The sequence below is a fragment of the Chenopodium quinoa genome, unplaced genomic scaffold, assembly GCF_001683475.1.
Source record: "Chenopodium quinoa cultivar QQ74 unplaced genomic scaffold, ASM168347v1, whole genome shotgun sequence".
In the NCBI taxonomy this organism is placed as follows: Eukaryota; Viridiplantae; Streptophyta; class Magnoliopsida; order Caryophyllales; family Amaranthaceae; genus Chenopodium; species Chenopodium quinoa.
Window position 1 is genome coordinate 2,529,047 of NW_018743050.1, and position 72,089 is coordinate 2,601,135.

General features: G+C 35.3%; 3 protein-coding genes across 9 annotated transcripts; 1 reads left to right on the forward strand and 2 right to left on the reverse strand.

Annotated features, from left to right (window-relative positions):
* Window positions 1-244: 244 nt before the first annotated feature.
* On the reverse strand, window positions 245-15,862 carry LOC110730914 (isoleucine--tRNA ligase, chloroplastic/mitochondrial-like). Of its 5 annotated transcripts, none has more exons than XR_002513179.1 (12): window positions 15,701-15,862; window positions 15,156-15,387; window positions 14,050-14,201; window positions 13,880-13,981; window positions 11,650-12,160; window positions 9,653-11,010; window positions 8,847-8,972; window positions 5,901-5,974; window positions 3,762-4,011; window positions 1,495-1,674; window positions 983-1,399; window positions 245-654 (listed from the first exon to the last, which is right to left on the reverse strand). XR_002513179.1 is itself a non-coding variant. In XM_021910741.1 (11 exons), exons 2-11 carry the CDS (start codon window positions 15,376-15,378, stop codon window positions 1,154-1,156), a joined length of 3,222 nt encoding a protein of 1,073 aa, XP_021766433.1. In that variant the 5' UTR covers window positions 15,379-15,387; window positions 15,701-15,862; the 3' UTR covers window positions 722-1,153. The 5 variants fall into 5 exon arrangements, 3 of the variants coding, with proteins under 3 accessions (XP_021766433.1, XP_021766434.1, XP_021766435.1); XR_002513178.1 differs by having other exon boundaries at window positions 245-660; XM_021910741.1 differs by lacking the exon at window positions 245-654 and having other exon boundaries at window positions 722-1,399.
* Window positions 15,863-48,389: 32,527 nt separating this feature from the next.
* Window positions 48,390-56,161, forward strand: LOC110730915 (protein-lysine methyltransferase METTL21D-like). Of its 3 annotated transcripts, none has more exons than XM_021910744.1 (10): window positions 48,390-48,523; window positions 50,061-50,128; window positions 51,779-51,845; window positions 52,813-52,878; window positions 53,613-53,706; window positions 53,874-53,990; window positions 54,161-54,261; window positions 54,756-54,830; window positions 54,925-55,017; window positions 55,528-56,161. In XM_021910744.1, the coding sequence occupies exons 2-10, from the start codon at window positions 50,115-50,117 to the stop codon at window positions 55,813-55,815; spliced, it is 915 nt and encodes a 304-aa protein (XP_021766436.1). In that variant the 5' UTR covers window positions 48,390-48,523; window positions 50,061-50,114; the 3' UTR covers window positions 55,816-56,161. The 3 variants fall into 3 exon arrangements, with proteins under 3 accessions (XP_021766436.1, XP_021766437.1, XP_021766438.1); XM_021910745.1 differs by lacking the exon at window positions 48,390-48,523 and adding an exon at window positions 48,528-48,642; XM_021910746.1 differs by lacking the exons at window positions 48,390-48,523; window positions 50,061-50,128 and adding an exon at window positions 52,367-52,487.
* A 763-nt stretch (window positions 56,162-56,924) lies between these two features.
* On the reverse strand, window positions 56,925-61,249 carry LOC110730917 (alpha-L-fucosidase 1-like). The gene is made up of 3 exons (XM_021910747.1): window positions 60,350-61,249; window positions 58,726-58,962; window positions 56,925-58,134 (listed from the first exon to the last, which is right to left on the reverse strand). The coding sequence occupies exons 1-3, from the start codon at window positions 60,919-60,921 to the stop codon at window positions 57,339-57,341; spliced, it is 1,605 nt and encodes a 534-aa protein (XP_021766439.1). The 5' UTR covers window positions 60,922-61,249; the 3' UTR covers window positions 56,925-57,338.
* Between the last annotated feature and the right edge of the window lie 10,840 nt (window positions 61,250-72,089).

Genomic DNA, 72,089 nt, shown 5'->3' on the forward strand with positions numbered 1-72,089 from the left:
GGCGCCGGAGCCACTCCGACGGTAAACCGTGAATTTTAACGGTGACTTACCTCGTTTTCCGTCGACGACGACGTACCTCCGGCGTCCCCCGCATCTCCGGCCTGCCATCCGGTCTCCCCCGGCGAGCCAGTACGGCTCCACATTTTTTACACCGAGATTATTTCAATTTTAGAAAAAGGGCATAATGGTCAAATCATATCATATTTGTGGGCTTTATATGGTAAATTGCGGGCGATGTTTAGCGTTTCACGTAAATTTTTGTATAAATTGAGGGATATATTTGTAATTTACACTCTAGTTCATCTTCTTCCTCCTCTTCTTTCATCCGTTCATCTTCGATAGAAAATGTCAAAAGAATAAATACACATATAGACCAATGGGAATATACACATGACTTCTCTACGACTCTACCCAAAAACCTGCAACAGTAGTCAGTGAAATTTTACAACTGAAGATATCTCATGCTCCAAGACGAGGCGGCATGATAGGCCAGAACTCAGCTGCTGCAGCTGAGGGACAAAGAAATAGCATGTGCAGATATGCATCCGCCTCTGATGCTGGATGTTTGAACTTTTACACTTACGAGTTCAACAAATGCCCTCTTGCAGTCGCCCTTTTCTCAACACCACCAAATTTAAGAGGGATATTCCAATGCTACACCTTCGACAAGAAAGTTTATCAGGTGGATATACATTTGCTAGAAAGATTTATACGAAGTATGGGACAAACCAGATTATAATAGGGCAGGAAATGTAATCACAGAAACATTGTACTGACACTTTGGCAGCCAATTTTCACCATTCAAGAAGGATAAATTTCAAAAGAAAAAGTAAACCAGGCTTCAGAGCTCACATTGTGACATCTCATACAATGGTACTTTTTCTGATACTTGTTAGCTTGAGAATTATTTTACTAAACGAGTATAGAGGTGATATCATAGACTGCATTGCATATGAATTATTCTGTACAAAATCTTCAATACCTGATGCTGTATGACGAAGCCAGCTATAACCTTCTAGCCACAGTAAAGGTTAATCAATTACCAACAATATTCTACCAAGACTTTGCAGCTACAAAAAACTCATTTGAGGCAATACGCACCCAATTAATGCTGGTTAACCATGAAATAAATCGTGCAGTCTTCTTCAAGATTTCAATTGACAGCAGCTAGTTCTGGGATTGGCTGAACGTCGACAACATTATAGCAACGAGGACAAAGAGTAGGATGCTCAGTGAAGGAACCAACTTGGGTTGAGTAATTCCAACATCTTTCACATTTTGAGCCATCTGCTCTTGATACACCAATCCAGACCTTATTATCACTTCCTTGAATAACATACTCCCCGGTGTATGGTATTTTCTCACTAGGATTATTCTCCAAAGACGAAATAACCTCAGCCTGTATAACCAATTATTAAACGAGTGATGAACTTGAGATTTAAGTTTTCTAAGGAAAGAATTAGTAAAGTAAGGCGGCAAAAGAGGTGAAATTACCTGGGAGGTAATAAAAAGACGATTAAGTGAATCAGCGTCGTTCTCTGCTTCACACATCTGATTCAATCTTTTGGCAAGGCTTGCATCCGGGGTGTGAATATAAACCTTTGCTTCTAAGCTGGACCCAATTAACTTTTCAGTTCGAGCAAATTCCAGTACCTTATTTACCTCAGTTCGCAACTGCAAAAATTGATGTTTATATTATGATTAGATTCTTAAGGTAGAATACACTCAAGATGGAGTGGGAAAAATACACATACACGTGGGGAGAAAAAGTCACATAGAAAACAGAAATATAACAATCCCACAAGCTCCCAGGGAGAGAGAGAGAGAGAGAGAGTACCACAAGCATAGATCAAATCATCAAATATATGCTCACTCAAACATTTGTTCCAGCGTAATACGGACTACTTTGTGAGCTTTAATGAAAATTATGGCATTACACTCTTCACATGAACTGAAACTAATTTACTGATTAATCTAATTTATAGATATTAATCGATCAATTAAAGGAATGATAAAGTTGGACTTGTTCCCAGATTTTCATATAGAAGGTGATAGCCGATTTGGTTGTGTAGAAAATAAGAAAAATAAGTTCCTTTTCTCGTTGACTTATAAGAAAAACAGAGTACTCCTTATTTAACTTTTAAGAAATACTCTGTTTATAAGGTGCTCAGCAACTTGGTTATTTAGAAAATTAAGAAAGATAAGGACCTGTTCATTTTAACTTCTTAGAAATACTAAATACACATACTACACCGGTAATGAAATTTAAATGAAATTTTTTTTACAATCAAGTACAGTAACAAAACATTAAGCAATATTGAAATCTTTAGATCCATGAATCATGATAGCATCAAGTGTTAATTTTAACTTGATAACAACAGCATAGCCTTATTCCCCATGAGTGGAGTCGGCTTTTGTCTATAGTAGTGGTCCACTATACAAGAATGGTTTTCATATGAAATGAGCATCAGAATGGCAAACCTTACGCCTTCATAAAAATGAAAATAAAAACAGACAATTGATTGAAAAATTGACAAGAAAATGCAAGTTTGGCCTTTGAGCGGTCCGCCAAAAACAAGTCAATCTTTTAATTATTTTTGAATAATACAACCTTTGGTGGGTATCCGCTTTAAACAAGAGATTTTACCTACAACTTTGATGACTGGTTAATGTTTATTTATTTTTTGATAAACTTGTTTAATAGTGTAATTAACTCTTAATAAAATCCTAATTAAAACTTTAATTGTAATTTATTTTTAACAATTAAAATAATTATTTTTTTACAAAAATAACCCCCTCCCCCCACCAACAACCTCCTTCCCTGCCAGCAACACCTTAAACCCTGGTGATCGACCGGAACCCAGCCTCACCCACTGGCTACCCCATTTAGACAACCTTGCCAATCAAGCTGCAATCACATCTCCACCTTCACACTAACCCGACACCATACCAATTTCAACCCGCGTCCCTCACTCTCTCTCTTCCCCTCTCAAACACCCAACCCTGCTCTCAAACCCCCAACCAGCCCCAAATCTATGTCGTTCCCAACTTCGACGCTTGCTGAACCCAGCCATCCCTACCCTCTCACCATTCAAACCCCCACCCAAAACCTCCATCCTTTTTCGAATAAGACTTAGCAAAGAGGGGTTGTATGGGAAAAAAGGGGGTTTAGTAGAAAGGAGTTGTGGAAAGGAAGAGAGCGGGGTTGCTCGTGGGGGGTGGTTGCTCGTGGGGGGAGGGAGGGAGCGCCGGCGGCGGGACATCGGAAAAGAGGAACGACTGCTTGCAAGGAGGGGATGGGGGTGGCTAGTAGGTAGTTTTTTTTTAATTATTTTATATCTTTGAAAATTAAAAACTTTTTAAAAATTAAAAATAATAATAATTAAATCGACAAACTAATAAAACTTTGACACGTGTCCCGTATAACCGGTTAACTAGGTAGCTAACCGGTTATGACTTGTTTTGAGCGAATACCCTCAAAGGTTATATTATTAGAAATAATCAAAAGTTTGACTTGTTTTTGGCGGACTACTAAAAGGTTGTATTATTTTTGACAATTTTTCCCAAAAAAAAAAAGTAAATACTAAGCACCCTACTCAGTTAAGTTTCATTTTATAGCATCATGTAGCAATTAGCTTTACATAAATAAGTGAAAGAGGGAACTTTGGCATGTTCAAAGCAACCAGTATACACCTAAACTACATAATATATTTTGAAAGTCCCACTTACACTGGTCTCTCAGGTTGTGCTAAGAAAATTACCTCAAGAACTTTGGACCAAAACTGTACTTCATCATCAGGAAAAGCAAGCCACTGCTCGTTTAGCACTGGCCATCTTGACTCAAAAACATATTTTGCTGTGGAGCCATCATCATTAGCAAACTGGAATGGCAGGTTCTGCCAGACATCCTCAGCCAAATGTGGCAATATTGGAGCAATAACCCTCACAATTGAAAGAAGATGTGCTGCCAGAACAGTTTGGCAACTTCTTCTTGTAAAGCTCGTCAATCCCCTGAAAAATGTCCCAGTTTAGTGAAGCCAGAACAGGTAGAGAGGATTTCTACTCCATACCAAAACTGTGAATTTAAATAAGACAACACACTTTGCAGAAGCTCAACCACATGCAGCAGTAAATTCCAGGCCAAATATGTTATAAAACTTAGATACTTCTGAGTTTTTAATGTTGAAGCTACAATTAAACAAATCTACGTCAAATTAATCTAAGGATGAAAGTTATTTTATTTAATAAAAAAGGCAGGTGTGGTTTTAAGATTGTGCCACAATCCAACCATTTGCCTTTTCACGTTTACCAATGCATAATGTTGGTAACTAATTTCAGTGTGTGTCTTTCTTGTTCTATATACTTTCTCCATTTCTTAATACATGCAACATTTGATTTTTTACAATATTCTAATATTAACTTTGACCATCAATATCTTGTATTAAAAAAAATTATAGAATTTGATGTTATGAAATTATACATTGAGATCAACCCAACAATAATGAGACTGATGATTATTAGTTTAATACTTGTATCAGTTGTATGTTAACAATAAATAAGGTCAAAGTTAATGATATTACTTTATAAAGTCAAATGTTGCATGTATTAAGAAACAGATGAAGTATATACTAACTTCTTTTTTTTTTTTATCCAATCAGAAGTTTCTTAACCCAAGAATGAGAGGGATTGATGTGCAATTTTTTTAAATGAAATATGCATATTTTCTCAACTGAATGTGCATATATGATTTTCAATTCAATAATAGATTTTGATCTTGGAAATCTAAAAATATGCACATCATGAGTAAAAAAAGGATGCACATTTATTTCAAAATATATATGCACAAGCATGAAAAATATGTACATAAAATATTTCTCATCCTTCTCATTTTGAAGGTCTTCTAGTTTGGCAATATTTATTATTCAAAATGAGGGCATAATATATTCCCCTAGAGTGATGACTAAGCTCATCACAAACTATCCTCTTTTTTTTCCAAAAGATAAAATTGATGTTTAAAATATACAAACATATGTATTTTCATCCAAGCTTTGCTCATCACCCATGGAAAATATAAAATTCAATAGCATCTCGCTCCATCACCTACCACTCAACTTACAGGTACGTAAATCTACCTTAACCACAAACTTTTGATTCGAAGTTTTAATGAAAAATGGGGTTTTAGATATAACCCTATTGGAATAAATAAGCTTGTCTCTTGCTTGCCCCATGGCCTTCTTTGTTAATAGGCAGTTGATATTTTGCTAATAGGATTTTTAGAAGGGAAAAAAAATATTCCCATTACCGCCTATAACAAATGGTGGGTGTATGTGCGGGCACAAATCAATACAATCCTTCCTCATCACTCACTTCATAGCTAAAAATATTAAAAGTGGATATTTTGAGTTTTGACAACACACATACTCTACTATATTTATGTTTTATTGATTGTTCTACTTTAACTTTCATGATGTTTGTTGATGCATAACTTTCACCATTAACATCTTCAATTATTTATAAGCTAAAATTATAAAATATTGATAAGTTGACAATATACAATGAGATTATGCATAATAACATGTGTCTTTAATATAAGTAGGTATACATGGTCAAGCAAAACATATGAGTCATGCAAAAGTCAAAGTGGAACAATTAACTAAGAAAATGGGAGGAACTAAATTTTTTTTTTTTTTGGAAACAAGATTTATGCATAAAGTTGAAGTATAATTCTGGATCAAGCCCCTGCCCCTCCATCCACAACCAAAAATAAAACAAAAAATATATTCTTCAATGTCTTATGCCAGGAAAATTATACAGTAAACGAAACCACAGCAATGAAATGAAAAAGAAAAAAATCATAAGAGAAAAGGAGGGGATGTTTAAATTTGTTGAGAAATGCTTACCCAATATACAGACGATCTTTAGCAACGTCAAGATAGAAATTTGACAGATCAACAATCACAAACCTTTGGATACTCTGAAATATGTAAAACAAATTTCATCAACGATCCCAAACCAGCAAGACCACAGTAAAACAACACAACAAAACAGCGCAGTACAATTATTTAGGAGCAGAATGTAAGAATTAGAAAACCAGGAGACCAAAAGCCTCACTGTTGAATGTTGATCCAATCAAGATGGATCTAAAAAATAGAAAGTGGTGATTCAAAAGTCATATTCAAAGCCTCGTTGCATCATATTAAAAAAAGCAGCTAATTTGTAATGCAAATGTTGGTTCTCTTTTTTGGTTCCTGTTTGAACATGAGCATGGCCCAAAGCTTGTATGCACACAAAGTAACAGCCCACAGCTTCTATCTAAGAGTTTAAAACAGTAGCAAGGCAACACAGTCGCCTGTAAGCATTTCAACGTGCTTGAGTCTGAAAACACTGCTAGCTCATTGTTAATGCCCCAATGTATATTTTATCTCTTATCCATGCAGAAAAGGATTCCAGGCAATAATGATATGTCTTGTTACCTATGATTGTCAAAAATTGTCTAGCTTTTTAATTACTTTGGCCATCTTCCCATTTACCAGCATAACTCTATTGCTTTCTCAACAGTGCTCATGACTACAATCTCAAGTTTCATAACTTTCATCACTCAATCACCTTCAATTACATCCATCAGGGAAATGCTCCTTATATCACTCTTTGGATGTTTTTCACCCTAAGCTAAGTTAAAATTATCAGAAAGCTCCAGAAGCAACCACATAAATTGTCTTCCTAATGGAATCAAGTCCAGGTTCAAGAAAATCAATTAGCAGCTAACTTCCTCTATCACAAAATTCACACTCGGAACACTACAGCATGGCAGCCTGCAAAAATTCTGATGGGCCAACATCAGGAGAGGGTGACCGGTGACAGCTAATTCTTGATATTCCATTCTACATTGCATATTAGCGCCTCCTAAGTCTTAACCACTAACATAAAGTATTAAAGCTATAATGATCAATCTGAATAACCATCAAGTTTTCCTTTACATTTCAATTGTTTGGACGGTTTTTTGACTTTTACCACCTTTTTCTTTTTTGAAACCAAAAAAAAAAAAAAAAAATTATCACCCTTTAAAAATAAAAATAGAAATAAAAAAATAAACTAAATAAACTGATTTTGCCACCACTTAACAAATTCATGGACAAAAGCTATCAAGTGGTGGTAAAATCCAAAAAAAATGATTTTGCCACCACTTAATTGATAAATGGACAAAATCTGTTTAAGTGGTGGTAAAATCATAATCATTAATTCCTCCGCTTTTTCTTTAGTTGCAACGTATGAAATTATACACTATTCACAAGCCACTCATTTGATCATCTTTTGTGATTAATACGTTGGAAAAAATACAATCATGTGTGATCTTGTTAGATTCATCCAAAAATATACTTTCATAATATGTAACTTTTTAAAAAATTTGGTACAACACAACTTAAGACATTTAAATTATGAAATGTGCATTGGCAATCGTGAAGTCTTCAAAGTTGCGATTAAAAAAAAAATTAGAGGAAGTACATTTTTTTGTGGTAAATTAAAAAATAAAATTATTTGATGCAGTTAAAATGAAAATCGGAGTTTTTAAAGGTGGTAAAAGACAAAAAAACCCCTTGTGTTCACCATCTTAAATATTTTCAATAGCTTATAGTTTACTAGGTTAGTGAGTCCCCTTATTGCTTCTAAACAAGGGGGCGAAGCTGATATCTCTAGTTTCATGGTTCAATCACCTTTGCTTGAAGAACGCTCATCAATTGTGATTAGGCTGTGAGATCTACATTGAAGGTTTTACCCTAAGAAACTAAAGATAAGTCAAAATCACCATATTTCCAAAAGCAATGACATGAACTGTCCTCCCAATGAATAGGAGTACATTGCAGCTTCCCGTGAAGGCAGCAGTTGAAGTTGATCACTTTACAAGGAGATAGATATGTCTGGTTGATCTCCTTACTTATAATTCACCATGCCCCCGTAATGCTGTTAATCAAGGAGGTGATTTATATCTCTAGTTTCATAATTGAATCAACTTACTTGAAATTGCTTTCCCATTGTGATTAGGTTGTGCGATCTACATACAAAGTTTTACCCAAAGAATCTAAAGTGAGCCAAAATCACCATATCTCCAAAAGCAACCACAAAAATTATCCTCCTAAGTCCTAATGGATAGGAATTCAATCCTGCTTCCATAAAGGCAGCAGCTGAGGTTGACCTCTTTACATGGAGATAGATCCTATTTACATAGAGACGAGGTCTACATACTCCAAAAAAAAAAAAAAAAAAAAAAAAAGAAGAAAGTGTTGTCGTTCTTTTGGACAACTATCTCAACCAATTTGTAATAAAAGTTTCAAGAACACACACTTTGAATAAGAAACAAACTATTCATTATACAGGCAACAGTAAAAGTTGAAGTTCATCAAGGGCACTTCTTTAGCCTTTGGATGAAGTATGTTATATCCATTAAGTTTTAGGGAAGGGGAGAAGGGAGGAAGCCAATCCGAATTAGAATCACTCTATGCTTTGTTCAAATTACCGTCATAAACATAAACTTGACATCATGTTCGTTTAAAAAGCCTACAGTACAGACACAGTATAATTAATTTTTTTTCCTGCCATCTTGGTTCCAAAACACTCCTGTTCTCCAAGCCCAACTCTTCATATAAGGGCAAAATTTATCAATGGAGCTCAAACTAGAAGATAAACTACATTAATCACATCATGAAAAGTTGAGAAATGTATCCCCATGAATAGTCACTCCACCACAATGCAGAGTTCTATTTACTCCAGTTCTCCAAGATGCATAACTAAAAATAAACCATCAATTTAATTGTGAATAAAAGCTATGGATTGAGTTTTGGTAGCCTAACCTGAAATATTTTAAAAAATTGATACTTTTCATAGCTATCAGTAATGTTCTTGACAACATTTTCCAACTGATAGAGTGCATGTTGATCAATCATTGGCAAATCATTGTAAGAAACAGTATTCTCTTCCTGCACAGAGGGGTAAAATTATTTTAGAATGAGAGATAAATTTCAAAAAAACAAAAAAAAAAAGGGAAATAAAAGCGCTAGGCAAGAGAAAGAAAAGAGTAACAAAATAGTAAATAATAACAGGTACACATCACTGATAAAATCACCCCAACTATATACTCGCACATGGGCGCTCTTATATGCAATGCAATTAAACATATCAAGATCGCATGCGCACACCTCTCCCCTGGCAACTAATGAAAAAGAGACAACAGATTCCGGAGCCATTTGCAATGCAAGGTAACCACACCAAATCATATGCTCACACCTAAGCACCATTCTCTCTGTCATACACAGATAGCCATCTCACCCCTCAACCAACTCAGCAGACCATCATACACATGCTGACAAGAATGGAAACAAATAGGAAAATGGGAGTGGAAAAGAGAAGATGGATGGGTGGAGCGAAAGGTATGTTAGGAGTAGGGAGGAAAATATATATGCCTTCCTTTTCAAAGGGAAATGTTTTATGCGAGAACTATTTTCCATCTTAGAGAAAACTGTTTTCCACCCTTCACAAACCAAACAATTAAAATGAGAAAATTATTTTCCTTGAAAATGTTTTCCGTCAAAACAATTGGAGTATTAAGAAACTTTTCTCGGTGAATGAAATCATTGCTTTAACAAATTGCTATAGATACCTTCCAATCGTACAGGTTTGACAAAAGATACCGCAGAGTTCCACGAAGCTTTCGATATATATCAGACATCTGACGAAGAATCTGTGCTCCAATCAACACATCACCTGTATAATCTACACTAGACACCCAAAGTCTGAGGACATCTGCTCCATAGGCTGGTGAATCTTTTTGGTTTTTACCACCATCAATTACGACTCGAGGATCTACAACATTACCCAAGGACTTGCTCATCTTTAAACCCTTTTCATCCAGTACAAATCCATGAGTTATAACACCAGAATATGGAGCAATTCCCCTAGTAGCAACACTAGTTAACAAAGAACTTTGAAACCACCCACGATGCTGATCTGATCCTTCAAAATACAAGTCTGCTGGAAGGCTGAGACCTTCTCTATTCTGCAAAATGGCAGCCCAAGACGAGCCAGAGTCAAACCAAACATCCATGGTATCAAAACCCTTCTCATATTCCGATGCTTTATCACGATATTTCTCAGGAAGTAATTCTTCTACAGTCATATACCACCAAGCATCACTTCCCTTCTCAGATATTATAGACTGAATATGATTGATAGTCTCTTGATTCATTAAAGGTTCCTTTGACACTCTATGATAGAATACAGGAATTGGGACACCCCATGTCCTCTGCCTAGAAATACACCAGTCGGAGCGACTTGCAGTCATAGTGCAGATCCTATTTTCTGCCTGAGCTGGGATCCATTTCACCCTGCTAATTGCTTCCATCGCTGCCTGTCGGAACCCTTCAACTGATGCAAACCACTGCTCAGTGGCTCTGAATATAGTAGGCTTTTTGGTTCGCCAATCATAGGGATACTTGTGCTTGTAGGGTTCTTCTATAATAAGTGATGAGCATTCGTCCAAGAAATCAACAACAGCCAAATTGCCATCCCCCAGTACATTTAGCCCACAAAATTGTCCAGCTTCTGCTGTGAACTTTCCATCATCATCCACAGGTGATAAGATAGGCAATTTATATTTCAGGCCAGTTACGTAATCCTCCTGGCCATGACCAGGGGCTGTGTGTACAAGTCCAGTTCCCGATTCAGTTGTGATATAGTCACCTCCTACCACCACCGGGCATTCTCGTTTATCAATCGGATGTGAATATTTGCAATTTTCTATATCTGAGCCCAAAAATGTTCTCTTGACAAGGAGTTTCACTCCCCATTTAGCTTCCAAGGTTTCTACAAGATCTGTGGCTACTATAAGACTAGGTTTTTTCAATGTTCCTAAAATACTACCAAACCTTTTCTTTCCACTAGAAGGAGACACTCCATCAACTTCTTCAGGTGAAAGTACTTCAACAACAGAATAACTGAGTTTTGCATTTACCGCAACAGCTGTGCATTGAAAAAGCAAGAGTAAACGCCACAGATCAATACACAAATTACATTTCTAAAAAAAGACCAGGCATGAGTTTATAACATCCATATGAGTATATAAGCGAGCTATGAAGCAAGGGAGACCAGTAGGTCACAGAAACTGAGATAAATCTTCCACCTCCTTTTATTGACATCGAGGGGACGGGGGTGGGGTGAGGCTGAGTTTCTGTTAACTCTCCTAAAGTCCTAAGTACATCCTCAGAATTTCTCCATTCCCTTGAAAAATTATAACTAAAATGTGACAAATAATAGGGCCTCTATGTTTCTTGGAGTCGGCAACAGTACTGCATTCAGATAGCTCTCATTTATAAAATATTGTCAACTATATTTAAGGAATCACACCCAACTCTAAATAGATATTACAGACACTGAAATGCATTGATATACTAAAGTGACAAGATTAAATGGAACAAGAACTACAAGTAATAGAGGTATTTAATTTGTGACTTATTGTTACTTGGAGTCCCCAAAAGTGTCTTTTGTTACTCCAGTAACAAGTAATATGCATCTATGTTACCCCAATAGAGCCAATACAAACAAAGTGGCCGTGGTTGCTTTTAATATCCGGAGAAGAGAGAGAATAAAAAAAAGTTTCACCTGCATTAGCTGGAATAGTCCATGGAGTTGTGGTCCATATAGCCAAACAAAGGTCTGGAAGGAATTCCTCCAATAAGCTACAGGAAGTTGAAGACAGTTCAACCACTTTAAAACTGGCATATATGCTCTTTGAAACATGTCCCTCGGGGTATTCCAGTTCAGCCTCTGCCAGAGCTGTTCGTGATGAGGGACTCCAGTGAACTGGTTTTCTGCCCCTATAAATATACCCTTTAAGGGCCATTTGGCCAAAAACTTCAATCTGGGCAGCTTCATAAGCAGGATCCAGAGTCATATAAGGCTTCTCCCAAGAAGCCCAGACTCCATAGCGTTTAAATGAAGCCATCTGATTTTTAACAGTCTCTTTAGCAAATTTTGCTGCCTTAGCTCTCAGTTTTAATGGAGTGAGCTCCTTTCTGGATTCTTGATCCATAGACTGCAAAACTTTTAACTCAATTGGAAGGCCATGACAATCCCAACCAGGAATATAATGAACCTCGTGATTTTGAAGAAGCTGCAAAGAGATTGTTGTAGAATAAGAAAACTTTATTAGACAGGACTCTTAGGCATGATGAACTTTATTAGACAGGACTGATTTGCACAATAACCAGCACCAATTTTGTAAAGAAAAGCTTTCACCTACAAATGCAGAATTCCAAATTTATTAAAAAAAAAAAGAAGTGTGAATAATCAAATAGATTATCCTCCAGCGTTGAAGACATAGCACATAACACCACCAAATTCAAAGCACTCCCTTGTGCAAAATGTACTTAGAAATTGAAAAGAATCAAACACAAATCTATTCAGAGATAAGAGTTCCTACGTTAGAAGCGTCATCACAATCATGGAATTTGAACAATGAAGGATAATGGACTAACGAAGGTAGCACAAGAATGGATACTGACACGGATACGGGTACGAAATGGATACGGGAAAACATCTATCTCAAAATAGGGGACACGGGTACGGGATATTAAAATTCATATAAATATATTTTTAACAAAAGAATTTGACCATAATTCCGTACTCACATTAGATCATACGATATCATATTAACAATGAGCTATATATGAAGGCTCACATATTATTTAACTATTACCTTATTTATCTTACTTTACTTAAATTTTCTCATAAAAAAAAAGTTAAAAAAGATAAGGTGGCATGTCACGAAACACAACAAACTATATCATAGTAGGATATGGTCTGAGACGTAACTTTGTGTGTCCAACGAGTGTCCGACACGGACACAACAGTTAGATGAAGTGCCCATGTATCCTAATGTCTAACGCTAGAGAAGAAAACATGCAAATAAATGGCATGCAAATCCCTATTTCAAGATGAACCTCCATGGAGCCACATGAAGCCCTACAGAAGCATCCTAGCCCAAGGCATACTTTTAAATAACAATCCATAAAAGCCATCTGCCAAAGGGAATATATTCAACAAAGTGAAGACCAAAAGCACACTACATAGCTCTTTTCTCAAAAGAAGTTTATTAAACATTACTTAATGCCTCCCCTCCCCCGGCAACATAAAAACTGAAACCAAAACTTGAAAATAGAAACCAAACAATTCAAAGTACCTGAACCACTGTCTTAGATTTTGGCATAAAAATTATCACATCAACAATTGGGGACTAGGTTCATTATGGATTTACAAATTCATTGAGATTGTGTCCTCTAATATCTTTGTTCTGTTTAGGAATAAACATAGGTCATAGCCTCTGCTGTATCAACATGTACCACTGGTAATTGATGGTAAGAATTATTGATTGTTCATCCTACTAATTCCTCCATATTATGTTCCCCTAATTTCCACAATTTTTACTTCTTTCACCTCTCTTATTTCTCTAATGTCCTTTATCTTTCTCCTTTTGCTATTTGTCTCCTTCCTTTTCCACAACCATAATCACAAAGCTTCATCTTAAAAACACTAACGTTGCACTACTGTCAAAGAACCCATATTATACTAACACTTGTATAGTACCGGGAATTTTTCTGCCTTTCTCACCCCAAAACCTATAAACTCCAGAGTAGGCTAGGACCAAATACTTGTCAGGCAAGCGCATTAAGTTAGAATACAAAGAATTGCAAAATTTACAAGAAGTCATTTAAACCAACAATTGCCGTAAGAAACAACAGGTAAACAGGCCATTATTTCTTATGGAATCAGTCCTACACTCCCACACTATAATATCATGTATGCAGATAAATTTCAATATAAGGAACATCACCTTGTATTTGTTAATTATATCCTTCAAAATCTTATTTAAAGCATGCCCAATGTGTAAATCTCCATTAGCATATGGTGGACCATCATGAAGAATGAAAGGACCCTGCCAGATTAAGAGAAAATCAGTCATGTTGTCAATTTACTGCACCAGAAGAAGTGTTACGAATTTACCCCGTCATTTCTCTCTACAACTCGCTTGAAAACTTGATTGTCTTCCCATAATTTCTGAATTTCAGGCTCCCTCACTACGGAATTGGCCCTCATACCAAAATTCGTCTTAGGCAAATTAACAGAGTCTTTGTACTTTCCATCTTGTTCTGTACCTGAATGGAAACAAGAATGTCCTAAGGAGTGAAGATAAAGAACAAAGAAACCATTTCCTCACATTTACCAACGTTACAGTATTAATTTTTGTATGCCGAGATTTATTGACGAAGACAAAACTCAAAAGGTATATGTTATAAATTATCTATAGTGGAATCGGGATTTTCTTTGGGTGGGGGGGATAGACAGAGAAAGAGAATCATATTCTATGGTGTTTGGCACTACTTAGGCTTTGGCTGTGCAAGTAAGGGAAGGCATAATGAGAAAAGAAGGATACTATTAACAGATTGCACCAGTATAGAAAACTATCCACGTGTTCTTAGAAGGTCCAAATCATCAAAGAACACCAATATCACTAATAATTATTTTAAAAATTTTGAAACTTTGCCTCTTTGGAGAGGTGCACTTAAGCAAATCTTTCCCATTACCAAAGCATGACCAACACCAAGGCCAAGGAATTAAACTCCCCTATCTTAGCCTCTTCCTGGAAAACTCAATCCAATTACAATGTAAACTGTAACGGCGAAACATTAAGAATGCAAAATAATTTAGCAGACATGGAACCCTCAATCCAAATAAAATGTAAACTATAACAGCAACTTAATCACTGATGTTTGAAACAAAAACAGGCACTGAAAACATAAATAGAATTGGCAATGACCTGATTATAATAATAATAATAATAATAATAATAATAATAATAATAATAATAATAATAATAATAATAATAATAATAATAATAATAATAATAATAATAATAATAATAATAATAATAATAATAATAATAATAATAATAATAATAATAATAATAATAATAATAATAATAGCTGGTTAGATAATTATACACTTCAATAGCAATCAAATTAGAGTGGTTACAATGCAACTAAGCTAACACCACAGTTACATATTCGATACAAATGCCAATAACAAATTCAAATAATTAAGACACGTACCGCCAGACCCTTTCTTTGCTGCCATGACCGGTCCACGAGACCTTCGCTTGGAAGATGGTAGATCCTGCACACCACTTGTTCGCGTACAATACGGAAATCTATTTGCAATTCTAACAGCAGAGCTACCTCTGATATTAAACAACAGCAAGCAATCAGGTCCGTCCCTGAGCCAAGGCAAGAGCGGCAGCCGCCCCGGGCTCAGGGAGAAAAGGTCCATTTTCATAGTTCCTTCCTACATTAAAAGGATTATAAACAACAGCCTGCAACACATTAGCAACCCAATTTGATTTCATTATCAAATTAGGCTCCAATAATCACATTGAATTCTTCTAGCTTAAGAATACCAATGTAAATTTCAAATAGCAAAGTTCCAGAAACAAATTTGATTGAATTTTTCATAGGTTCAGTGATTATAGGAAATATTTCAATGATTCAAATTATAAAGAACCCTAAATTGATTATAATGACAATTGAATTAATGATAAACGCTATATTCTGAAATTGATATTCGATGAATAACAGAAAGAAGAGGCAAGATATCTTACCTCAGAAGCTGCTTCAATGGAGGAAAGAAAGCTCAGAAGCTACTTCAATGGAGGAGAGTTAGAGAAAGAGAGATAAGGGGTTTAATGGTGCAGCGTAATAGTCAACGTGGAAAAGATAACGGAGTCGGGGTTTAATGGCATAATTGACATTTAATTTAGGAGTAATGACAACCGTCAGATCATAAACTCAATGACCATAATTTTATGTGTTTTTAGGAACAACAATTCAAGGATTAGGGGCGAACAAACTCGGTAATCGAACCGAACTGAAAACTAAATTGAATAACAAATATGGTTAGGTTTTTCGAAAGTGGATCGGTTTCGGTTTGCAAAATGAAGAAACCGAAATTATATGGTTTGAATTACAAAATCATTCATTTTTGATACATATTTCAGATTTTGACAGCAATGTAACACAATAACACCTAAAGTCAACATGAGCTCACTATTAGGTATTGTCCTCTTTGAACCTAGCCTTAATGATTTGCATGGTGCAAGATAGAAGTCCTACTTAAAAGGCCTCTATTGGGTTGAGATATCAACCCCATAAGGTTTCGTTCTTCTCAACTTCCGATGTGGGAGCCCTTAGGATAAGTTATGGAGTGACTATAGTAGTAAAGAGATGTCATTATGGGTTGTTAGTGTCAAAGAGTAGGACATGGACAAATGACAACCTGGAAGAAGGCTCCTTTGCCCTAACTATGATGCAAAAATAGAAATAAAAGGATGCAAATTCTTTAAATGGGTGGATAAAGTGACCTTTCTTCTTCGCAAATTGAGGTTATTTTGGGGTTACTGCAAGTAGGAAGGATAGATGAAGTGCATGACTATGAGGAAAGAATTGAAGCAATCAAACCAATATGTGTAGGAAGGCTTGTTGCTGAAGATAATGAAAAGGGTTGTAAGGCTGGATTTGGGGGTTCAATTGTGAGTTATATAAGGTAATTTTGCTTGCGTGTGTAGGGTTTTATTGGTTTAATTTGCTTTCAAGAAATGATTGCAAATGATTGTGATAAAATGTAATAAACAAAATAGTTTAGTCGACTACCTTAGTGATCTTGTATTTTGAAAATGTAATATTGTTTAATTTGCATTTGTAAGGTTGATTGCAGTTGCTTATTTGATTTAAAATACATCCATTTAATTACATGTGGTGCTTGGTTTGATATAAAATTATTATTCTAACTTTGTTGTTGGCTTGAGAAGGATACTCTTGACTGAAAGAGTACACTATTTGATCACTCTCAATGTCAATGTAGAAGGCTCTCTAAGTAGGTTGCATTGTGTTGGTTGTGGTTGTGCTCCTTGGGCTTGCTTTTGAGCAACCTAAAAAAGAAAGATGTTAATGATTGAAAATAGATGTTAATAGCTTTACAAAGATAGTATACTTACTATTCCTACCCTGTGAAAGTCATTTGGATATGTGTACACCCCAACTCCCTTATGTGCACGGGTAATGGATTGTCCCTTACAATCTCATCTACTTTGTTGCTTGACCTGTGCTACCTCTCTCGTCCTCCTTTTTTGAATCCCCTTTCATTATGACCTTTCAAACTATACATGTTAGTTGCATGTCATTACAACTCTAAATCTACACTTTTCTTCTAGCTGTATGTCATAGAAGAATATTAATTCTCATTTTACCTGATGTTGTCACTACAAGAAAACAGTTAATCACCGATGCCCAGAATAGTTGGTGAAATCGTCAAAATTGTCGATAATCGGTAACACCAATGACCAACTATCAGTGAGTGGTTAGCGGTACACGTTTTGTTGATTAATGCAGTATCACCGACGGTTTCAGATGTCGGTTGTCGGTGAATCTTTGACCACCGACAACTGCTAATCCCACTTGATATCTCTTGCTTTTCTTTAGTACGCTCTTTATTTTTTTTTCACCTAAGGTTCTACCACAACACCATTAGACTGAGGCCACTCTTGGGGACCATTAGTTTAAAGGCACACTATTCATGTGGTTGTCATTGGTATGGATGTCAATGGCACGGGGTGAGATGGATGTTAGTTTTTCCATTCATATCGTCGTGGTGGGTTAATTTTTTTTTTTTTTTTAAACAAATCAATTCATTAATAAAAAGTCATCCGACATCTACAAATGAAATCTAAATTAACAAATACATAAAATTGAATCAAATTAGGGTTTCCTTTATCAAAGCTACGATCGTTGAAAAAATCTTGCATTGTGGGACATCTCTCGCACACATCGCTGGAATATACAACCTTTTCGAAGAGACGGTCTAACGATTTGTTGTAGCCGTAAGGATGATTCTCATCTGATTCGCCTGAACGCATTTGAAAACTTGACAACCGTTACGATCCCGAACAATTTTTTACCAAAAAAAATTGACAATAGGGTCAAAGATGATTACCTTTTTTATGAACCCTAACACACAAACAAACCCTAAACATAAATAAACAACTAAGGGTTCGTTTGGCATCATTTTCAGTTTTTTGTTTTTTCAAAACCGAAAACTAGTTTTAGTTTTTAATTCTTTGTTTTTAAAAACTGTTTTCATTACTCAGTTTTGAGTTTACAGTCAACTCTCATACTACCAAATCATTTATAGCTTTAATCAACTCTTATATTACCTATAGCTGCTTATTTATTTTCACACAAAAGAAATATACATATATTTCAATAATAAATTTATTGATTGAATAAGGTTATAATAAAATTTAAAGGAACAACTACGAAAAAAAAGTAACAATAAAATAGTCAAATTGCGAAATTTGTCTTTCCCACAATCGTGTCGCCAAACGATCTTTTGAAATTGAGTCATTCTTTGAAGTTCTTTCTGACTTATAGAAGGATTCACTAGGTCCTCGGATCAGTTGTTGTTGATTGCATTTTCTTCTAGTTCGACATTTTCATCCGCATACTGTATGAACAAAGGGAGTTTAAGATGTATGGAAACAAAGTGTAAGAAGATGAGTCATGTTATAGGAAGTTTAAGAGATAACCTTTTCCAAATAGTACTGTACGAGTAGTTTATTTTGTAAGTAATGTTTTCACTACTAGCTCAAGGAGGCACTATTTCTTAGTACTAGAGCAGTATATATTCTTGACATAGCAATAGATCAGAGGCAGGGGAATCGTCAATTACATCCCCAATTTTATCAAATGCCTATGGCCTACACTTAATTAGCAACAGAAGCAATTCGTAGACTAAAAACTCCAGATCCAACTCACACAACCAGATCACCAGATCGATACTACATAGAATTGATCTGATATGCTGCCCACAAATTCAAGTAATTCAATTTGCAACATGATGTATTATTGAATTTATACTAACAATTAATCAACATACACTCATATTATTTCAGAAAAAAAAAAGCCCCAATTATAAAAGCCAAAATAAATTATACAGAAATTAGACGAAGAACGATTAAAATTTAGAAAAATAAAGAACAAAAGATAACCAATTTTGATGAAAGAAATTGAATACAACCAAATTTAACAACAAAAACATCAACAACTTTACAAATTAACAAAGTAAAAAGAAAAACAAGGAGAAACGTGGTGATTATAAATGAATTTAAAAGGAAAGAGATCAAAGAGGAGAACGCTCCATACCTGTAATTGCTTGCTTCTTCAATCTTGAGAATGATTAAGGTTTGAGGAAGAAAGATGAAATATCGAATTTTGAAGGAGAAACCAATTGATGAAACAAGCGTAGCTTTGACTTGTTTTTTTTTTTTTTTTTTTTTTTTATTATTATTATAATTATTATTATTTTTATTTAAAAAAAAAAAAAAAACCCCAAGAACTGCTTTGAGGTGTTTTAGGTTTACTGCTGTAGTTTTTACAAAATAGATGTAAAGTTGTTTTATTAAGCTACTAGATGAACCCCGTGCGATGCACGGTTTGTTAGTATTTTTTTGTAAGAAAATATTTTCATATTTATGTTATTAAAACTGTTATTATATTAGTTTTAAAATATTAGAATAAAATTCCTAATCTCAAAAGATAATATTTTGTATTTAATTAATTTAAACCTTAAAATCTCATTCGTCAATTTTGCTTACGTGGCATTTGAATTATTTAATTGTAAAAGAAATTAATAATCTCTTATTTAATTGGTTACAACTTAAATTTACAATCCTACGTGGCGCGCTAAGAAAATTAAATCCTACGTGGCTCTCTAAAAACTCGGGGAAAAACTCCCCTTTATATATATATTAGATTTTACCAAACACTGTTTTGTTTTATTTTGGGGGTAAAAAACAAAAAAAAAAACAAAAACAGCAATGATGCCAAACATACCCTAAACTAACAAAAACTAACGACTCCACTATAGGGAGACACTAAACTAAAGGGAGACGGACAAAAATCTACACTACTTGTATAGATTTATTGAAACCTAAAATGTAACACCCCAATAATACTCCCTTTTCCAAACCACTTATTTTAAATAAAAATAGAGGAGAACCATTGGCATGTTACCGCCACGTGTTAAAACGTTAAGGCTTTATCAAAGTATTGCAGCGGAAATCCAACTTAAATCTTAAAATATATAATTTAGAAAACCAATAAGTCAAAGCTTACAAATTGGAACCATAAAGACCCTTATTTAAAACCAAACCAATAATCAAAGTCCCAAAACATAATTAAAGTAGTAAAACATAAATAAGTTCAACACAAAGAACGAATACTCTCAATCACACCAATCCCTTGACAATGGGTATGTCAAATTCCCGAATTTCACATCATCAAGCTAACCTGTGCAATACTGCTCCCCAATAATATAAGTGTAATAATTGGATCATCACAGGGTCATTGAAAGGCGAAGGCCATAACCAAAAGAAAACACACAAAAGCACGCAATCAGCAAAGCTGAGTACATACAATCTACAACGTACCAAGCCTAGCATGCTCAACTAATTAAAGTAAATAAACATACAACACAAATTCATTAATCAAGAATCCACACTTAGACAATTCAATCGACTCAACATACTTGCTAATCAATTCCAAACACTTGACTCTTTATATTTAATTTAATTAATTTAGTTGGAGTAAGCAATAGACGAGGTTGTCCATTCCACCAAATCATTTTGGTCCCAAATGACCATTTAAAATAAAAGTTTAGCGCGATGCAAGAATGGGTGCGACTCCATTCTCACAAAGTTAGTCTAGGATCCCATCTAACTTTCATTATAAAATAAAAATGTAAATACCAAAAGAGAAGAGGACATGTTGATCAAACAAGCCTCGGAAAGCCACGGGCTACCACCGTGTACCCCAACCCATAATTGTCAAAACTCTAGAAGTGCACGCTTTCTAGAGTTTTATTGCTCATCCATGTTTCACTTTACGTGATTACAATTTTAATTAATAGCCGACTCAATCAAGAAGACCATACATAACAATCATACATCAATTCACTTTTAATCTTATTTAGGACAATGGTGATCACATCACAAATTGACCTTTAATTTCATTAAACTTCCAAATTATCCAAATTGTTGAACATAGTCAACCCACCTAGCCATTTCGGCTTAATCCACTTTTACTCAACATACTAACAAGTCATGCTTGATTTATAAATAAAATAAATAACAACCTTGTGGAATAATTAATAAATTCATTCCACTTAAACCATTCAATTCCAATCCTTTAATAATCCAAATGTGGTTAACAAACCAATCCAATAAAATTATGTTTGTATCAACATTCCATACAAACAATTAATCCAATATAATTCAACATGTTTGCATCCATAATTCCATACAAACATAATCAATTCACCAAAACATGTCTCATAAACATAAGCACATGAATTAATTAAATGTATAACCAAACAATTTTCATCCAAGTGTTCTCTAATCATGAAACTAAGTTCTTTTCTTTGGTACCTAAACATGATACTACTTACAACGAAGTAGACATGTACGTACCTCGTATAAACAATCCTTTGTGCCACGTTTAATCACTTAAAAGTCTCCTAAGAAATAATCACTTCCTAGAAAACAAGCAACAATAATAAATTAATACTTAACCAAATTTCCAGCATTATAATTTAGATTAAAACTCCTTAAAACTTCATTAAAAACATGTTTTAATGTTTAATTATGCATTAGAAATACAATAGGAACAAAATCCCCAATTTAACTAGTCATAAGAACCCTAAAATCTCAATTTAAATAAATTGAAACCCTAGGTTTTAAAATTATAAAATCTGAAAATTATAACAATTATAATCTGAAATTATTAGTTTAAAACATAAAAACATGATTTTGATACTAAAAATATAAACTTTATACTATAAAATCAAAACCCAAAACTAATTATAACATTAAGCATAAAAAAAATTTCGTTAAAAATCAAAAACTGCCCGAAAATCATATTTAGAGGCTGAATTTGGCCACGAAAGGGTGGTACTCACTACCTTGGGTAGTGAATCTTTCTTAAAACATTGTTTCCATATGGAAAACACTACTTTTTTGTCAAAATCGGATGAGTTTAGAACCTGATCAGGATTAAAACGGGATTAATATTAACGAACCAAAATCTAAACATTAAAACACGATTTTACGTGTTCAAAATAATCTGGAATTAAGTTAAACTAATTAATAGTATAATCACCAAAATTTCAAAACATCATTACTATAAAAGCCTTAAATCGATTGTTCATAAAAACCCTAAAATCATGATTTTCAATGATTAAAAACCCTAGGTTATTAAATTTACAAAATCTGAAAATTATAACATTTATAAAATCTGAAATTATAAAGTTTAATCATCAAAATACAATTTGATATTAATTAAATTAATTTCAAACAATAAAATCAAAATCCATAATCAATTATTATAATTACACAAATTAATAAAACAAAGGAGAAAGAAAATAAGACTAACCTTTTGTGTGGGGAAATTTTTGGGGATGTATGGGGTATTTATAGGAGAGAGGGTAGTAGGGTAAGTAGGGATATTGGGCCTCATTAAATTAATGGGTCAATTAAGAAAGTAAACTGGGTTTGGTTTGTTTGTTGGACATAAATTATAGAAGGAAGGTTCATAAAAAGTTCTTTGTAATAAAATCGTTTATCAACCCCAAAAATAATTTGAAACTTTTGAAATTAAATTCCGGAAAAATACAAATAAATATTATAAATAATATATAATTTCATTTATAATATATTTAAAAATATGGGGGATTACATAAAATGAAAAATTAAATAAAATTAAGGGAAAAGGGTTGAAAATAGTCTAATTTCCGAAGAAATTAGACTGTTTACGGCCTAAACGACCAAGATTTTGGAGAAACCCTAGAAGAGAGGAGGAGAGAAGACGAGAGGAGAGGATAGGCGAAAGATTTTTGTGTTGGTGGGTTAAAATTTCATCAAATCTTGGCCTTGACAAATTGTAATTAACATGAAACAAAATCCCTGGTGTTGGAGAAACCCTAGAAGAGAGGAGGAGAGAAGACGAGAGGAGAGGAGGAGAGGATAGGCGAGAGATTTTTGTGTTGGTGGGTTAAAATTTCATCAAATCTTGGCCTAGACAAATCGTAATTAACATGAAACAAAATCCCTTGTGTTAGTATCAACTTTTTTTTTAATCATAAAACTCTCTATGAAAGGCTAATATGGTATGACGAATTTTTTTTTTTTTTTTTTAAGTTATACTTCCTCCGTACTTTTAGTTGACACTGTTTGACTTTTACACTATTCACACAACACTCTGTGACCCGCTTTTATGGTTTATAAATACGATAAAACATATTCATGTGGAGTTTTGTTTGAATTGTTTCAATGTATATTTTATTAATATATATCCACTTTTTATAACTTTATAATGTTACTAATTAGAGATATTTATCGTTAAAAACATGCGTTTAAATAGAAGAATTATTTTGTATTATATTTTTGATATAAAAGTTGAAAAATTAATTGTTTTTTTTTAAATAAAAATTAGTGTGATTCTATACAATCATGGTTATATTAAGAAAACGAACAACTCAAGACACCTATGTCAAATCTCAAATGCAAGTAAAAATTCAATAAGTATATAAAAAAAGGATAATTTGTCAATTATAATCATTTAAAGTTTGTATTTTGCAAATTGCAGTCATTTTAAAAAATAAAATTGTAAATTGTAGCCTAAAAGTTCTTATTAATTGTAAATTACAACCCGATTCAACTTTTTCATCGATTTACGTGCCAAATAATATTTAGTTTAAGTTTTAGGGGCCATTTTTTTAAGGGTCTGAATTAAGTAACGTAAGTGTCTCGTTTTGCGTAATAAAAATGTATCGATTTGTGGACAACAATATTTTTGCTGTAAAAACAAGGCACTTACGCTATTTTTTGCTAATTCCGTGCTCAATAAGATCCCTTAAAGACTAAAATGGCCCCTAAAACCTTAAGGAAAAATGGAAACTAAAAATCCAACCTTTGCGCGGTCTTCTCATAAAAATCCAACCTTCCATTAATCTCATAAAAATCCAATCTTTATACCCCACATTCTCCAACAGATTCATTTGACCTGTAACCTATTAAACAAGTTCAAAAGTTTTTTATTTATTTAATCCTCACTTTCCCTTCTCACTCCTCCTCTTTCTCTCTCCTCAAAAACTGAAACAGAGCATCATGCACCTCCGTTGCCACCACCTCTGCCACCACTTACCCCATCCTACCAAAACCCAGAACTGAAACCTTTCTCCCACTCCGACCTAGGTTCAAAACCATAAGCTTAGAGTGGATTAAATTTGCGATTAGCTCTGATTTTGGGGCAGCAATGGTTAATTGAATGGGAGTTGTTGGGTGCGGTTTGCGATTGGTGGCAATGTGAGGCAATAATGGTTGGGGAGGTTGCCTTGGGTTGGAGGATTGTTGCGTGAAGTAAATGTTGGTTGGGAGTCAGTGATTGTGGTTTGCGAGGATACTCAAATGGAGGGTGGAAACGGAGATTGGGCGGTGGTGCAAACTTGATGTCGTTGGTGGGAGGAGTATCCGTTTCAAGTGAGTGGATGAGATGGGTTAAGGGTTTCAGTGAAAGGGGATGGAGATAGGTTACAGGTTTCATCCGGTGGTAGGGGGATGCGAATTTCAGGCGGTGGTCGAGGTGGAGAAAGAGTCGGGCCGGGGTATGTGTAATACCTCGTATTTTTATACATATTTTAATTAAAATAAGTATTTTAGAAGCATTTAATTAAATTGAATTATTTTATTTAAAGTATTTTAATTATTTATTTTAAATAAGTTTGGAAATATTTATAAAAGGAAAGTTTAATTAATTAATTAATTTAATTAAGTCGGGGTTTAATTTAAGGAAAGTTTTATTTTAAGGAAAGTTTTATTAGGGAAGGGATTAGGAAAATTAAAAGAGGAAAGTTAGGGAGAAGGGTTTTTAGAGAAGAGGTATAAATATTCAACACATGAGGCAAATCAAACTTTGCCTAGAGTGGAGAAAACTCAAGGTAAACTTCTCTCCCCTTTCTCTTTATTTTTCTTTCTCTTTTTCCCCTTCCCCTTTTTTGGCTCCCCCTTCACCGCCAGTTGGCCACCACTAACAACGGTGGATGCCAGCCGCCGACAGCAGGCAGCAGCCTAGTGGTTGTCGGCTGCCCTTTCTTTCGAAAAAAAAATTGAAACTTTATTTTTAAAACCAATTTAATCCTAAATCTAATTGTTAATTATGAGTCTTGGGATTTGATTTTGATGTTTGATTATGAGTATTATGTTAATTAATTTTCAATATGTTTTTAATTAAAAAGCCCCAATTTTTGAAACCCTAGGTTCTTGATTTATAAATTATTGAAGGGTTATGATGTATAATGGTTTAAACCTTTGATTAAAGTGTTTTAAGACTTAATTGCAACAAGTTTTAATTAAAATATAGTGCTGGAATTTTTGGTAGAGCATTAAAAATTAAGTTTCTTTCAGAAAATTTTAATCACCCATTAAGAAAATTTTGATGTTTTAAATATAATTTCAGCTTATTTTAATTAAATTATGAGGGGTTTTATAATAGTATATATTGCTGGAAATTTGTGTAAAGAGGGTTTTAATACTCTTCTATGATTTTAAATTGTAGGAGTCTTTGAAGTGAGCGATTTCTATTAGTCGTGGCGATTTTAAGATCGTATACAGGGTACGTACGCGTACTCAGAAGTTTATTAAGCGTGTAGAAACATGCTAGGATTTGCTTAAATGATTCCAAGTTAGTGTCATGCTAGGAATTGATTGGAATGGTTGAATTGAAATGAGATTGGTGATATGAATTGGATTGATTGAATTACGAATGGTTTTGGTGAATTATTTGTAAAGCATGATTGGTTAAAATAAATTATTTATTGGACTGATGATTGGAAATAGTTAATTTGGCATGATGTATATGAACCACTCTTTTATTATTGGTATGTTAATGAGCATGTTTAATTAAATTAAATGTTTAATTTGGTTTGGAATATTGAAAAGGAATTTTATTATGGTTCATATAATTTTTATTGATGCTTTAAGCATGAGAAAAGAGCTATTAAGTGTCTATGTACACGAGGAATAAATTATATTTTTGGTGCCTTCGTGCACTTAAGGTGTTTTTAACACCGAGGGATAGGATTTGTGGCGCTTTATGCGTTTAAGGTGTCTTCGACACTGTACCGAGGTAGAATTAAAAAGGATTCAACATTAAATATTATGGGCATGTTCATATTTACTTATTTTCAGTTCAGTTCAGTTAAGCTCCAATCAGTTCAGTTCAGCTCAGTTGTTAATTTTTTTGTTTTAGATGTTTTAGCATATTACAACAACGACAATAATAATAATAATAATAATAATAATAATAATAACAATAATAATAATAATAATAATAACAATAATAATAATAACAATAATAATAAATATAATAATAATAATAATAAGATAGTAATAATAATAATAATAATAATAATAATAATAATAATAATTATAATAATAAAAATAATAAATAATAATAATAATAAAAATAGAAATAAAAATAAAAATAATAATAATAATAATAATTATTATTATTTTAAATTATATTCGTCGTTCAAAATGGTCACATGTTTTTTTATAGTTGAATTCATTGACAAAATGAGAGTACTACACAACAGTTACTAGCTTTCATAATCGTTTAGTTCTTCGTCTTCTTCTTCTTCATTAAGTTGCTCCATTACCTCGGCATTCCTCTGAATTGACTTTCATATCTGATCAGTTATTTGGTTTCGTACAATATCCATATCTGTTTTTCTGTTATCATCGTATATAGTATGATCTTCTGTTGGTCCTATGACTTCAACTTGGTGCGTGAATGGAATCCCTAGTTCATGTAAACGAACAAAATTGTGTAGAGTACAACAAGCAACGATTGACTACAATAAAATATTGAAGAATACTTTTTATTTTTATATATATATTTAAAATATAATACACAAAAATTTAATAATTTAAAATATAATAATTTAAAATACAGAGTTATTTTTAAAACACTTTTATATTTTTCACAATCCACTATATATATTATCATTAATTTTCATAAACATTTTCATATATTTTATGCATTTTAATTTTTCAGTTCAGTTCAGTTCAGTTGAGCTCCAATCAGTTCAGTTCAGTTCAGTTCTGTTAATATGAACAGGCCCTATGTGGTCACTAATTATTCAAGAATTTGATTGATTGAATAATTATTGTACTTGATTGAATGATTATGGTTTGAGAGTAATCACCAAGTTTAGTAATCTGTAAAACGTAAAGTGAAAGAGATTACGTACCAAAACTCTTAGAACGTATATACCTTGAGTATGAACATATAGGGGAGTTTAGGGTTTTATATTTAACCATAACTTCTACTGGAATACAGGATGCTGTACATTCCTTTTATTATTATTATGCACAGGAATTCCGCCACGGTTAGCTCCCATGTTAGTAACCTCAATTTATTTGGGGGATGTTAGGGGGAAGTTAGGGGGAACCTGTTCGATGCGTAGTCAACATTAAATAAATTATGTAGTGTCTAGTGAGAACTTTTGTTGGCTGGTGTATGCTTGAAAAACAGTTGCAACGAGGTAAGTTGTGTGTTGATAGGAAATTATATGTTAGTGTGTTAATTATGCTTATGTACTCAGCTTTGCTGATTATGTGTTTAAAGTGTTTGTTGGCCTTGTCTTTATCTTGGCCCTATGATGACCTATTTTTAATGGAGAGTAGTGGAAACAAGTGGAAATAAGTTTTTCAGGTGATAAAGCATATTCATGAATGGACATGAGTGAAGAACGAATCATGCTAGTTTCTATAAGTATATGATGTGTTTATTGCTTTTGATATTTATGACATTATTATTATGCGTGACTGTAGACACCCATTTGTGTCTCCCCAAAACCAAACCCAGTGATGAGTACCTTTCGCGTCGAATCATAATCGAATGAAGTGAAAGTGTGGAAAGTCTAGTGTTGCGGAAAGTTTTAATTTCTTTTCTCTTCTCTCTGTTTTTGAAAACTTATTTTAAGAAAACAGCCAATCCAGTTTTGTTGGTCCATGATATGGGTCCAATAGTAGTTTAGTTGGATGGGGCTTGACAAGAGCTTTCCAACGATATATTATAAGCCCAATTCCGATGAATATTGAGGAAGTTATGGCCAATTTACTAAACTGGGCCCGGTTTGAGCTTTATGTGCGGCCCATTGATCTTGGGGAGGGCCTAATATGATTTATCATTCCTAATGTAATTAGGAATGGTTTTAGTCTTCTAGAATCTTCTAGAAGGTTCTTTTCATTCCTAATTCAATTAGCATTGATAAATTGACTTGTTGACTTTTCAGAATTTTAATTAAAATCAAATAGCATTTTCGAGGAAATTATATAATTTTATCCTCGAGTACGGCAAATTTATTTTTATTTTCGAAAACGCGTTAAAACCAGACTTCGCGCCTGACCCCAGGCTTTGGCGCCTGGAACCAGGTCTGGCGCCTGGCGCTAGCCATTGGCGCCTAGCGCCAGTGTTGGTGCCTAGCTTAGCCAAGGTTTGCGCCAACTCTGTTTTTTGTGCGTCGGACTCTGTTTTGTATATTTTATCTTTTTGGCTGATTTTCACTATAAATAACGTATTAAAAACTCCGTTTTCATTCACCAATTCTCCTCATTCACGAGTTCTCATCTACAATCAGTTTTAATTAGCATTCTCTTGAATTCTTTCTTTCATCTCTTTCTCTAAACTTTGTTTTCTCATACAAAATTCCGCATTCGCAAGATTTAGAAACACCTAGCCATATTCGAAGTTGCCTTCGCCCTAGACGTGAAAGGTTTAATTTCTGAGGGTTTGGTCCCAAATCTCTATTTCAATTATTTAATTTAATTGTTTGATTATTTATTTTCCTTGAAGTTACTAACGTGTGTATTTTGTTATTAGAAAGAGGTACGAGACATCAAAGTAAGTACTTTATTGGTTTTAATTGTTATTATGATGCAGAAATCATGTTTATATTGTTATTATGATATTCCTAGTATCATGTCTAGGGTAATTTTAATATTAAATATGATTGTTACGATACTTCTTGTGTTCTTCCTAATATTTATGATTGTTAATTAGCATCATGTTAGGGCTAAAGATTTGATTTTTATTTCTTAGTGACATGCTAGGGTTTGGTATTAATCTTGTTAGTATCATGCCTAGGATCTTGCTATGTTTATTATGCTTTAATATTGACATGAACATGATTATGGTTATAATTGTTATGATTTATGATGATTATTATGATTATTATTATTTTGATGATGATTATTGTTATTATAATTTTATTGTCATGATATTGATTATTTATTATGTTGCTTGATATTTATTTTTATTGCTTGATCACTTTTTATGCATGTTTAAAGGGAATTTGTACTTGTAATCACGCTTAATAAGATAATTAATAATCTTGTTTAGGGTTAATTGTGATTATAATTTCAAGTGATCGCGAATAATAGATTTGTTTGTGCATTATATTCAACCAACATAGATAAACAGGTTTAGGTTAATCCTATTTATTGCATGTTAAATAAAAAGCGCACATGAACACAATCAGAATAAAGTAAAGGCCTATTATTAGGGCAGGTTCAATCTCTTTTAGGTTAGATTTGTACCTTCATCCCCGAACCCTTATTTGGTTCTAGACCTTATGGAGTTGACGATCTCTTGGATCGTTAAGGGGTGTAACCTTCATCCTATGAACGGTTTACAAGTTCCTAAAACTTGTTGGCGACTCTTTTTCTCTATCTTCTTCCCTTTTGGACGCCACCGTACTTTAGTGTATGATCACAGTGGGGTTCAAGCTAGGGGTTTAATGCTTGAAATATTCCCTACAGTTTTTGGCGACTCCACTGGGGAGGATTTCTATTTTAATTCCTGAATTTGTTTCGGCAATGATTTAGAGTGAGTGGATGAGACTCGAAAAGTTCTAAGTATTTCATGTGCGTAATTTTGATTAACATTATTGTCATATGAATAAAAAATATCTCATTGGAAAGACCACCCGTAATGAGTTAAAAACATAGGATTTTACACGTAGGAAATTTTAGGAATATCTTTCACAACTAGGACTGAAATAACACCGCGCGAAACTGGAAAATTTTATCGAGCACAGAAAGCTGCTGAGGCATGTGGGAAGTAGCGTCAGGGGCCAGAGCTTGGCGCCAGCATTTTAGTCGTAGCGCCAGACGCCGGTATTGGCACCAGGCGCTACAGTTAAAAGCTGGCGCCAGTCTCTGATTGCTGGCACCAATTTCCCCCAATACCGAGCCAAAAATATGCGTTCTAATTTCGACCGGTTTTTCGTATTGTTTGCTCGATCCTACTTCCTGATTGAATTTTTTCTCACTTTTCTGAAACCGATATGTGTTCTACATATGGACATAACCCTCTGGAAATTTATGCTCCATCTACCTGATTGAACGCCCCGTGCAACAAAGGGTACATCCGAGATGTTGAATTCACCAAACCATGGAAGCGAGTTTTTTCTAAAACTCGCGGTGTCCCATCCACTCGCGCCAACCCTTCACGAATAGGCTTCCGCGCGGTGCATCTGGACAATTTACCATGGACCCTTTATTGACTAAACCATATCCCGAACTTTAGAGAACTAGAGTCATGGTTAGGTTGCAAACTCATTGCATCATATTGTGCCTACTTGACTAATTGTGCATTATTTGTTGTGCATATATTCTATGTTTTCTTAACCGTTTGTTTGACTTGTGTTAAGACTAAATAAACTGATTAATGACTAAAGGAATTTGTTTAATTAATTAATTAATTGAGCTGATAAATAAACATAAAATCGAGTCATAGTTCCTTTAAGTCAACCCGGATTTTTATTCCCGTATACTACACAAACGTCAACTTGTTTTGGTCATAGCCGGAGTTCTAGGAAGAGCTACGAGTCATACAACCTATGGATCTGTAGCCCCAAGTTTTATCTTTAATTTGGCGTTGGTTTCATCTAAATCAAAATCACAGATCAAAAGTTATAACTAAAATACCACATCCTATCCAGTTTAATGCATATACGTGAAGTCTTAACTTAGTCTTTGCTTGAGTCTAGTCACATGGTCTAGCCACATGGTCATGAAACGAGTCTTAACATATCACTTACACTCACTAGTCTTAGCACACACTTTGAGTATATGTCACTATGACCATGTGTTAGGTTCACGCATGAGTCGGTCTTTTTCCGTCATTTGAGTTGAGGGGTACATTCTATTCCTAATTCTTCATACCCCTCCATCTACATCATTTTTTCTTTCACATTCTTTTCCAATATTTCTTCACATCCTCCTTCCATTGCATGTTGAATAGAGTTTGAGTCAAATAATTAATAATGAATATCCCCAAATTCCTTTTCCACAGTACTTGGTCGAGGAGAGAAGGGAGATTAATAAAGGATAACCTCTTTGTTCAAGTCTCACTTTTTGATAAACCAATTCGTCAAAAGAGGAAGGCTAAAAAGATAATGGCAACTCAAGAGGAAGTTAATGAACTTAGGAGTCAATTGACTAACGTGACTGAGACACTGAAGCTACTCACACTCAAGATCGATGATCCCGTGAAGCAACAACAAATGAACCTCATGCAAGAAAGTTTGAGGAAGCTATCTAGTGACTATAAATTTCAGGGCATGAGTTCACAAGGGGTCTCGCTGGACAAGGAACTTCTTCCACATAAGTTCAACGCCACTGACATCCCTAAATTCAAGGCAACAGATAACCCTTACTTTCATCTAAGAGCTTTCGAAACTATAATGAACATAAAGGGTATCGATAAGAAGGTTTTTCCCTCTCTGTTCTCACTATCTCTTGAAACCGTTTGCCAACAATGGTACTTCTCCCTTGACAAGGAGAAAACCTCTACCTGGGAATCGATAGTAAACGCTTTCGTTGATAGGTAAAAGTGCAATATCCAAGTTGAAACCGACCATAGACAACTTGAGATGCTAAGACAAAAAGAGAATGAAGGCTTTATTTCTTTCTTTAATAAATGGAGAGAAACTTCCGCCAAGATGATTGAGGTCCCCACTAAAAAGGAGTCTGTGAGGATGTTCATCAAGAATCTCCAAGAAAAGTATTCGAAGCATTTAAAATATCAACACAATTTGAATACTTTCAAGGCCGTTTATGACATCGGAATTGAAATCGAAGACGACCTCGCAAAGCAAAAAGCTACTAACAATAGTAACCACGGTGGCTGGAAAGGAAAGAAGAGTGACAATCCTTCTTCTTCCGAAAACGCCCACTCTAGTAACAATGTTAGTACCTTTGATATCAGTGAAGTTTTAGCCATAGATAACCAAGGATCTAAGAAACAACTAAGGAAAGACTTCACCCCTATTGGATTTAGCTACGATGATGCTTTCGATCGACTCCATGCCAAGGGAATCATTACTCCCATTGGACCTATTCAAGATCCCCCACTTAAGAAGAGATTGCCTAGTTGGAATCCAGAAGAACACTGCAAGTACCATCAAGGTAGGGGTCATGCTACTGAGAGCTGTTGGAAGCTAAAGGAGGCTATCCAACATTTGATTGATAATAACAAGCTTCCCATACCTCCAGTTTACAAGAAGAGCGAGTGATGATAAAGGAAACAACACAAGACAAGAGGCGAGCTTCAACGACAAGATTTCGTGACCTCTTTTTCTTTTTTTTATTTACCCTTTCCCAAATAAGTCTAGCATAGGCACCTTTTTATTCTCTTTAGATTTATTTTATAGGATCATTATATATTTTCTTTTAATAAAAATGAGCATTTATTTCCTTACATATGATCATTTCATTATATTGCATTAAAAAAAAAAACAATGTCGAATTAAACACAAGGTATACCAATGATTTGAGGCACCCCTTGTAGCCACCTCATATCTCCTTTCACCTTTCAAATATGCAATCCTTTCTTCATAAACCACTTTGAGCCTCGTCTAACGATAAAACTTTATTTTTTCAACCTACATCTATCTATCCTTGGGATGGGACAGTGTGCAACTTATGCAATTCTAAAGAAAGCAATAGCAAAAAATAAGCAAAAATAAAAAATAAATAAAGTGTACAAAAGGGCAAGTGTTCCAATGTCTTTGATATGAAAATATCTTCGATAAGAACACGTCTCAGATTGCGTCTCTTATCGAGTGCTCGGTACCGTGCCTGAGAAACATGAATGCCAAGTGAGTGATAAGCTGCATGATTGGGATTGCCCACACTTCCAAAAATAAAATAAATGCTAAAGCAAAAAAGAGTTAAAATCCTCAAGCATAAAAATATAAAGATTCAAAAGCGAGGTTGCACACCTTGGGGGCTTATCTAGGGTCTTGATCCTTTATCCCCTTCTTCTTCATCCTTTAGCCTAACCGCGTTACAACCCTTAAAAGACCTTTTTGAGGTATACACACACTTATGCGAGGTTCGGCTAGAGCTACGTTCGGCCTGATTCCTAACGGATACGTAGGCAACCTCACATCGAGGTGCGACCGTAATAAACATGCATTCATATTCACGATCACACACTTACACCATGATCATATCAAGGATTCCCTATGCTCATCCCTATCCATTTAGAGCTAGACTTGGGGGCTTGATCCTTATATCATTAGCTTACCTAGCCTAAGAGTCACCATCATTTGACTCTTCTAAAAATAATATTTTCCCACACACTTAGCCCTTGTGGCCTAGCTTTAGTGTCACTATCACACACATCACAGATACATGACCAAATACATCCCTTAGGAACCCTTTGTCATGGAATCTTAACACAACGCTGAAGCATGCCTTGTCATATCAACATCACTCATCAATTATAATCATCATTGCATCACAAAGTATGAAGTGCTTAGCCTCCGTGCCTAAGTTACCTAAATGCTTTCATCATTGAGTCAACAACTGAGATAGCCTAGGATGGATTAATCCTTGCACCTTGAGAGATAGTATCAAACAACATCTGACTAAGCTCATTCAACATGCATCTTCAAACTTCGCTTCTTCTTCACGTCTTTCTTTTTCGGGAGAAAGTCGGTACCCTCCACAAAAAAAAATGACGGAAATTTTTTGCTTTTTTGCATTTTTGAGTCACATTGAGTCAACATTACGCACACACGGGTCACGAGTCACACGTGTCATTTTACTTTGAGTCGAGTCAACTTCGATTCAGTCAATCAACGAGTCAAGTTTATACCTTGAGTCGTGTCAAGTCGATAAGTCAAGCAACATTAAGCCTTAGGTCAACCCTAAGATAATTAAAAAGATTGGAAAAGCTCTATAGTCAAAATAAATACAGGTGCAGCAGAATAGGGAAGACCTATCACAGCGTTCGGCGACAGAGTCAATTCTTGGTGCCAGAGATATTCCAGCAGCGACAGAGCTCGAAGTCTCTCAGAAAGGTGATTTCGACCTCATACAACAATTTCGGGTTCCTTGGTACGCCAGTTAGCCCCTATAAGCAATTTTGACATGATTAAGTAGTCAGTTTGATTACAATCACAATAAGTGGTCGACCTGATGAAAGATCGTCTCAATTAGCTTAAAGCACCTAAGAATCGGCTCATCACGACACCGACATACTGGTTTTAGCAGAAGCAAAGCGAGCTTTAAAGATCGACAAGTGTTGGTCTTCGGTAATTTTCTTCGGAATATTATCGCAACAACTGAGGATGACTTCAAGGGTTATTTTCAACGGCATTCGCTAAGATTGTGGAAGTTGTCACTAAAGATTTGAGAAGATAGCACGAGATGGGCGGTCTTCGACAGTGTTTGCTAAGTGCTTGTCCCTAAGCAAAGAGCTCATCAATGAACATATAAAACATACTTCACCCCAATAATCAAATCAACAACCAACGATTCAAGGTAAAATTAATGAACATGCTTCAACATCAATCAATCTTATTCATCTAATCACCCTTCCTCCCCAACAATTGTCAAGTAGAACAAACCACAAGAGCATATAGAATTCAAGACTAGTGCTCACACACTTGACTCTCATTTATGTGGCGAGTAAAGAATGTACTCGATCTCTCTCCGACCAACACCTTTAATGTGAACAATGCCCTCCCAACTTACACTCTCGTGTGTATAAAAACATTGAACGCTCATCCTACTAGTCAACTCGAAATATGCCAAGTCATAACTTGCATTGATAAACAACACTTTCACATTTACATAACTTCTATGCACAAGGTCGGAAGGTCTTTTAAGCTTGTAATGTAAGGCTAGGGTAAAGGTAGGATAAATTTGGGATCATGTGAGAGAAAAGCTATGCTAAAAGGGAGCCAAATCCTAACAAACCCATGATAAAAAATAATGATCATACACATCTCCAACATAACCAACTCCAAACAACAATCCACCAAATATACTCCAAACAATATAAACAAACCCAACACTCACAATTTCACTCATAAGATATGATAATATGGATCTTTGAGTGAAAAACAAACTTTGAACTCATAACTTGAAATATTTACATTGAAACTCAACTTTTTTTTTTCTTTTTATTAACCTTCACTTAGAACATTTGAACATCAAACATTTTTCTTTTTCCTTTAGAAGTTCACTTTCTTTTTTTTTCAAATTTCTCACATTTTTTTTGAACTTCTTTTGTTTCCATCACACTTTTATTTTTTTCTCAAATATATACAACTTTCAAACTCTTAAAAACAAAAATATGATCAAGAACAAATTACTTCTCAAAACCCACCCAAATTATGCAAATAATGTGCACACTACAAACTCCCTCACCTCACTCACTAATAGCTCCCCCAAGCCAAGCTTGGGACTAGTAACCAATGGGGCAATTAAGACTTGTAATGTGGCTATAAACAATAAAAGGGCACAAGCAACAACATGGGTGACAAGAAGGGAACAAATGTATCTAAATACTCTGAAGGCTACCTAAAAGAATGAACGCCTTCGTCCTCCTCGTGTGCATAATAATAAGTCATGAAACACTACTCATAGTTGCAAATCAATACTCAAATTCATTGACATACCAGGAATTATGGAACTATCACACATTTCCTAACCAAATCAACTAGTCAAGCACTATATTCACAAGTAGTTGGGCAAAATTGACGCATGTTTAGGAGTCTAAACAATTAAACTTCAAATCATGACCAACAAATCCACAATATTCATCATCAAATACCAAGAATCAAAACAAATCAAATTTTCTCACGTATGGGGCACAGGGAAGCATGATTTACAATTCATTGGAACATATTTTTGAATTTTTTATTTTTCAATTTTTTTTTGTATTTTTCATATAAGGAAAGCAATAAAACTAAATTAGAAAGCAAATAAAAACTACACTAGAAAGCAAGTAAATAGAGAGAAAGGAAAGAGAGTTACCAAGAAGCAAAAGATTACCCCCCCAAGCCAAATCAAGCAATGCCCTCATTGACTTGGGAGTGTAACCTACTCCTCATCCTCATCCATCCTCGAATAGCCGCCACCACCATGGCTAGAACCGGCCCCTCCATGGCTCGAACCACCTGCAAAATAGTTAGGGTCTACATTCCCCCCAAGCCCACCAAAAGGAGCATCGGTCCCATATCCATGGACCGATGAATAGTCCACATAGGTACCGTAGGCACTTGGGTCCGTGTATCCCCCTTGGGGGTATTGGAACCAATCGGGGACAAGTGATTCGGGGGGAATAGCCCCCCGACGGGCATAATCATCATACATGGGGTATAAACCCCGCCCTAGGTTCCTCTCTACAACCCCAACCCTAGCATCTAGGGCTCCTACCCTAGTGTCCAAATTCCTAACCATACCCTCCATCCTCCCTTGCCCACTCTCTATCCGATCCAATTGGCTTCTAAAAGCCGAAAAGTCATATGGAGCGTTAGGGTCGATGTTGTAGTTGGTTGAGGAAGTGGGAATGTTATGTGTGTAGTGTTGGGGTGATGGTTGGTGGAAATGTTGTGGTGGTGAGGGAGGTGCTTGGTGGTGTGTTTGGGCCTCCCCTTGGTCTCCTAATTCAAAGGTATAAGAGGGAAGACCCTTCTCAAATTTGGTCAAGGCCGGGTTAGGTAAGGTGAAAGCTACCCGACTCCCTATGAATCACCCACCAAGTCTCACCCCCTATCACATTTATCCAATTAAGGCCTCCTAAGTAGGGTGTGTCCATTAAGGTCGGTCCGTCTACCTTACCATCACCGTTAGGGGTCCAACTAAGGTATTTGACCGCTATGTGGGTTACTAACCCACCAAAGTAAATTGGGACCCTAGACCTACCCGATTCGGCCGCATTGGCCACCCTCTGAAAGTGTTGGACCATCCTATGAACTATGTTAAGCTTGTCACTCTTAGGAATCATGTATGATCCGAATAGTTCTAGTTCATCTCTCCTCACATTAGCCGGTTCATGCCTCCCAAAGATGGTGAGGCCAACAAACCGTTGCCAAAGTATTGGCACGGGATGTTGAATCCAAGTGCCCTTGGAATGTTGGAGGTTCAAGTTAGGATTCCCTGTTAGAGCACGGTAGACAAAAGAAATGTTGTCTTGGGGTGGTTCAATTGGTCTATCGGCTTTCAATTCAAACAATTTTCCAAAATCTTTCAAGGACAATCTAATATCATTATTAAACAATCGAAATTGAACATCAGAGATTAGAGCATTTGATTTTATGACATTAAAACTAGAAATGAATTCTAAAGTCAAATAATCATATGTATCATAATGTAATTGGAACAAACCACTCATGCCAATTCCTTTGAACAATTTCTCAACATGTTTATCAATTCCTAGTCTAGAAAGCGTAGGATGATGAATAAAACGGGTAGGAATTACCTGCCGTGTGATGAGGTTGAGCATCCTTTGCCTTTGCTCTTGGGTGGTGATTACCACCCTCTCCCACCCCGGAATTTGCAGCTCCGGGTCAATGCTAGGTTCTTGTTGCCTCGATCCTTCACCCCTAATAGTTCTATACCTCTTGAAAGCCATTTTAATGTGAAAATAGTAGGAATTGAAGCTTTCTCTCTCTTAGGGTTTGAGAAGAAATTGAGTGAAAGTATTGAAAATTTAGTGTAGATTGTAGAGGAAGATAAGAGGAGTTGGAAAATGTAAGAATTTTTAAGTTTGGATAGAGGAATTGGAGGAGATCTTGGAATGAAGTGTGAGTTGAAGGTTTGAAAATGGAGGTTTTAGAGAGAGAGTGAAATGAAGAAGATGAAATAAGGAGAAAGTGAGGAAAGAAAAAAGAGAAAAGAAAATAAAGGGGGGACGGGCTGTAGGCGCGCCCGATCGGGCGAGCCTCGCCCGATCGGGCGAATGGGGAAATTTCCAGAATACTAGTTGCGCGCCCGATCGGGCGAGCTCCGCCCGATCGGGAGCGAACGCGAACAAAATTTTCGCCCTTTGCTCGCCTGATCGGGCGAGCTTCGCCCGATATTTCTTTCCTTCTCACTCGATTTGCGCCCGATCGGGCGACCTCGCCCGATCGGGAGAAAAGAGAACTCGTTTCCAGGTCTCCTCTCGCACCCGATCGGGCAGCCGCGCCTGATCGGGCGAAATTAGCCAAGAAATCAGCTCTGCTTGCGCGCCCAATTGGGCAAATTTTTGCCCGATTTTTGCCTCACTTGCGCGCCCGATCGGGCGAGCCTCGCCCGATCGGGCCCGTACCAAGCCCTGGAGTTTCTCCGATTTCTTTTCTTCTTCAAATTTTTCTAAGTCTTTTTACCCGTCAAATTCATACCTGTACAACAATACTTAAAACTGGTGAAATATCACTCTCCTCGCCTCTCTAAAAAAAACAAAAATAAGGAAAAGGAAAAGCTAATCTAGAAAGCATGAAATACGGGTTGCCTCCCGCAAAGCGCTGGTTTATCTAGGTCCCGCACGACCTTCTTACCAAGTACAATTCCTAGGACCCTTGGCCTAACGCTTGATCGGGTGGTTTCTCACCCGGTCTAACGATGTTTAGGCTGCGATGCGGCTTCCTAACATAACCTGTGGGACGCCAAGTCGCCTTATCTGGTGGATCCTCCTTGACTTGGAATGGGGGATCTTCAATGCTACGCACTAAAAACCCTTCTTCGATCGAATGTTGCTTCAACTTGTCATTGCGTTCAACACTTGCAACTCGATCTGGCGGAACTCTTACCGTAGGCTCGATTCGCACAACTTGCTCGATTGGTTCCACTTGTTCAACCTCAAAACCAAGACCAACATTGTAGAGTGCTCTTTCTATTGCATCGACTTCCTTCTGCCATTTGTCTATCTCATCTGAAAAAGATGCAACACAAGATACCGCCTCCAAGGGATCTTTTTCAAGAGCTTGGGGCTTGTTAGAATAACTCACAACCACATTAACACTGAAGCATTTCTCCTCAGTCATGGAGCTTTTTGGGGCATTGAAGGCTCCATTATTAAGATTAAAAACAACTTTATCATCCCCTACTGATAGTGTTGACTTACCACTCCTTACATCTATGACTGCTCCTGCAGTGTTAAGGAATGGTCTACCCAAAATAATTGGGGTTTGCATATCCTCAGCCATATCAAGAACAACAAAATCTACAGGTATATAAAATTTACCTACTCTAACGGGGACATCCTCTAAAACACCTAAGGGGTATTTGAAAGAACGGTCGACCATTTGTAGGGTTATATTGGTAGCTTTTAATTTACCCATATTCAACTTAGAACACACAGATAATGGCATGACGCTAACACTAGCACCCAAATCACATAATGCATTATCAATCAAGAGATTACCAATATGACAAGGGATAGAAAAACTACCCGGATCTTTTAATTTAGGTGGAGACTTATTTTGAAGTACGACACTACACTCTGCAGTGAAAGCTACTGTCTCTACCTCACTAATAGACCTTTTTCTCGTCAAAATTTCTTTCATAAATTTTCCATATGAGGGGATTTGTGTGATCAATTCAGTAAAGGGAACTGTTACCTTCAAATCTTTAACCACCTCCAGGTACTTACCAAACTGCTTATCCAAGTTTGTCTTCAATTGACGATTAGGGAAAGGAAGTTTGATAATTGGCTTTTGAGCATTCTTATCTTTGTCTGGAGTAGCTACCTTCTCTGGAGTTTTACCCTGCAATGTAGAATTAGATGTGTTAGTATTATCCTTTAGCCCTGCAGGGATATCAACTACATTGTTTGGTTTAATGGAATCAAGATTAGCATTATTTAGTAAAACAGGTTCATCAACTCTGGGCATAAAGGGCCCTTCATAGTTTGAACTACTCCTTAGAGTAATTGCAAGTGCTTGATCCGTAGGCCTAGTCGGCTGTGCCGGCAGGGCTCCCTGTTGGCGTGCGTGTAGAGTAGCGGAGAGTTGCGCAATTTGATTATCTACAATTTTATTATGCGCTAGAATTTGATCAATTGTCGCATCCCTGCTCTCCATGTGCTTTTGCATATTGACCAACATTGCTCTAATTTCCCCCAAAGAAGGGTCGGAAGATGAGGGGGGTTGTTGTGGTTGATTCTTCTGGCTAGCATTTGGGTGATAATACTTCTGCTGTTGTTGCTGTGGCACCTGTGGTTCTTGTGGTGGTGGATTTTGAACATTAGTGCTCCGGTAGGAAAGGTATGGATGATTCCGATACCCAGGATTGTAAGTGTTGGAGTATGGGTTATTCTGCCTATAAGATTGGAAGGCATTAACTTGCTCCACGGAACTCCTGCAATCCTGCTCCCAATGACCTACAATACCACAATTTTCACAGAAAGCCTCATTAGAATTATTATTAATCGCAATAACATTAGCTACATTAGCAGTGCTCAGATTATCTAATTTTTGGCAAATAGAGGTCAGGAGGTGAGGTGAATTTAGTTGATTTGACACTCATATTTATTTCTTAGGGAAACGCAAACCGTGTTTCAAGAGAGTAGTGTAAGTGGGCTACTTTTTGAACAAAAGATAATGATGAATTTAGATGTATTCATCCGATTTTTTGAGCTTGCAAAAAGGATACAGAATCGACACTATGTTTCCCTTTATTAGAAAATCCTCTGGGATTCCCATATTGGGAATTGTGTATCGCCATGTCTTCAATAACCTGACCTGCATCATCAACATTAAGATTCATGAATCTCCCACTAGTTGCAGAGTCTAAAATTATTCTAGAAGAATTTCCAATGCCGTTATAAAAGGCTTGGATTAACTGCCATTGTGCTAAATTATGGTGAGGGCATTCTCTTTGTAAGTCCTTGAACCTCTCCCAAGCCTCATATAAAGACTCATCGGCTTCTTGGGCAAAGTTCTGAATCACACTTCGTAGTACTGCTGTTCTCTCTTCAGGATAATACTTGTTATAAAAATTCAAAACAAGAGTTTCCTAGTCAGTTATACCAAGTGTAGTTCTATTTAAGCCATTAAACCACAATTTAGCTTTTCTAGTTAAAGAGAAGGGAAAGAGAATCTCCCTGATTTGGTCTTGAGTGACCCCGGCTTGCCTTATGGTGTTGCAATATTGACAATAGTCGGCAATGTGAAGATTCGGATCTTCACCCTTGGCTCCACTGAATTTCTTCCTCTCTATCATAGTTATAAATTGGGGTTTGATTTCGATTTGAACCCCATCAAGAGCCGGAGTAGGGGTGAGATGTGGAAAATCCGTAAGCTTTGGTTGTGAATAATCACTAAGCTTCTTTGGAGCCGCCATCTCTGATTCTGTGTCTGATGATGCCTCTAAATCGCTAGAATCAGTTGGAGGATCGCGGTGATTATTGTTAGTATCACCAGAATCCGCCAGGATTTGCTTGTAGAAGTTTTTCTGTCTATGGAAGGAACGTTCGATCTCAGGATCGAATGGGATGTAACCTGATCTGGAACACCTGGACATAAACAAAAACTAGAAGCAAAGATGAGATTTGTCTCAGAGAACTAACGCTCTCTGAGACAAAAGAGAAATAATCTAGACTACAAAAACAATTAGAAATAAAAATAGAACCGTTTCCCCGGAAACGGCGCCAAACCTCGCTATTCCAAATACCGAGCCCTTTAATCACCGGCTCGATGGCTCTAGCCGGCCTTGGGCTTCAACGACGGTCGTGCTCCTCCAATTCATATTATTTATTAGATCCCCATAAACCCTAGAAATTAAACTACTCACACATATTAAAAACTAAACTAATCAAAGTAATAAAATAAATCATGATGAAAGGAATAAAATAATAACTAAGATTAAAGGATAATAAATGATTAGGGGATAATAATAAAATAATAAATGATTAGGGGATACGACGGTCGTGCTCCTCCAATGCATAGAAGCAAATACGACTTTACCCTGTCAAAATTATTTTTGATTTAGGCAACTCTCGATTCTTGAATTAATATTGTCAAACTCATGCATAAAAGATAGGCCTAATCTAGTCACAGAGCATTAAATCAATCAATAGGAAATTAATCTAGCATTGATAATCAACAACAATAATTTACCCCTTCATATTATTTATTAGATCCCCATAAACCCTAGAAATTAAACTACTCACACATAATAAAAACTAAACTAATCAAAGTAATAAAATAAATCATGATGAAAGAAATAAAATAAATAAGATTAAAGGAAGAGAAATCGTTACCAAAATAAATCTGGAATTAATGAAAGAATTAAGAACAAAGGTTTAGAGAGAGAGTTTAAGAGAAAGAAGACTAAGTAGAGAGAGAAAGCCTAAGAGAGAAGAAGATTAAGAGAAGAAGTAACTAATAATTCCGTACAAATTGTATTTAAACCTTTCCTAAAACTCAAATTAAAACTAAACTAATCAGACCCTAGGAAAACACGCGCCCGATCGGGCGAAGGGCCGCCCGATCGGGCGCGCCTTTTTGCTAGCACACTCTTCTCAGCAGCACCGCCGGCTCGCACAATCGGGCGCGCCTTGGGCCACTCGTCCTTGGCTTGCTGCGCATCTTGCCCGATCGAGCTAAGCTTGCCCGATCGGGCCCTTATGGCTCCTCGAGGCTTTGGACTTCCGATTGGGCTCGACTCCTCGGCCCAATCCGGATCTCCTCTTCGGGTCTTGAATACTCGGTCCAAACCTCGGTATTCCAAATACCGAGCCCTTAATCACCGGCTCGATGGCTCTAGCCGGCCTTGGGCTCCAAAAGTGGTCGTGTTCCTCCAATGCTCGTAGTTGCTTCATAAAAATCCCGGGAAAATGCTCCAAAGGTGCAATTCCCTGCAAAGCTCAACCAAAATTACGAAAACACTAGAAAACACATATTAGTAATAAAAGTGGCTTTAAAGAGCCAAAAACACTACTAACTATGACCAAGGGACGGGGGTAAAATACTATATAAAATAGACATATCACTAAGATTGTGGAAGTTGTCACCCAAGATTTGAGGAGATAGCACGAGATGGGCGGTCTTCGGCGGCATTTACTAAGATTGTGGAGGTTGTCACCCAAGATTTGAGAAGATAGCACAAGATGGGCGGTCTTCGACGGCGTTCGCTAAGATTGTGGAGGCTGTCACCAAGATATGAGAAGAGCGGTTCATGATGAGGCGGTCTTCGACGACTTTTTCTATGATTGGAAAGGTTGTCACTATGACTCAAGAAAAGGCTCAAGATGTAGCAACATTGATTGACGGCGTTCCCTAGATTGTGGAAGATCGTCAAAAACAAGCAGCAAGATGGCGTTCCGTAGATTGTGGAAAGTTGTCAAAAAGCAACTGAGGATTGTTTCAAGAGAAGCAATCTTCGATAATATTCCCTTGGATGTGGAATATTATCAATGCGGATGAGGATTGTTTCAAGAGAAATAATCTTCGATAGTATTCCCTTGGGCGTGGAATATTATCAATACAGATGAGGATTTGTTTCAAGAGAAGCAATCTTCGATGATATTCCCTTGGACGTGGAATATTGTCAAAGCAGAGGAGGATCGTTTCAGGCGAAACAATCTTCTAATTTGGAAGCAGTTACGGGCGTAGCGGTTTTCAAGCGGGATGTCATTCTCTAGCTTGCAGGAGGTCATCAAAACAATTGGTTACTTTCAGAGACGTGTGCTCGACGGTGCAAGATACGCGTTTCTTAACTCTTTTATCTGTTTAACTAACGCTAGTTTTGCAGGTATCGGTGTTACAAGAGTGATTTAGGATCGCAGAAAGTTCTGAATCATTCTCCGTCCCTATCGATACTTTGACTTTTGTTTTCGAAACTCGCGTTTCTCCAAACTCAGTCAAAGTGGGGGCTTCTGTAGACACCCATTTGTGTATCCCCAAAACCAAACCCAATGATGAGTACCTTTCGCGTCAAATCATAATCGAATGAAGTGAAAGTGTGGAAAGTCTAGTGTTGCGGAAAGTTTTAATTTCTTTTCTCTTCTCTCTGTTTTTGAAAACTTATTTTAAGAAAACAGACAATCCAGTTTGGTTGGTCCATGATATGGGTCCAATAGTAGTGTAGTTGGATGGGGCTTGACAAGGGCATTCCAACGATATATTATAAACCCAATTCCGATGAATATTGAGGAAGTTATGACCAATTTACTAAACTGGGCCCGGTTTGAGCTTTATGTGCGGCCCAATGATCTTGGGGAGGGCCTAATATGATTTATCATTCCTAATGTAATTAGGAATGGTTTTAGTCTTCTAGAATCTTCTAGAAGGTTCTTTTCATTCCTAATTCAATTAGCATTGATAAATTGACTTGTTGACTTTTCAGAATTTTAATTAAAATCAAATAGCATTTTCGAGGAAATTATATGGTTTTATCCTCCAGTACGGAAAATTTATCTGATTTTCGAAAACGCGTTAAAACCAGGCTTGGCACCTGACCCCAGGCTTGGCGCCTGGAACCAGGTCTGGCGCCTGGCGCTAGCCATTGGCGCCTGGCGCCAGTGTTGGTGCCTAGCTTAGCCAGGGTTTGCGCCAACTCTGTTTTTTGTGCGTCGGACTCTGTTTTGTTTATTTTATCTTTTTGGCTGATTTTCTCTATAATTAACGTATTAAAAACTTTGTTTTCAGTCACCAATTCTCCTCATTCACGAGTTCTCATCTACAATCAGTTTTAACTAGCATTCTCTTGAATTCTTTATTTCATCTCTTTCTCTAAACTTTGTTTTCTCATACAAAATTCCGCATTCGCAAGATTTAGAAACACCTAGCCATATTCGAAGTTGCCTTCGCCCTAGACGTGAAAGGTTTAATTTCTGAGGGTTTGGTCCCAAATCTCTATTTCAATTATTTAATTTAATTGTTTGATTATTTATTTTCCTTGAAGTTACTAACGTGTGTATTTTGTTATTAGAAAGAGGTACGAGGCATCAAAGTAAGTACTTTATTGGTTTTAATTGTTATTATGATGTAGAAATCATGTTTATATTGTTATTATGATATTCCTAGTATCATGTCTAGGGTAATTTTAATATTAAATATGATTGTTACAATGCTTCCTATGTTCTTCCTAATATTTATGATTGTTAGCATCATGTTAGGGCTAAAGATTTGATTTTTATTGCTTAGTGACATTAGACCTGACAAATGGGTCATTCGGGTCGGGTATGGGTCGGGTCATTTCGGGTTTCGAGTTGATTTCGGGTCAATTGATAATTGGGTCGGGTCGGGTATCGGGTCAACAGTTTGGGTCGAGTCAAGTTTGGGTCGGGTCAATTTGGGTCGGGTCAATTTTCGGGTCGGGTCAGTTCGGGTCAAGTCAATTTTCGGGTCAAATTCGGGTCGGGTCAACTTCTAGTCGAGCCATATTAGGGTGATTCATTGGGTTAAATTCAACTCTGTATATATATTTATTTATTTATTGACGAAAAACTCGCTATATTTATTAAGGCTATTTTTTTCATGGATTATAGTAATTGTTTGACTTTTATTAACCTTTTTTTTTTTTTTTTTTTTTTTTGTGTGTTTAGATTTTCGGCTAAGAATCACTTTCAGGATCTCCTGAAACTAAGAAGGATGTCCTAACTAATTGAGTTATACCTCACTCTCTTATTGATCTTAGTTTTAATACTTACTCTTATTATCATTGTCATTGTTGTAATAATTTCTTTGAATTATTCTTATACTCCCTTCGTCCCAAATTACTCTTAACGATTTGACATTTTGCACTATTCACACATCTCACTTTGACCATCTTTTTTAGCTATTATATGAAAGTCAATGTAGTCATGTAAGATGTTGTTGGGTCTATTTTAATGTATAATAATTTCCTAATATAAACTTTTTATACTACCTCCGTTAACTTTTATTTGTAACTTTGGGGTATTAGTGAGATATAAAATATTCCAAAATTGCAAATAAAAGTTAACGGAGGTAGTAGCTTATATAATTATTTACTTAAAGAAGTTAAAGATTGGGTCATTTTCGGGTCGGGTCAACTTCGGGTCGGGTCGTTTCGGGTCTCGGGTCAACTTTGGGTCGTGTCATCTCGGGTCGGGTCGTTTCGGGTTGGGTCATTTCGGGTTTAGGGTCAAGGTCGGTTCAGTTCCACTTCGGATCGGGTATGGGTCGGGTCGAGTTAATTCGGGTTTTGGGTCAATTTCGGGTCACTGGTTTCGGGTCGATTTCGGGTCATGGGTCGGGTCATTCGGGTCGGGTCATCGGGTCAGGGTCAGGATTGCCAGGTCTAAGTGACATGCTAGGGTTTGTTATTAATCTTGTTAGTATCATGCCTAGGATCTTGCTATGTTTATTATGCTTTAATATTGACATGAACATGATTATGGTTATAATTGTTATGATTTTATGATGATTATTATGATTATTATTATTTTGATGATGATTATTGTTATTATAATTTTATTGTCATGATATTGATTATTTATTATGTTGCTTGATATTTATTTTTATTGCTTGATCACTTTTTATGCATGTTTAAAGGGAATTTGTACTTGTAATCACGCTTAATAAGATAATTAATAATCTTGTTTAGGGTTAATTGTGATTATAATTTCAAGTGATCGCCAATAATAGATTTGTTTGTGCATTATATTCAACCAACATAGATAAACAGGTTTAGGTTAATCCTATTGATTGCATGTTAATTAAAAAGCGCACATAAATACGATCAGAATAAAGTAGAGGCCTATTATTAGGGCAGGTTCAATCTGTTTTAGGTTGGATTTGTACCTTCATCCCCGAACCCTTATTTGGTTCTAGACCTTATGGAGTTGACGATCTCTTGGATCGTTAAGGGGTGTAACCTTCATCCTATGAACGGTTCACAAGTTCCTAAAACTTATTGGCGACTCTTTTGCTCTATCTTCTTCCCTTTTGGACGCCACCGTACTTTAGTGTATGATCACAGTGGGGGTTCAAGCTAGGGGTTTAATGCTTGAAATATTCCCTACAGTGGCTAACGAAGAGGTTTTGAGTTCGGTTTGGTTTTAATAAGGCCCTACAATGGTTCCAAGTTGTAGGTTGATTTTTATTTTACTTCGTTTGACTTTGGTTTGACTTTACTTTCGTTGGTTGACTTTTCAAGTTGACTTGTTTTGAATGGTTTTGAAATCAGTCTTCCGTTGTGTGTTTGATAGTTGCCTTAACTGTGTTTCACGTTGGCGGTAATGTCTTAGATATTCCTATTTAAAGTTTTAAACAAGGCAAAATAGATATTTTAAAAGAAAGGAATTTCTAGGGTGTTACAGTAGGGGCTAGGGGTCGGTTTAGGGTCTCCAGCTATAGGGGATGACTATAGGTCGGTTTAGGGTCGCCGATGATTGGAGGTGGTGGTGTTATTGGTTGGTTAGTGGAATGGTGGTTGTTAATTTTTTTAAAATTGTTTTTTCGGTGGGGTTGTTGCCTTGTTGGGTTTCGGTGGCCGGTGGGGACGGGTTGGGTAAGGAAGGAGGGTGGGGCTGGGTTTTCTAAATTATTTTTGTTTTTTAATAATTAAAAAGATAATTGACCTATTAATAGCTGACACGTGGCATATAACTTATAAAAATCGGTCATCAACATGTAATGAATCTCTAGATGAAGGTGGGGTATAAAGGTTGAATTTTTGTGATATTAACCAAAGGTTGGATTTTAAGAGAAGAACGAGCAAAGGTTGGATTTTTAATTTTCATTTTTTCTAAACCGAATATTTTTCGACATGTAAATCGATGAAAATGTTGAATCGAGCTGCAATTTACAATTAATAAGATTTTTGGGCTGTAATTTGCATTTTTTCTTTTTAGTTGACACGTTTCTTTAGTCACGTTTGCAAGTTACGGAGGTAGTATATATATAAAACTCTATTTTTTTTTTTTTTTTTTTTTTTTTTTTTTTTTTTTTTTTTTGGCAAACCAACTCAATAATCAATTAGTCAATTCCATTGGACAACCTTGTCGAATAATCACCGGTAGACAGTCCGGCGGAGTAGTACTTTTCAGCCGCCAGCCCCCAGGTGAGTTCATCCTCTTTCGGCAACATCCAACTTCTCTATCACTCAATCAATCAATCCAATTCCCCTTTAACTGCAACAAACTTTTTCTCTCCTCTCTAACTTCCAATTTTTATTTCTGGGTATTTCTCTAACTTCATCTTCTATATAATTCAATTTTAATTTTGGCTCTCAAAGTGCATTCAATTGATAAAAAAGTTTACTTTTTATTAAATTTTACTCCTTATTTTGGTATTATCTGATTAATTTGATTGTAGACTGAAATTAATAGCTCCAACGTCATGATTTGTAGTATTTTTGATGGTTACTGTTAAAATCTGGGATTCTTCTTTTTAAGCTTCATATGTGGTAAATAGCAGAACTAGTTGCGTTTAGTTATTGTGGCGGTTGCTGATAAATTTCGGATTATCTTTTAAAGATGTAAATTTTGCAATTCTAGCTTTTATGGGTATGTTTATAAATTACCAAATTTTCCAAACATTTTTGTTACAGCTGAACTTACAGTGTATTGATTGTAAGTTACAATACAAGTAATTTTTGTGTGAGACGGTTGTATTACAGATTTACAGTAAGGCAGATGATGTTTATAATATTATTTATTTTAATAATCCTGGCAGAAAAACTGGTAGTTCCAAAATTGTATGACATTGAAATGTGGTTTGAACTTTGCTTGTAGCTCATTAACAAAGAAGTGGCTTTCTAGTTCTCATTTCTATCGAAAAAAGAATTTTGATTTAGACCCCAGTGATGAAGCTTTTCATAATGTACGTATTTCCGAAGTACTCCAATTCTTTACTGTTTAAGTAGTTCTCACGTAAAGCTTGACCATTAAACGGGGATTAGCAGGATCACAGTATGATGTAAACCCTTCACGTCTCAATCTGCCTTTCGAGTTTTAGGTATTGAGCATCGCTGTATGGTGTAATACTTCCTGTCCTCCACCCTATGCTTGACATGTAGATAGGTTTGTTCTTGCTAGCTCTGTTACTCCAACTCTTCAATTTAAATTTTTGATACATATATCTGACCCTGCAAATGGATTCAGGTATTTGGATAACAAAGGGGGCCTGGGTAAATTGGCCATTTTCTGATTTTCAAACAGTCTGAATCTCCCCTAGCTCATCTTTGGTAAGGGGGGCTTCAACTTTCCAAAATAGACGATGAAAAGAAAGAGATCAGATAAAAGTTATTAAAAAATCGTTGCTAAATTTATATATTCGGCAAATTAGCTAACTTTGGCATATTTTTTTACATTTGAGACAAGGGTAATAATAAAAAATAGTTTCTGATGAACTATATAGAGTATAGACGCTTTGCTTGTATAGTCAAATCTCAAATTTATATGTTATGTGGGTACAAATGGCTTTTTGAACCTTTTAAGTGCTACTTTATTGGTTATGAAGCATAGCTCATTCCATGAGTGCAAGCAGTCTTCAATCAATCAATCAAAGCTTTAATCCTATAAGTGCAAGTAGTTTCATTCTATCAAAATTTAATGGTTCCCTATTTTCTACTTACTTATTATGGTCTATTGTCACAGGCCTCACTGCAAAAAATTAACTGCAAGCTATTGGATTTTGGAATAGATGCAAGTATGGAGTCTGACAGGTAATTAGGTTATTGTTATGATTAGTTTGTCTGAATTTTATTTGCAATGACTTCCCTCTTCAGTTTTCATGAAGGAGGTGTATAATTTTGATTATAAGCTAGATGTATATGTCATGCTTTTATATATCTATAAAGGTGGTCCATAGCATATTTCAGGAGAAATGCTTGACTATGCCTTCATCCATGCCATGTTACAAAAATGGATATACTCATATACTATGAATTCTATTGAGCATTTGTTTGCTCTTCTATGGAGTATTTTGCGAATGTAGGAGTAGTTATCTAGATCCAAAAGAGATTTTCTTGTTTCTTTTTATACTAGAAGTGTTTGGGACTAAGAATTCTGGTTTTATACTAGAACTGTTTGGGACTAAGAATTCTGGATAGAAGGCCATGTTCAATCAAGAGGAAGGATGTGGATATGATATTTTGATTTGTGTATTGCATATATGCAATTAGATATAATGTTAAAGTTCTTAGAGTTCACCAACATGAAGCTTCTCCAGACAATCTTTAAGGACCTATGCATTTTCTACTGGGATTTGATTTTATGTTATTCAGTACCTGAGGAGGTGTCAACTTGAACATGTCAAATTTGGAGAATTATTTGTGAGATATAACTACTACCTACGTTTCGTGTTAGTTGCAACTTTGGAGAATTATTTGTGAGATATAAAATATTCCAAAGTTGCAATAAAACGAAACAGAGGTAGTATAAATTTACTTTCCATTCCGTATATTTCAGTTTAATCATCTAATGTCATTCACTCTTTTTCCAAAATTTCATTTCTGAAACATAGCTTTTTTTTTTTTTTTTTTTGAAAGACTGAAACATAGCTTATTAATTCAACTGATTCAAGTGAAAAGTAGTACAACCAAGTGTATTTTAGTGTTGTGCTTGTAATTTTTACCAATCATTATGTAAAGTTTGCTTATGCTTGCAGTAGGGTTGGCAGGCCCACCTGTAGCTGTCCGATTTGTCTCCATGCAAATTAGATATGTTGAAAAAGTAGGAGTCCAATAAATCATATGGATTAAATTAGGATATGGATTTTCAAATTACATATGGGTGACATTGCATCACTTATATTATTAGCCCAAAGGACACGCATATCCAGATAACATATGCTTGTATTATAGAGCTACTGATTTTTTTTTTTTTTTACCAACACTATAGGATATCTATGCCAGGGCTTGGAAACAACTGTGTTGTCTTCTGTTATGAAATGCATATATTGTAGTTGATCTGTGTTTCAGCAGAGACCTGATAAATATTTTTTTATGATATATGGAGTACTTTATTTAGCTTTATGGCTGTATGATCCAATCACGTTGTAAATCATTGCCAAAAGCATTGGAAGAAGTAATAAAGTATCGGAATATCTATTAGATAATCTGTATACTCAGTTCTATCATTGGCTACGTATATGGATGTATTTATTAACAATTATATGGGAGTGGGTACTGGTGATTTTCAAATAGATGCCTATAGACATGGCTGTACCTGATTCAAATCTGATTTGTTGCCATTCATACTAGAGCTTGACATGTCAAAAACTGTAGTTAACTAATTGAGTAGAGCTACTATGACAGGTTTCTAACTTAGAATAGCTGATTAGCTTCTTACACTATCTTGATGTGCTATTGCAGGTTGAATCTGCCAGACACATCAGTTGTTACAATAGACTTACTGGGAAATCAATTGCAATTTTCTCAGGTACATTGCCTTTTCCTGTCTAGTTTTATAGGCACGCTCCTTCTACCCGCCTAGGAATCTAACTCTCCGAACATTAATTCTTCTTTTTTGGGGCTCTATGGCTTCACTTTTGTTGGCTCAACAAAAAAAATATTGTCATTGACATTACTACTTTTTCGGAAAGTGATGGGTTTTATGATGTGGATATCATTCTGCAAAACTTATTTCAGAGTACTTGGTTGTTCCATTTTACTCCACAAATCAAGAAATGTAAATGAATTTAATAGGATTATTTTTCTTGTTGATTTGTGCATTAAATGTGCGGAGATAATAAATATTTAAGAGTGTTAGGAAACTCAAATCGAAATTTACCAGAACAAAAGTGAGATAATTACTATGAAAAGGAGAAGTGGAGCTGTAGAACACCCTCATGCAGCCTGTGTAGAGCATATGTAGTTGTTGCAGTTGTGGTTCACACTGCAGTTGTTTGACTTGTTTCTAAAAAATGCTTTCCTCAAACTCATTTGAATACATGTTTTCAGGTAATGCTTGTAGAAGAATTTGCATTGGTTTGCCGATGAAGCTTTCTTTTTGGGGTTTGAGCTTGAGCTTTGATTAAAAACACAGCCATTGGCATTAAGAAATTAACCTATCCATATAACTGTAAATTTCTAACACAGAATTTCCTTAGATTTTTATTGTGAATTTTAGAGAAGTATTTATTGGGAGATAGCATTACAAATTTCCGCTATGCAGAGCTTAAGGGAGTTTTTTTTTGGCTGCTTGGATGAGTTGAAATTTATTTTTCGAAAATTTTATTGATTTGGTAATTTAATTTATAAACTTCTACAGATTTTAGCCTTTAATCATTCTGTATAAATTTGTCCACCCTTACCCAAGAAATTATACTACATATATCCACTTTCCTGTTTTCTCCTGTCCTTGATAACTCTTGGTAGAACCTTTTTTTTCTCCTTTGCTGTGACAGGATCCAAATTCCAAGCATTTGGGAACTACAGTATGGGATGCATCAATGGTATTTGCCAAGTATCTGGTATATTTCTTTTCCTAGGCTTATATATATCTTAAAAGTTTGATGCAATCTCTGGAATTATTGGGTTTGTTGTCATCGTTGTTGAGACATATTATTATCTTGCGCTATAAAGTTAGACTGCATAACATAACCACATAGTAAGTTAGAACATTTTTATTATCTTCTTTGTTTGATGGGCTAATATGTAAGGTTAGGTGAGAATGTGAGTTTAGTATGCTGTAAATGCAATTGTTGTATTTTGGTTTCAATTATAACTGTAATATTTTACTTTGAATTTTGCTTTTTTTTTTTTTTTTTTTTTTTTTTTTTTGGGGGTGGGGGGAGGTGATTTAAGTTGACTGTATCTTGCCACGGACCCATGGATGTCGTCAACTGTGCAACAGTATGCTGATTTGCTGAATTTTGTCCATTCTTAAATCTGTCTAGAAATTAACATGGTATAGCAACTTATGACTTGTGTTTATGCTAGGCTTTCACATATATTGATGATTTGTGAGATGCATTCTGTTTGTATCAATTTTTTCAAGGAAAAGAATGGCAGATTAGGATGATTATACTTGGCTTGTCCTTATACATGTTTGACTTTCACACCTAATAAGAACTTGTGAGTATTAGGTATAAACTCTATGCTTTGCCCATGCCATTGGACTATTAAATTTCTTATATCTTAGGCATTTAGTGTACTAGTAAATTTTTTGAGATGTTTCCTATTGATGATTCACTCACTTTTTCAGGAAAGGAATAGCAGAAAAGGGAGATTTTGTCCATCTAAACTCAAAGGAAAGCGAGTTATTGAACTTGGAGCAGGTTGTGGAGTAGCTGGCTTTGGTATGTTATACCTGCTCCTTAGATGTCTGTCTTCAGCATAAGTTGGAAACCAATGTAGTATAACATTTTCAGAGAATAATGGGTCCATCCCAACGTCTTCATTATCTAGAAATTTGATAATGTATCTATTCTTTTTCATCCCTTTAAATTTCTTTTTGGGCAACCAGGGATGGCTATGTTAGGATGTGAAGTGGTCACAACTGATCAGAAAGAAGTTCTGCCTCTGCTACAGCGAAATGTTGAACGTAATACTTCATGGATCATGCAGGCAAATGCCAATGCAGGTAGTAAAGAGCAATATGATATATGCTCTAAATTTTCACTTCTGCAGTGATATAATATTGGATTTTTTTAAAACCTATTTCTTCTTTATATTTCCTCTACCCTTCACTCTTTGTTGGCATCAATGTTCTGTATTATTTTGTATCTAACTTGTGCAAGAGTTGCACTGCAGATTCATTCGGCTCTATCAAGGTTGCGGAATTGGATTGGGGTAATAAGGATCATATACAAGCTGTGGATCCTCCATATGATTTTGTGATCGGCACTGATGTGGTATGTATCTTTTCATATATATTATCCCTTTCAAGGCATCAAGGTATATAAGCTTATGACCAAAAGTAACTGCGGTGGGACATGGTAAAATTAAAACTTGTTGGAGTGCAAAAGTCCAAAAAAAATAATAGAAAGGTTTTTAGGTGTTAATCCAAACTTTCTGTCAGTTTTGGAAGACTTATGTGAACTGATAATACAGTCTATACAGATTACCCAGCCACTCTACGTTGTTCATGAAACAAGGCATGTGCATGGTAATTACATTCTTCTTTACATGGTATATCTAGTTGGCCTTTTGTTCTTCTATTTTGATAAATAAAAGGTGACTGTTGGGCAGATTAGGGCCTTCTTTTTTATTTTTATTTCTATAGCTTGTCTGTTTGCATATCTGCAAAATAATATTCTGGAGGACTATGGTATAGGACTAGCAACAAATAACAATGTGGTATAGATAAATTTTTGCAAGCAATGGTTCTGATGTGTGTGGATATCAGGTTTATGCTGAACATCTCCTTGATCCACTGCTGCAAACGATACATGCTTTGTCAGGACCACGCACGACCATTGTGGTAAAGATGTTAAAAAAAAACTCTATATTTAGTATTACTGTAGCAATTGTTTCAGTTCAAGTATAAGTTAGCAGTTTAAATTTTTACTGGACAGTTGGGTTATGAGATACGTTCTACAAGTGTCCACGAACAAATGCTTCAATTGTGGAAGAGCAACTTTGATGTCAAAACTGTTCCAAGAACCAAGGTACATCACTTTATTTATCCAAAACCAATCACTGTTGACCTAATATCTTGCTTCATGAGGCCCTTTCCTGCATGGCAAGGACTAAGGTTGGGTTTAATGTACATAGATAACGTTACCCTCACATTTTAACATAGGTTTTTGTTACCTTGTCCTTGCAAGTTGCAGTTGTCGAACAAATTGTTATCGTTACTCCCTTGATTGGGAAGGCTAGCAAGAAGCCTACTACCTCACTACATTTAGGAAGGATCATTAAAACATTTGATTTTATCCCATCTAATAAATTGTTTGAGAATTTGGCTTTCAGTAAACGTATTTGAACTTTTGAACGAAATGATATTTACTACCTTCGAAGATGTACATATGCTCCGTATTAAATTTCAAGATCATCAAGTTAAGCACAAGATTAATAAAACTGTAATTGTTTTTTTTAACAGCCTTTTCTTCAAAGTATGCTTTCGTTGAATAGTCTTTACATAGATGCCCAACTCTGAAACTCTTTTGTGGTTGCAGATGGACAGAAAGTATCAGCATCCGAGTATTCAGCTTTATTTAATGGAACCAAAAAATTCTGCTGGAATTACGTTGGCAGTAGATCAAGAGAAAAATCAAGCATCCGAATCTGTAGAGAGAGAAAGTAACCAGAGTGAAGGAAAGACTAACGGGGTGGATGAAGTTGAGGGTGAGAAAAACGATAGAGGTTGCTCGGATTCCACAGGAGAGTCAAGCCGAGATCTTACTGACTGGGAAGTGCGAAGATGTGGTGCCACCCGGATTCTTCGTGATGTTAAAATCAACTAAAAAGTTACCATGACTTGCTGTCTTTTACTGTTGGTATGTGCTTCCATCATTACATCATCACAGAATTAAGATATTGCTGTGGTATTCCTCTCTCTTTGATATCCACAACCCCAACATTGGAACATAATGCAGTTACTTATTGCTGTCTGTCTGTTAAGCAAAGTACTGGAAATATATGTCATTCAGAAAATTTAGTACTTTAGTTATCAGCAATAGAGGAATAGAGGTCACCTTTTTTTTTTTTTTTTCTTCTTTTTCAAGGTTAGAGATTATTTATGTAAGACCCTTGATCTATGATATAACCAATTTAAATTGAGCAACGAATAAAAAGTCTCTTATTGCTTAATTATTTATCATGATGTTTTATTTCTTTGCTTGAACTAGACCTTTACCAAACTCATTTTGGATAATTAAAAGTTTCGTACACTCCATATCATACAATTTCCAGCTTCGATTATAGTACTGCAGGCGACACCCTATATATGTTGTAAGAATTGAATGTTATTATCGTAATTTCGTTGATCACAAGTGATGATAGTAAACACCTGTTGCCCTAAATATGTTGTAAGAGTTGAATGTTAATGTATTTTAATTATTGTAATTTCGTTGATCACAAGTGATGATAGTAAACACCTGTTGCCCTAAATATGTTGTAAGAGTTGAATGTTAATGTATTTAATTATTGTAATTTCGTTGATCACAAGTTATGATAGTAAACACCATTTATATATTGTCATAGCAGCATTAACATTGCATAAAGCATCATAAATACACCAGGTCAGGAAGAAGCAAAGCGTGTACCCAGAAGCTTGCTTGTAGACCTCAAAAACTCAAACCAATTCACTCTCTTGTCCTTTGTCTAAGCATCCACAGCGCCATCTGGGAAGTAATGGAATTTCAGAGGGTGAGTCATGTGAGAATCGTACTTCACAAGGCTGTGCGCCACCTCATGAACGTCGTTATTAAAGGATTCCCTTGACGACAAATTTATGTATCATGCCGCACATTATGAGTTTTCTCAACCTTTTAACTGAATGAAATGGAATTGCAGAAAAACAGCAGAACATGGCAATTGTAATAGTAAGAATTTCAGAACTAGTTACATAATGTAGTAAAAACACAGCATTTGCATTAATAATAAAATCTCTGAATCACAAATTCCAACAGTGTACATCGAGCAAACTGTTCATTTCTGTAATCATTTCAAACATACAACAATACTCGCTTCAGAAAGAGTATTCCACTTTCCACAGGTGATTGAATCATTGATATACAAATGGTACAAACATATGCACTATGGATGTTTAGGATAAACACATCGAGATTAATACACTTTCTTTTGCCACTCAGAAGAATAAATGAGGCAAAGCTTGATTTAAACTTTCGATCTTGTATCATTGAACTTTTTACTCCGAGATTAATGTTGAAGTACAATCAAGGACCGTAATAAAGCAGAGGAAAAAAAGGTGGAATGCATCCCACCGGATTCCCACAGTATGATATGCTCCCATAGTAAGGCTTACCTAAATTTGAGATCTGAGAGACATCTTTCTGTATGGTATAGAATAGAGAGTATCTTTAAACTTGCTCAATAAATCGTTTCCATTTGATGGCAGCCTTTTGGTTGTATGACTTGTATCAGATATGCTTGTTAGGGTTAAATAAGGATCCATATGAACCCCAACAAAGGAAATAAGAGGGTCTCCACGAGCTTTCTCAATCACCAACCTCAAGTACTGAGATTCCACTCTCGGAAATTGTAAGAGTCTTTTGTATCCAATGGTAGTCCCATCCAAAATTCTCTTCCATTGCCCCTTGTCTTTCATAATATCAATGTAAAAATATGTGATCCTTTGCCCTAGTTGAATTGGTTCTTGAAGTTGCAAGACATTGAAAGCGACTATATCCTTCAAGTCTAAATACAATATCCAATGAGCTTGGTTCTTTTCTGGGGCCCAATATGTATAAATATTCTCTTCAAGAACATGGGAGGCACCAAAGCGAGAATCACTATCTCCTCGTGTACTACTGGCAAACACAATGGCATGCCTAGCCAGGTTATTGGAAAAAATAGAGCTCCGAAGCTCAGCGAATTCTTGAAGTACTTGTATATCTTCATCAGATATAAGACCAGAGGAGTTTGGGGGAACATTTAGCAGTAAAAGACAATTTCTGCCTACTGATTTGTAGTAGATGTCAAGTAGAGACAGTGCAGATTTTGGTGATTCAGATGCATGCCAAAACCAACCAGGTCTGATGGAGACATCACATTCAGCAGGTACCCAATCATGCCCTCGTGGGTCTCCTTCCCGTGAATACCTTTTAGGTTCAATAAGTATAATGGGTAGGTTAGCTTGAGCTGCAATGAATAATGTCAAAAATGCAACGCCTTTCCCACGGAAGAATGCAATTTAGCTTTTAATACTATTGCACTTTAAAATTATATCCTACATAGTGACAAAAGGATTGCATTTAGTCAATGATTGGTCTCATCTAAGCAACTATTTTTCTGTACCAAAGAAGCAAAAAAATCAATATAAGATGTAGTTGAAGTTTGAATCTTATATGATATCAATGGTTTTCACTCTTCAGACTTTTTTAGATAACCAAAAACTAGGTCAACAGCTGGAATTTACCCCTCCCTCTTCCATAAGACGACACACGGGCTTTTATCAATAGACGCATGTTTATGTATCTCTGTAAATCTGTAATGTATATATGTACATGGTGAATTATGTTGTTGCTTTCTTTCATTTTCAGACAGTGAAATACAAAGTAATTCTCCTAGGAATATGAAAATGTGTGCAGTAGGTGTAGACTGTGTAAACCCTGAATCAAAGTGGTCAGAACTAAATTAAACTTAACTTTACTCATTCTGAGGTAATAAGAACAGGGTCTAAGTTAACTTACTGGGGATCAGTTCCACCAATTTTTGCAGCGCTCCTATTGAAAGAAGACCAGCAAGTTGATCCAGCAACACCAGCTTCATCTCCAACCCACCGAACATCAGGTCCAGCATCAGAAAAGATTACGGCTTTGGGTTGCAGTTGATGAATTAGATCAAACCAGATGTCAAAGAAATATTCCATATCCTTCTCCCCCTCTCCCTTGGCACCATCCAACCATACCTCCTTGATCTCCCCATATCTGTTTCATCAAGAAGTTAGCTTCATTTAACAACACCAGAAATTACTTAGGAGTTATGATCGTTAGCTTCATTTAACAACACCAGAAATTACTTAGGAGTTATGATCCAGAAAGGGGTAAAAACATGCTTTTATCTAAAAAGTTTCAGAGTGTTTAGTGCTAGATAATCAGCCGTCACACCAGAGGTTTTAATTTCAAAGGTAGTGTTACATCCTAATTCATGCAGCTGGGCACAATGGGAGATATACGAAACAATGTAAATTTCCAATAGGAACCAAGGATTAAAAGTCTCAAGCCAATGAACAAATTACTATGAAGTTTCTTTTATGACTTATGAATATAGTGTTGATTGGACAATTGAGCATAATAAAACTTCTAAGCACAATGCAGATTGATAGATGGACAATTGTTCAATCAACACACTAGTAAAGAAAAAGATTAAAATCCATAGGCAGCATATTACCACAGCAACACAAAAGATTAATTTTACCTTACCCATTACACTATATGTTCGTTAGCTTCGATATCAAGGGAGATTGAAAATTCATTACAGATTGCTACAACTCGAAAATTGCATATTCTATTAGATTATCTTTGAAGAGAAGATACTGTTCATTATTTTTGCCAGTTGCAAATATTGCTTTAAGCATTAACCAAACATGATAAAGCAAGGTGCAGTTTGATTGCACTATTTAAGCCATGACAAAGAAGATACAAAATAAGCCTAGTACATACTTCTGCACCAAGAACAATGGCACCAACACGGCAACACCACCAACACCACCTGGCACCAAGAACAATGGCAAACCACTACCACTTCCACTACCACTACCACCACCAACACCACAACAATAACAACAACAACAATCACAACAACAGCCACAACAACAACAATAGCCACAATAACAACAACAACAACCACCACAACCACAGCGACCACCACAACAACAACCACGACCACGATCACGATCATGACCACGACCATGACCACGATCACGATCACGACCACGACCATGACCACGACCACGACCACGACCACGACCACGACCATGACCATGATCACGACCATGCCCACGACCACAACAACAATAAAACTGAAGAAAGCAACAGCAGCAGCAGCAGCAGCAGCAACAACAACAACAACAAAACTGAAGAAAACAACAACAACAAAACTGAAGAAAATAACAACAAAACTGAAGAAAACAACGACAGCAGCAGCAGCAGCAACAACAGCAACAAAACTCAAGAAAAAAACAACATGCATACTCTATAATGTGTTTCTATAATATAGGTTCTGATTAGCTGTATATCTAAGTTAATCATTACTGTAAACTGTAATATATAATTTCAATAAATTGCAAAAACAAGAAATTGTATAGTTAATTACCTAGTTAGCAATTCAGTCATTTGTCCCAAATAAAACTCATTATACTCCAAAGTATTCCCATAACAACTTTCATGGCGATCCCAAGGAGAGAGATACAACCCCAATTGAATCCCACTCTCTTTTGCAGCAACAACCAAATCACCCACTACATCGCCATTCCCACCTCGCCAATTACTCGATTTCAAAGAATAATCAGTGTAATCAGACGGCCAAAGGCAGAACCCATCATGGTGTTTCGCCGTCAAAATCACCCTCTTAAACCCGGCAGATTTAACGACGGCAACCCACTGTTTAGCGTCGAAATTGGAGGGAAAGAAGATAGATGGGTCGGATTTACCGTCGCCCCATTCGGAGTCGGTGAAAGTGTTGGTGCCAAAGTGGAGGAAGATTGCCATTTCTGAGAGCTGCCATGAAAGCTGCTGGGAGGTGGGGATGGGGAGGAGGGGTAATGGTGGAGGAGGAAGGTAGAGGAGAGAGAAAGAAGAAGGGAGAGAGAAGATGAAGAAGAGTGTTAATGGTGAAATGGGTTGGAATTTGAACTGAGCTTTGAGCTTTTTATTGGGTTTATCCATGGCGGAAACCCAGAATGATGACTGATGAGGGAGAATTGAACCAGTAAATCAACGGAGACTTTGAAGTTTTTGTGTGTTTGACTACTGTGTATTTTTTAAAAAAATTTCTTTTTAAATTGCTAAGAAAAGTAAAAGACAAAAAACTTAGGATTTTTTTTTTACATTTACCAAAAAAAAAATTCACAAAAAGTATTTTTTACCTTTGAAACTTTCATTTTAACACACCAAAAAAAAAAAAAAAAAAAAATCTCAAAGTTGTTTTTTTATCATCTACCGTCGAGAAAACCATTAAATCTAACGGTTTAAAAAAAATCTTCATATTTCGTGCGCAAAACATGTTCTTCGTAGGTTTAGAGGGACATTTTGATCTTTTGGGTGTGACTTGAGGTCAGATGATCGAAAATGCCTCATTTTGCATGTTTCATGCAAATCAAGATACTTTTAAACACTCAAAACAAGTCATTTTCAATCATTTTTTGTCAATTATGACCACAAATTGATTTCAAAGGACTAAAATGCCCCCTAAAACCCTTAAAAATCATGTATTTGGTACGAAAATCGAAGAATTTAAAAAATTATGTTATGTTTACCGGTTATTTTGATGGGATGTGGTAAAAAATAATTTTTTATTTTTTATTTTGTGGTAAAATAAAAGTTTTAGAAGTTTTGTTGGTAAAAATAATTTATTAATTTTTTTTTTTTTAATATTCTGTTAGACAACACGTTTTGAGTTTTCATATTATCAAACTTTACTTTGACAAACATTTATACAAATAGATATAAAAAATAAAATTTGTGATTATTTCGATTGCATTTATGCATTAGCAAATTGATCAAAGGAAGCATTTCTATTAATTTGGAATAGAGAAGTACTTGTAGTTCGTAATCTTCGTATATGCTAAATTGCTAATACGTAATATAGGTTGGTTTTAAAACTTATTCTTCTTTAGCTCTTTTTCCTATTTAACTTGATTATCTCTTATTGACTAACTAGTATTTGAGCCGAACGTTAACTCGAGTCATCACATATTTTCTTTTAATTAAATTTGTTATATATGTGTAAAAAATTAATTCATAAGATAACATAAAATATCACATAGTTTGATGGTAAGACACTCAATTTTAGAATTAGAGGTCGTATTTCAAATCTTGAGAAGTTGAGCGGATGACATGGCGTAACAAATGGGTCTACATGACACATAAATTTTCTTAGGAACGCTTTTTAATACTAAGTAGATTAGTATAGATGTTATAAATAAATTGACTTTTCAAATGTAAAGCCTACCAAGCTTAGTAACAATAACGAGCTTCCATATTTATCAAGGTACTAGGTAGTCAATCCCAACCCTAACTTCCCAATTCGCTTATTAGGCACAACACATATTTGATTGTTTTTTACCTTATACCATATTTCCTAATCAAACAAGCTACTAACGTTAGGGGTGGGACTTTTCAAACCGAACCGTGAAACCGCCCGTTACCGAACCGAACCATCACGGACCGATCCGTTTATAAACCGATAAATATAAACCGAAAACCGAACTGAACCGTTCAATATCAAACCGAAACCGAATTGAACCGCTGAAGGTCAACCCGTTACGGACCGTAAACCGATAACAAACCAAACTGCGCAAATCCGAACCGAAACGAAACCGAACCGAATGGTTTATAAACCCGTTAATGACCCGAACCGTTTATAAACCGAAACCGTTTAAACCGAAAAAAAAAAACCGTTTAAACCGAACCATTTGTAACCCGCTAACCGTTTAAACCGCACGTATAAACCGAACCGTTATAATCCGCTAACCGTCTAAATTGAACTGCCATAACCCGTTAAACCGTTAAAATCGAACTGTTTTCGAATCGCAACCTGTTTAAATTGATCCGATTACAAACTGCTTAATTCAAATTGAATTATTTACAACCTAAATGGCTAAATAGTAAATACAATTAATGTTAATAAATGTAGATCTAATCAAACGGCGTAGGTTTATACAAAGGTTTATATCACCTAGATCTAGGCCAACGGCATTATTAATATCGTTTCAGATTACTTATTTATTTTAATTACAAGATATATCATTTGTATCATTTTCATTCCAGTAATAATGCTAGTCCACCCAAATTATCTTCATTGTTCCTTCATAAAGATATTCATGATCATCCAATAACACTCAAAGCCTCAAAGGTAACATAAGATTGGAGATGTATGAGATTGCGTTACACAAGTGGGCATAAGCATTAGAATATTATTGTACTAGTTAATAAGGCGTACAATCATTCACATTATCACTTTATAAAACTTTCTTATACAAGTATTTTGTAAAGGGGAGGACTAAAATGTTTATAAAACACATTTTTTTAGCTTTTCTTAAATTAAACCAGATATTAAGTAAAAGAATTTTAATAAATACGGAGGCATCCCAAATCTGTAGCCACAATTATTTCATAACATTACCACAAATCCAGCAGATAAATAACATTAAAATTAGAGTAATATCAACAAGCAATTAAAAAAAGTCACCATTTTCATTAATTAAAATTCACAATACATATACCAATACATAATGAAACTACTATCACTACTACCCAGATTAGATTTCAAATTTATTAACTGAAACATCATCAAGTTTAGGGTTGCAAAAAATGATACATGATAAGATGAAGGGAGGATTGAGAATGTGAGTGATTTGGGAGCGGAATCTTGAAGCAGCAGCACAACACCCAAGAGCAGAGAAAATAGCATCAACAAGCAGGAACCAGCACACGCAATAACAGATCAGCAACTTATCAGAAGCAAGGAATAATATAAGCAGAAGGGACTCAGCAGGAACTTATTTTTGTTTTTCGAAATTGCTCTCAGATTTACGTTTATTGTATCATCACTGAGCAATGACTGTTTTAACTTAAAACTTGAAAAATGCTGCCAGCAAGTACATATACATTGAAGTCTCAACATAAATGACAAGGGCAACGATGATTCAAGAAAAATTAAAACAGCAAGCATAAGAAACAGCAGCAACAAAACTTATCATAAATTCATAACACAAAAGGCAGCAACACAGCACCTCAAGCTGGCAGGAGGCAGGAACCAGCTCATGCAGGCAACAATATAGGCAATAACAACTCAGAGACAACAACCAAAAGGCAAAAGCACTACCAGCAGGCAGCAGCTCATAACAAGTTCAAGCAACTTCAAAATTATAGCTTTTGTTTTTTAAAATTGCTCTCAGATTTACATCACTGAGCAATGGTTGTTTTAACAAAAACTTGAGAAATGCTGCCAGCAAGTACCAAAATACATTTAACTATTTAAATCTCAACATAAATGACAAGGGCAACGATTTTAAAAGTCTTGAAAAATGCCGCCAGCAAGTCTGAAAATAAATGACAAGGGCAACGATTTTTCAAGATAAAATAAACCACAATGAGACACAAATACCAGTTATGCAGATGAATCACTTTCGGCTTCAATCTCTTTACCAATAAGGAGGACGTCTTCCTCAACATCCGCTTGATAACCACGACACCAATTTTGGGTGGTAACCAATGCCTCAACATTCTTTGGCAAAAGTTTACCCCTATATTTGTTCAAAATACGACCACCCAAACTAAAAGAAGATTCAGAGGCCACCGATGTAATAGGAATGGCCAAAACATCCCTTGCCATATTATCTAAAATAGGAAGAGAAGAAGCTTGAGATTCCCAGTACTTGAGAACGTCAAAATGTTCCCCTTGAATTAATCGCGAACGAGGTCCATTCAAATATGCCTCAAGATCAGCCAGAGGGCATCTAGTTGAATCATCACATTCGTCATCAACCTCATGCAACTGAAACAGATTTTTTATTAAAAGTTAAATTATGACATTACAAATAAAAATAGAAGACTACCATTAACATTGAGTATATTGTATAACATAAATACCGTGAAAATATTTTGAGATCTCAACGTGCGATTAGAATTTTCAGATTGAGCTGTGTTTGAAGAGGCAGGATTTCTGCAGCTTGTATTAGATGCAGTAGAATAAAATTTATAAAGGTCATAAAAAGCTTCCTTAATCATCATAATCTTTTCGTCGCATGCCTCATCATTATACAACGAGTTCAACATATGTCTCACTCGAAACAACTTATAACGAGGATCAAGAGCAATAGCAACTGAAAGTATCAAACTATAATCCTCCCAATAACTCTCAAACTTCTCAAGCATAACTGCTGCCATGGGTGCAAGTTTAGGGTCTTTAAAGGCTTGAGTAATAGCGTACTCAATTTTTAAAACACTAACAAAATACAAATTAGAAGTGGGATATTCTTTGCCACACAAATTACAACGAGCATAATCTACCTTTTCATTACCTATCGTCTTTACAAAAAAAGTGTAATGCTTCCATATACCTGCGGTTCTTTGACGTTTATTAACAGAAGGATTGATAATGCCGGTATTACTAGCATCATCATCCGGGACAGAGGCAGCTTGAGAGCTAACAGTATCAAAATTTGATTGCCTCTCATAGTCAAATTCATCATACTCACGAGACATGACTGAAACAAAAAAAAAACAGCATTTATAAGTACCAAATTAAGTGACAGATTCTACTAATAGTGAGCAATTAAGCATGCATTGTCTCATGTGACTGACATATGTGTACATTCTAAGTACGAACTTTAAGCCAACTTTAAGCCAATCATACAAGTATACATTTTAAGCATGCATGATTTCCCTGGTAAGTCATTTTTTTCAGTAAGGCATAAGGACCCACAATTGAATTTCAATGGATAAATTCATTCTTGAGTACAAAATATGCCAATTATTACAAGTATGCAATTGACAGTATGGTCAACCATCATTTTTTATGGAGTATGGACCAAAGCATGAAGCACAACTGCACAAGTATTCCAATAAATAAACAATGCATGTATTCCAACAATAATAATCACATAATCTGAACAACCCATCATCATTACTTTTAAATCGAGCATAATAAACAACAAAACAGCACAAATCTACCATTTTCCCGTAAAAAACAAAAATACAATCAACAACAGATTTTAGGCATATTTCGACTATATTCAAGCAAGAACAACAACAATAATCAAATACAAAAACAGAAAAACTGTATTAAAAAAACGAAAAGGAAAAAGTAATTACCTTTGACGGCTTGAAGGAGATTTGAAGATGGAGAACTGCCTGAACTGGAGACCAAAAGAAAAAATCAAGAATGTAGATTATCAGAACTTGAAATAAAAAAAAAAACCGAAACGAAAAACGAAAAAAATCGAAAAAATTAACAAAAAAATTACCTTGAGGTTTGACGGCTTGAAGGAGAGGAAGATTTGAAAAAAAAAAAACGAGAATGGAAAAGTCAGAAATCAGAACTTTAGATCCAAAACAAAAAATGAAACGAAAACAAAAACCCTAAATAAAAAAAGTAAAAAATCGAAACGAAAACGAAAAAAATCAAAACGAAAACAACAAAAATTAACAAAAAATTACCTTGAGGTTTGACGGCTTGAAGGAGAGGAAGATTTGAAAAAAAAAACGAGAATGGAAAAGTCAGAAATCAGAACTTAGATCCAAAACAAAAATGAAACGAAAACAAAAACCCTAAATAAACAAACCGAAACAAAAACGAAAACAACAAAAATTAACAAAAAATTACCTTGAGTTTTGAACTTTTGACGGCTTGAAGCCTTCAAATTGAAGGAGAGGGAGATTTGAAAAAACAAAAAAACGAGAATGTAAAGCGAGAAATCAGAACTGTAGATCCAAAACACAAATGAAACGAAAACAAAAACCCTAATTAGGATTTTTAAAAGTTGAGAAGTTGAGATTCTTGAGAATTTCAGAACGAAAGAGTGAGAAACTGAGAAGTTAGAGAGAGAAACTATGATAGATTGAGAATAGAAGAGTGACTGAGTGAGTAAAAGTGTAAAACGGCTGAATGGCTGATAGAGTGGGTTTTTTTTTCTAGGTTTAGGTTTTACTTGTTCAGTTGATCTAACCGTCCATATTCAATCTCAACATCTAACCGTTCATTTTTTTTGTAGATTCCAGAATTTTCATCTAGATCTAACGGTCTAGATTTTTCTTTGTGCTTTTCTAGGTCTTTTTGACCGTTTTTTTAATTATTTATTATTATTATTATTTTGAGGATTATTATTATTATTATTATTATTATTATTATTATTGTTAGTATAATTATTTGTTAATATTATTATTATTACTAGTTTACTACTACTATTATTATAATATTATTATAATTATTATTATTATTACTATTATTATTATTATTTATTATTATTATTATTATTATTATTATTATTATTACTATTATTATTATTATTAGTTTATTACTTATAAGTTATAAATTGTAAGAAACGCAAATGTTTCAAAATTGAAATTGATTCAATACGACATAGTTAATGACTTAATGAGTTAATGCACATCAATATCTGACATCTCTATATGTATATTATATATATCTGTGAGTCTGTGACTGTATATCAGTATATATAATAAACTAATAAGAACTTAATAAGTAATAATACTAATAACTAATAAAGTAATGAAAATCTAACCATTGTTTTTCATGGGCATTCAATCTAACCGTTGTATATTTGACTATTCGTACATTAGTATTGCATAATGATTTCATCACCACTTTAATTAGTGATTTCGTGATTTCGTCCATTTAACTTATTAAGTTGTTTGAGTTAGTAATCTAAATAAAGTAACAAACTAAATAACGAATCCATTTAATCTCGTGTAAGTTATAATTTATAAGAAATGCAATGTTTGAAAATGGAAATTGATTCAATACGATATTGTTAATGTATATGTAATTATAGATTAATTATTATGTATATCATATCGTACGAATGTACGGTTGGTATCATTATCATACTATCATAAGTATCATTGCCTCATTGAATTATTGGTATGTACTATAATCGATAAACATATTTACATATCTGATTATTAAAACTTAAAAGTTTAAAACACTTGTTGATCAATCTAATTGAATACTTGTACATTCTTAATTATCGATTTATCGTATTATAAGTATCAACTCATTAAATCATGGTCATGACGCGATCTTTAAAACAATCATGAATTCATGACCCAAACCGCTTATAAACCGAACCGACATGATCCAAACCGTTCATAAACCGAACCAATTGAACTGTGTAAACCCTCCACTAAACCGGCCCATTTCAAACTGAACCGACATGATTCGCACTGTTTATAAACCGAACCGATATTGACCCGGGTAAACCCGCCCCTAAACCGACCCATTTCAAACCAAACCGGCTTGATCCAAACCGTTTGTAAACCGAATTGACATTGACCCGGGTAAACCCGCCCCCTAAACCGACCCGTATCAAACTGAACCGACATAATCCAAATCGTTTATAAACCGACCCGCTTATGACCCAAACCGAATTTAAACCGCAAAGAAATAAACCGAAACCAAACCGATCCGTGACTAACCCAAACCGAACCAAACCGACCCGCCAGCTAAACTAAACCGTTTCAATCCGAACCGCTCCAAACCGAAACCGACTCAAACCGAGGTCAAACCGAACCGCCAGACCGAAGTCCCACCCCTAACTAACGTATATTGTATTTTATGATAAACTTATAGACAAAAAATAATTCATTTGCGATATAAGGTTTAAAAGGATAATGTTCTCTCTTGAAAGAAACTTTTATATAAATAGAGAATTATAACTCTCGAGTTAAAAGATTAGACAAACATGGAGGATTATAGAGTATACTTTGCTTAGAGAAAGATGAAAACCTATCTATCTCTTAGTGCAATTTTACACTCACTCTGAATGCTTTTTAAGATTCTTAAGGAAACTCTACCTTCAAATTGTTGTCTAAGACCCTTTATATAGAAAAAGGCTCACATACCTACATTGCTAAAAGTTCCAGGTTATCTTATGTAATACTTTGTGCCAAAAAAATATTATGATCAAGTACCTAAATTATACGTGAGTAGAGCCAAGAGGAGGTGATTAAGGAGACAAGGTCCCGGTAAAGGAAAGAAGGTATTGTTGGTACAAAGAAGAGGGAGGGATGATAGGAATTACCCTCATAGTGGCTAGTAGTTATCGGTATCCACGATCACCCTCGGATAACTATTAGAGCAAATACAATGGTTGCCCACAACCATTGTGGTTATTGCTTATTTTATTAATTTCTACATCTTCCACCTCACCTATAATTCTTATACCCATTTAATAACCAATGTCTCCCAATAGTTAACCACAACTTTTTGGTTATACATTTTCTCTCTCCTACTTTTACCCACCCCACCACACAATATATCTCTTTAATCCTATCATATATAACTAATGCATTTGGTAATAATCAATTAAAAATAAAATTATTATTATTAGCATACATTAATTAAATAAAATGACTTATGTTTAAAATTAATGCATTATATTATTTAATTAGTAAGTAATTAGTCATTAATTTAGAAATACACAATAATTGCAACTTTACTAAATTCCATAATAATAAAAATAATACATATTCTATCAAATGACAACAATCTTTAAAAGATAAAAACGAACCGTGCTTGAGTACAAATACAATAATGTAATGTTACGATTATAAAACTATTAACGCAAATTATTTTGCCTACTGTTAACACCGAATTTGAGCCACATATGTTCAACTAAGTCTTTCTTTAAGGCTTTATGCATAGCTTCATCATGAACACGAGCTCTATTAGACATATAAATTTCCAAACTTGCAATTCGATTGTTGCTATTTTTGAATTGAAAAGGCTCTTCAGTGTTTCTATTACTTGAAGACGCATTTGTAGCTTGATCATATTCATTTGGATCGTAATACGTTTTATACATATCTCTTTCGTCCTCAACGATCATATTTTGCATAATGATACATGCTATCATTATTTTTCCTAACATTGATGCGTCACGAGTAGCTAGGGATAAAAATGGATCGGGTTCGGATCGGGTGGAGCTCCACCCGCATCCATCCATTTCACCCGATCCATCCGTCACCCGCATAATACATCACCCGAAATCCATCCATCCACCATCCGCGGGTGAAACGGATGGGCTGGGTGGGGTGGGTGAATAAAAATTAATTTTAGATAAAAAAAAACTTGAGAAAACTATTTTGACCCTTTAATATTAAAATAATTATTGTCAAAATAGTTGTGATATGTCAAATATTGTAACACCCCAATAATTCTCCCTTTACAAACCACTTACTTTAAATAAAATAGTGGAGAACCATTGACGTGCTACCGCCACGTGTTAAAACGTTAAGGCTTTATCAAAGTGTAAGGAATAGTTTCAAGCCTTTAAAAATCCCACTAGCTTGAACCCCACTGTGATCATACACTAAAGTACGGTGGCGTCCAAAAGGGAAGAAGATAGAGCAAAAGAGTCGCCAACAAGTTTTTAAGGAACTTGTAAACCGTTCACGAGGTGAAGGTTACACCCCTTAACGATCCAAGAGATCGGCAACTCCATAAGGTCATGAACCAAATAAGGGTTCGGGGATGATGGTACAAATCCAACCTAAAAGAGATTGAACCTACCCTAATAATAGGCCTCTACTTTATTTCTTGCTCGTATTCATGTGCGTTTTCTGATTAACATACAATCAATAAGATTAACCTTAAACCTGTTTAATCTATGTTGGTTGAACATTAATGCACAAATAAATCTATTATTGGCGATCACTTGAATTATAATCACATTAACCCTAACAAGATTATTAATTATCTTACTAAGCATGATTACAAGTACAAATTCCCTTTAAGCATGCAATAAAGGTGATCAAGCAAGAACAATATAAAATAATACACATATCAAGCAACATAATAAATAATCAACATCATTAATAACAATATTATCAATCATAATCAATAATAATAATCATGTTAAAGCATAGCAAGATCCTAGGCATGATACTAACAAGATTAATAACAAATCCTAGCATGTCACTAAGCATTAAAAATCAAATATTTAGCCCTAACATGATACTAACAATCATAAATATTAGGAAGAATATAGGAAGCATCATAACAATCATATTTAATATTAAAATTACCCTAGACATGATACTAGGAATCATAATAACAATCTAAAAATGATTTCTACATCATAATATCAATTAATCAATTAAAGTACTTACTTGGATGCTTCTTACCTCTTTCTAATAACAAAATACGCACGTTAGTAACTTCAAGGAAAATAATAATCAAAACAATTAAATTAAATAATTGAAAGAGAGATTTGGGACCAAACCCTCAGAAATTAAATTTTTCACGTCTAGAGCGAAGGCGACTTCGAATATGGCTAAGTGTTTTTAGATCTAATGAATGCGGAATTTTGTATTTCAGAAAAGGCTAGTTTAGAAAAAGAGAGAGAGAGAGAATAATCAAGAAAATCTTGATGAGAGTTGGTGAGAATTGATGAATGGTAATTGAAAACTTGTAAATGAAGGGAATTGATGAGAATTGATGTCAATTGGTGAATGAAAACGGAGTTTTTGATACGATATTTATAGAGAAAATCATCCAAAAAAGATAATTTAACAAAACAGAGTCTGACGATCGCAAAACAGCATTGGCGCCCGCCCTAGCTAGTTGGCGCCAGGCACCGGTGGCTAGCGCCAGGCGCCAATGGCTAGCGCCTGGCGCCAAGCCTGGTTCCAGGCGCCAAGGCCTGGGGTTGGACGCTAAACTGATTTTCAACGCGTTTTCGAAAATCTGATAAATTTCCCGTACTGGAAGATAAAATAATATAAATCCATCGAAAAGGCTATTTGATCTTGATTAAAACTCTGAAAAGTCCTAATTGAATTAGGAATGATAAGAGCCTTCTAGAAGATTATAGAAGACTAAAACCATTCCTAATTGCATTAGGAATGATAAATCATATTAAGCCCTCCCCTAGATCATTGGGCCGTACATAAAGCTCAAACCGGGCCCAGTTTAGTAAATTGGTCATAACTTCCTCAATATTCATCGGAATTGGGCTTATAATATATCGTTGGAAAGGTCTTTGCAAGCCCCATCCAACTACACCACTATTGAACCCATATCATGGACCAACCAAACTGGATTGGTTGTTTTCCTAAAATAAAGTTTTCAAAATCAGGGAGAAGAGAAA

Bases quoted from the DNA above. Each gene is read 5' to 3' on its own strand.
- LOC110730914 (XM_021910741.1), bottom strand. From the start codon at position 15,378: ATGAAAATGGACCTTTTCTCCCTGAGCCCGGGGCGGCTGCCGCTCTTG. The intron at 14,202-15,155 runs GTACGTGTCTTA...GTTTCCATTCAG, and splicing joins AGCAAAGAAAGGGTCTGGCG to GTACAGAACAAGATGGAAAG. The intron at 1,675-3,761 runs GTAATTTTCTTA...CAATTTTTGCAG, and splicing joins TTTGGTCCAAAGTTCTTGAG to TTGCGAACTGAGGTAAATAA.
- LOC110730915 (XM_021910744.1), top strand. The intron at 52,879-53,612 runs GTATATTTCTTT...TCACTTTTTCAG, and splicing joins TGGTATTTGCCAAGTATCTG to GAAAGGAATAGCAGAAAAGG. The intron at 54,831-54,924 runs GTAAAGATGTTA...TTTACTGGACAG, and splicing joins GACCACGCACGACCATTGTG to TTGGGTTATGAGATACGTTC.
- LOC110730917 (XM_021910747.1), bottom strand. From the start codon at position 60,921: ATGGATAAACCCAATAAAAAGCTCAAAGCTCAGTTCAAATTCCAACCC. The intron at 58,963-60,349 runs GTAATTAACTAT...TTGATGAAACAG, and splicing joins ATGACTGAATTGCTAACTAG to ATATGGGGAGATCAAGGAGG. The intron at 58,135-58,725 runs GTAAGTTAACTT...TGAACCTAAAAG, and splicing joins ATTGGTGGAACTGATCCCCA to GTATTCACGGGAAGGAGACC.